This window comes from Humulus lupulus, chromosome 6 (genome assembly GCF_963169125.1).
Source record: "Humulus lupulus chromosome 6, drHumLupu1.1, whole genome shotgun sequence".
Taxonomy (NCBI): domain Eukaryota; kingdom Viridiplantae; phylum Streptophyta; class Magnoliopsida; order Rosales; family Cannabaceae; genus Humulus; species Humulus lupulus.
Genome location: NC_084798.1, coordinates 195,678,628 through 195,739,575, shown reverse-complemented (window position 1 = coordinate 195,739,575; position 60,948 = coordinate 195,678,628). Strand labels below are relative to the sequence as shown.

The 60,948-nt window shown below is 32.9% G+C and overlaps 5 protein-coding genes across 6 annotated transcripts; 3 read left to right on the top strand and 2 right to left on the bottom strand.

Annotated features, from left to right (window-relative positions):
- The first annotated feature begins 13,340 nt into the window (after positions 1-13,340).
- LOC133782907 (VAMP-like protein YKT61) lies at positions 13,341-17,251 on the top strand. The gene is made up of 6 exons (XM_062222356.1): positions 13,341-13,706; positions 14,033-14,130; positions 15,519-15,623; positions 15,791-15,856; positions 16,070-16,156; positions 16,892-17,251. The coding sequence occupies exons 1-6, from the start codon at positions 13,514-13,516 to the stop codon at positions 16,940-16,942; spliced, it is 600 nt and encodes a 199-aa protein (XP_062078340.1). The 5' UTR covers positions 13,341-13,513; the 3' UTR covers positions 16,943-17,251.
- A 1,517-nt stretch (positions 17,252-18,768) lies between these two features.
- On the bottom strand, positions 18,769-20,251 carry LOC133782906 (temperature-induced lipocalin-1-like). Its single transcript, XM_062222355.1, has 2 exons — positions 19,724-20,251; positions 18,769-19,318 (listed from the first exon to the last, which is right to left on the bottom strand). Exons 1-2 carry the CDS (start codon positions 20,093-20,095, stop codon positions 19,133-19,135), a joined length of 558 nt encoding a protein of 185 aa, XP_062078339.1. The 5' UTR covers positions 20,096-20,251; the 3' UTR covers positions 18,769-19,132.
- Positions 20,252-22,298: 2,047 nt separating this feature from the next.
- Positions 22,299-24,035, bottom strand: LOC133782905 (temperature-induced lipocalin-1-like). Its single transcript, XM_062222354.1, has 2 exons — positions 23,583-24,035; positions 22,299-22,791 (listed from the first exon to the last, which is right to left on the bottom strand). The coding sequence occupies exons 1-2, from the start codon at positions 23,952-23,954 to the stop codon at positions 22,609-22,611; spliced, it is 555 nt and encodes a 184-aa protein (XP_062078338.1). The 5' UTR covers positions 23,955-24,035; the 3' UTR covers positions 22,299-22,608.
- A 20,610-nt stretch (positions 24,036-44,645) lies between these two features.
- Positions 44,646-46,563, top strand: LOC133782904 (uncharacterized). Of its 2 annotated transcripts, none has more exons than XM_062222352.1 (2): positions 44,646-46,062; positions 46,254-46,563. In XM_062222352.1, the coding sequence occupies exon 1, from the start codon at positions 45,148-45,150 to the stop codon at positions 45,934-45,936; it is 789 nt and encodes a 262-aa protein (XP_062078336.1). In that variant the 5' UTR covers positions 44,646-45,147; the 3' UTR covers positions 45,937-46,062; positions 46,254-46,563. The 2 variants fall into 2 exon arrangements, with proteins under 2 accessions (XP_062078336.1, XP_062078335.1); XM_062222351.1 differs by having other exon boundaries at positions 44,647-46,068.
- An 8,855-nt stretch (positions 46,564-55,418) lies between these two features.
- Positions 55,419-56,021, top strand: LOC133785822 (uncharacterized mitochondrial protein AtMg00810-like). Its single transcript, XM_062225037.1, has one exon. The coding sequence runs from the start codon at positions 55,419-55,421 to the stop codon at positions 56,019-56,021; it is 603 nt and encodes a 200-aa protein (XP_062081021.1).
- The last annotated feature ends 4,927 nt before the right edge of the window (positions 56,022-60,948 follow it).

The following is a 60,948-nucleotide window of genomic DNA, read 5'->3' as shown; positions in this document are numbered from 1 at the left end:
TTCGAATAGAATAGAAAAGTGACATATTATGAAAAATATATATTTAAACAAATCTAACTTAAAAATTAAAAGTAAAGCTTAATAATTATTTATATTTTTCTAAGAACTAAGAACAATTTCAATTATAATTCTTATCATTAGAAAATGAAAATCACAAAAAAAAATTTCAAACAAAATAACGAAAATAATATTTTTTTTAACATTATATAACAAATGAAAATTACATAAAAACAAATAATTTATTTTTTAAAATTTTACAACAAATGAAAAACATGCAAAAACACAAAGAAAAACACATGAACACAAATAAAAATACATATACACTACCCCCAAACTTAAATGAAACATTGCCCTCAATGTTTAATAAAATGGAAAAAAATTAAGAACTACTCCCTTTGATGAATACTTCCTTGATTTGGCTCTTTTGCTTTCTTCTCTTCTTTTCTTTTTGGGGAAGAAGTTTCCTTCAAGTTTTTTGAAAAACATGAAACAAAGACACACAACAAAAGTGAAATATAAAATGAAACATAAAAAGTATAGGTTGCCTCCCACAAAGCGCTTTAGTTTATAGTCTTTAGCTTGACTATAATATATTTTTTTTCTTTCAACCTACACCCAATCGATGGTGTACAATTTCATTAGTAGGGTGAGTTATGACTTTGATACAAATGCCATAAATAATAATTGATAACATTACACCTACAAGAAAATTAGAAATATGCAATTTTAATGGAATATCAATAAAATACGAAAATTGCATATTTATATTAGGCTCATTTTCATTTTGAGTAAATATACAAATTTGTTCAATTATGGGCTCGTGAGATATAATTATATCTTTTTCATTTTTCTCATGAACCTCGAAAATTATTTCATCCAACTCTTTTGTTTTATTAGGGGGTTGGATGCATATTACAAGTTCTTCAACAACTTCATTCTCTTTTTCACTTTCAATTTGACTATTTGGATTGGGAATTGGTTGGTTGGGATAAACTTGTTTTTTCGACTCTATAACAGTTGCAAGTTGTCCTACTATTGTCTCAATTTTTGAGATTGACTGAGACTGGGCTAGTAAGATTTGGTAGGTTGATTGCATGAATTGTTGTAGGGTATCCTCTAAAGATGGACTCGTTTCTTGTTGAATGGGATATGATAGGTTGGATTGGGCATGACTTGGATTAGGCATGTTGAATTCATGCCCTTGATTCATTGGAGATTGGGTATGGCTCCATGAAAATTTTGGATTATAGGTAGGGGTAAAATGGATATTGTTTACCGAAATTTTCGGTAACTATATTAATGAAAAATAAGCGAGATTAATGATATGAAATTTAGAGGGTAAGAACAGTTTTTTATGTGGTTGGGGTGTTAATGAGCCTTAGTCCACGAGTCAGTTGTATTAGAGCTTGGAAAGTCTTTTACAATGGAGTTTTTCTCTATATTTTGACAGAGTAACTGTATACAAGTCGAAGAGAGGTCCCTTCTCCAGTGCTCTATCGCCTGTATTTATAGGCTCATAGGAGCACTGGGCTTGGGCCGGGCATGACCTGGACCCATCAAAGATATGGGTACCCTTGGCTTCTCTGGCGGGGGCCCAATACGAAGGATAAAAATACAAAAGACTAAGAATTATTAAGGCCCAATGGGGCGGCCCAAGAACTACATTTCGACCGAAAAAATGGGGATTTTGGTCTGAGCACTCCGAGTTACGAGGCAGATTCAGGGGACAAAGTCAGTCAGTGCACTGGCAGCGCAGGTCTGAACCAGCGGCGTGCAATCCCGAGGTGGCCTTTTCCGCAGGTGAAAAGTGGGGACAAGCCCCACGCGTCGTGGGGCAGCTTCAGGGTCACGGATGCTTTTTTTTGCCAACTGGGAGGACTTGACTTGGGTTCGTTTACCTCTGTCCCTCTTCGTTTACCACAAGCCTGGACCGTTTACCTAGGGCTGAGCATAAAATCCAAAAAACCGAAAAAAACCGTGTACACCGACCTACCGAACACCGAAAAAACCAAAACCGTTTAAACCGAAAACTGAAAAAACTGCCGACGGTGCAAACTGCCACTGTTCGGTCGGTTTTGAAATTTTGGGTGAACCGACCAATAAAACCGAAACCGACCGAACATAATAAAATAATAATATAATATTATATAATTATTAATTATTAAAATTTTTTAAATTTGTACTTTTAATTATGGACTTTTAATTATGTTTCAAACTTTAAAATTTGTAAATATAATTATGTTCTATATATTTATGTTTTAAAAATGCACAAAAATGAATTCCAACAATCCAAAATTTTTAATTTTTTAACTAAAACTAAAAAAAAAACAATAATCAATTCGGTTTGGTCGGTTTAACCGACCAAACCGCGGTCCAAAACGGTCGGTTTTTTTTTAAACTGGTTTGGTTCGGTCGGTTTTTGGATTGCACCAATCCGGACCGAAAACCGAATTCTGGATTTTTTGTTGTGAAAAAACCGCCCAAATCGACCGATGCTCACCCCTATGTTTACCAGGCTTCGGGCCCGTTTTGCGTACACTTCGATCGTAACCCCAACTGGCCATACGTCTCCTGGACTATCGTCCTGGATCATCCATCATGGCCATTGTCCGGGTCTGGACCCCACTTGGCCGTCGTTCCCGGTCATTCCCCTGCTAAGTGGGCTTGGGCAGGGCCCAAATCTAATTGCCCAGAGTGTGGACCTGGACCATCGTCCCGGGCCCAAGGCAGGAAATGGGGATAACAGATATCAAAGGATTCATGCATATCATTAGTTTCTCCATAATTTAAATTTGATTGCTCACAATAGTTGTACTCAGAATTCCAACTATAATTAAAATGATCTATTTCAAGATTTTTTTTTTAAAAATATAACATAAATTAAGAAGAGTACTAAACGCAAAAAAATAAAATAAAATAAAATAAAATTAAGATAACATAAACAATATTAAAATATGAAAACAAGAGCCAGGATAAGATATAAGTTTTTTTTTTCTTTTCAAGTATATGTATTTTTTTAAGTTTTCTTTTCAAGTATTTTTTTTTCACAATAATATGATAAACGACAACGAAGAATAAGGTAAAATTAAATAAGATTATAAAAAATTAGGCAAGAGTAGGGAGACATAGCATGCCATCAACCATAACAAAATTAAGGTAAAAATTAGGAGGCACAAGTGTCATCAACTAAAACATAAGATAAAAGACTAGGAGGCGAAATTGCCATCAACTAGTAACTTGCAAAAATAAAAAAAAATAACAAGAAGATAAATTACAACAAAATTATAACAAAATTAGGAGGCACAAGTGCTATCAACTATAAAAATTAAAAAGATAGATAGGAGGCACAAGTGCCGTCAACTATAAAAATTAAAAAGATAGATAGGAGGCACAAGTGTCATCAACTAAAAAAAACAATAAATATAAATATATAAGTAATTTTTTTTATGGGTGGTAGAACCGTCCCAGATTTTATTTTTATCTTTTTTTTTTAGATTTTATATAAATATATATTTTTTTAGTTTTTTTTAAGTGCAAAAATTAAAATAACTAGTAGAAGAATTCACTAACCTTGAGATAAATTTCGTTTTCTTTTCTTGCAACTCTCCGGCAACGGCGCCAAAAACTTGATGGACCCAAAACAGGTATGTTTTAAATATTTATAAATCGCAAGCGCACGAATCGTTCATATAGAATAATGATCGTGTAAGCAAGGATGTCGAACCCAAATGAGTTGTCTAAAATAAAAAATAAAACTATTTTAAACCAAAATTAATAAATTCTAACCTAGCCCCAAAGATTGATGAGAATTTGTGACAATAAAATAAAATAAAAGATAAGATAATAATAAAGATATTAAAGACAATATATACAACATAAACTAATAATAGAAGTCAAGATGGTAAAAAAAAGATTATTAAGATAATAGAATCCACAAAATATAAGTTCAATAATATTTAAAAGTACATTGATTCCCAAGTTTTAGTAATAGTATAAATTAATCAAACCATCACTTATTCAAACTAGATATTCTATTTAAGCACAAGTTTTCATAAAAATATAGGATTTATCTTCATTTTTAAAATTATAATTTCAAAGCATTTAGTGTAAATTAATCTAATGAAATAACAAATAAATCAATGAACATTATTTATAAGGCAAAACAAAATATTTTTGTTCTAAGCATTGGATGTGTACAATTTAATGACACATCTTACACAAAGAATATTATGTTTTTGCACTAATAAAGAACAAAGTTTAAATATATGCTAACTGTAATGCCCCAAATTTCCTAATAAGGTTTAGGACCTTGATTAGGAGGTCGGGAGGGCCATAATTGATTTAATATGTTATAAAATGAATATATACATGTTAATGTGAATTATATTATTATACGATGATAAATGCATGCATATGGGTGTACTTATAATGATAAGGGTATTCTGGTAATTTGGCCTATTGGGTGCGTATTGTAATCTGTGAATGAGATTTTATTATTATGGAGATATATTCGAGCTATGCAGCATGAGACGATCTTAGATTAAGAGTTAGCGGTTTTGTCATAACGGGGTCAAATTTGGGGTAATAGGAATGTTTATTTGGTGATAGATTGGGAATATTTGAGATCAATGTGAAATTCTAGAAGTTTTGACTATAGTGTCCCCGGGGGTGTTTTCGGGACCCCGAGCACTAGGTTTTATTTGAGGTTACTTAAGCTTGAAGTAGTTTGACGATAAGAACGTACGTTAGAAACTTCTCGTTCTCTCTCAAAACAGTCCGTTTTACCGTTTGAGCCTTTTTGAGGAAATCTTGAGTTCTGGGAGTCGGAATCAAGCGAGGGTTGAGGCATAGCGATCCTAGGAAAGATTAGAAGCTTCTTAACCGAAGGATTTGACGAGAAACAACCCAATCGAAGGTAATCTAAGTTTTTAAGCTTAGAATTGGACTTTGTTAATTGTTGAGTTTTTGGTTGGTTTGAGCTTTGGGTTTTGAGGGTTTTGGAGTATTGGGAAGCTTGGGAACTTTGATTTGATGATTGGGGAATGTTTGGGTATGTTTTTGGAAGATTTGGAGTGTTTAAAACGCGTTTGGGAATGGCCCAGGGTTGGGGGCCGCGACCCTGTTTTTGAGCGCCGCGGCCCTAGTTCGAAGAAGCAGGTGTCAGGAAATTGGCCTTGCTGGGCGCCGCAGCCTGGGCCACAGCCCTAGCCTCAGAGAATGCTGGGGACCGCGGCCCAAGGTGCTAGGGCCGCAGCCCTTGCCCTGTTTTCACCCCGTTTGCTCGTTTTGACCCTGGGAACTTAGTTATGGGCCTCGGGAGTGTCCCTACTACTTGGATTAGTTTGGATTGATCTCTTGGGGGCTAGATATTGGTGTGGAACCTTTGATTATCATGTTATTAATGGTGTTCCATGTATGGTTATGATTAGGTGACCGCTAGGGGCTTAAAGGTTGATCGTTCTCAAGGATCGTTCTTATATTGGTACTAGCTCGAATCTGAGGTAAGAAAACTGCACTCTGTGTATATGTGATATGCATGGTTATCATTGAAGCATGTTGGTTGATTATTGAGTATGACATGCATGGTTATTATTGATGCATGTTGGATGTTTAAATGTAAATGTTGATAGCATAATGAATGCTTGGCAATCTTGCCCATTTGCATATGACTATTGTTGAGGCATGCTGGATGATTGAGTGTGATGCATGTAATGCACGAGAAACATGTGATTAAGGCATGGCATGAATGATGAATATGAGATTGGCCAGAGCTTGAGCCTCTGAGTTTGTGCATGATCATGATTATGCTAGAAACTGTTTAGTAAGCATGCTGAATGCCCTATTCTTGGATAACTGGCATATGATACATTTTGATAGCATTGCTTACTTGTGTATGGTACTGACTAATTAGTCAGATTTGACAAAATGTGCTAGTATCAACTGTGAAGCTGTGACTCATTAGTCAAGTTCGACAGTGGTACTGGGCACTAGTCACGATGCACTGACTCTTCAGTCAGAATCAACAAAAGTGTTAGTGTTAACTGTGAAGCTGTGACTCATTTGTCAGGTTCGGCAGTGATACTGGACACAGGTCAGGTAGCGCTGACTTATTTGTCAAAATGGCCTTAGCGTGAATCACGCAAGCCAACAGAGATTAGATCTAATCGACTACTAGCATTGAATGACTCAAGGAGCATTAATGCCTGACCGACCCTGAGGGTCGATGAATGAAAAAAGAGCTTGGAGGCTAGTGGCTTACCTAATAGCCATTCTCCCGCTAGAAAAGAGAGCTTGGAGGCTAGTGGCTTACCTAACAGCCACTCTCCCGCTAGAATCATGTGATGTTCACCCATTGGTTTGAAAGCTTTATGTTCAGTGTGATTATAATGATAATCATTTGATAATGTTTATGAAAAGTGTTATGTTTTCTTGCTGGGCTTCGGCTCACGGGTGCTATGTGGTGCAGGTAAAGGCAAGAGGAAGCTGGACCATCCTTGAGTTGGAGAGCTTAGGTGATGACGTGTACATATGCAGCTGCTCGACCGCCACGGCCGAGGTTTAAAGTGGAACTAGGGTTGAACCCTGTTTTGCCGCTTAGAACGGCCTGTTGTAAATATTTTCTGTAATAAACTCTGAGTTATATTTTTGGGATCCCAATGTATATATTAAACGTTCTAATGAAACGTTACATCATAACTAAAGTGTTTAAACCCTAAACCGCTAATCATACTTAGATCACGTTTTGGCCAAATGACTCGATTAGCAAGTTTAGCACTGTTTACAAGGCACACCGTAACGATCCCAGGAGTTGGGGCGTTACACTAACAATCCAAAATACATGATATTTAAGATGAAAGAAGATATTTGAAGAATAAAATTCCATAAACTTTGTTGCACAAAATGGGAAATCAACATACAAAACAAATACTATCTAGTTACATATTGTTTCATCATCACCTTAATAATCTTAAAAAGATTAGAAACTCATAACTAGAATAGCAAATACAAACTAAAAATTACAAACACAAATAGGAAAATTTAGAGGATGAACCCCAAATTGTTCCTCTAAAAATACATAGAAAATAACCAAAAAGAAGAAAATTGAGAGGTCTTGAAAGTGTAGAATGTATAGTGTGGTAACCTCTCCCAAAATTGACACCCCTAAATGGTCTTCAAAACTCCCTATTTATAGCCAAAATGAGTATATTAAAATAATCAATTTAAATTAATTAAATTGGTTAGATTAATTAACTTAATAATAATATGGAAAATAGGGGTAAATTATCGGGTATAATAATGATATTTTGGAGTAAAATGTGTATAAAAGTTTGGGTAAAAATTGGAATTTTTTGACATAAGGGGACAAAGGGACAATGGTGAAATTGTTGGGCTTAAAAAATATAAATGGGGCTGGTTGGGTGGCTGGGACAGGGGGTGTGCTGGCTGAAGCAAATGGAGAGGTGTGATGTTTCAGTTTCTGCAGCTGGCTTGAGGAAATTGGTGCTGGGTTGGGCTTTGGAGTTCGGTGGGCCTGCTGAAGTGTGGTGTTGGCGTTGGGCCTGTGTTGGAGCAGGTGCACGGGTGGCATTGGCTGAAGGAAATTTGTTGATGGTTGGATGAATTGATTGAAAAGGAACCGTGGGCTGGGAAGGAGCTGAATCGGTGGGCTTCGAGTGAAGCTTGGGCCAGAAGCTTGGGCCTTTAACTTTTTCAGAAATGCTATATTGTCCTTATTTCTTTCAACTTTAATTCTTGAAAATGCCATATTTCCTTCATTTTTTTTTCTTTTCAAGAGCAAATATATCATAAATTCCCTACAAAATAAATATAAAATAAATCATAATAAAATATTTTCAACTATAAAATAAATCAATTTAATTCATTGAAAATACTAATTATAAATTAGTTTATATTTAACATTTAAGTTCAATAATACATGATTTTTTTATCTCAAACTAAATAACAATAATTCAAATAATTAACTATAACATTTTACAACAAAATAATTATAAAATACACAAAATTCTATAAAATTAAAATAAATCTAATAAATTCAAAATTACTTAAAAACTTGATAAATCAATTAAAAACTCAAGAATTAAGCAACAATTAGCACATAAAAAGTAGTAAAATAACTCTATTTTGTAGAGTTATCATATCGTCTCCCATGTACACATTCTGCTCCAGACTACTCGGTCTTCTTCGACTTGTCACTGCCTGCAAGGAATTCGAAACATGAATTGTGGCTCCAGTATCTAACCACCAATAATTTGAGGGCACATCAATAATATTGGATTCTAAACAAACCATCACAAGATAGTTACCTTTCTTCTCTAGGTGAGCTTTGAGCTTTCTACAATCAACTTTCTTGTGCCCAAAATTCTGGCAAAAGTTGCACTTCCCTTTGCAAAATTCATTCTTATGACCATTAGAGGATGAGCCGGATTTTCCATTCCCTTTAGGACTAAGTGCCTTTTTCTTGGGAGGTTTTTGGTTACCAGAGTTATTGGAAGTGAACTTTCTCTTTTGAGGATTGTTAGGATTTGTCACCATAGAGATGCTTCTTGCCCTACCTTTTCTCATGTCCTCCTCTTCCTTGGCAAGAATAGCAGACATCTCCCCAACAGTCCATTGCTCTTATCTGAGCATTGTAGCTTTATCTGATCGCATCAAACTGAGATGGAATGGTCTCCATCACCAACCATACCATGTAATCCTCACCAAGGTCCATACCCATGGCCTTAAGTTTGTGATAAGCTCATGAGCTTGTCAATATGAGCCCTGATGTCACTTGAACCATCATAAATGGTGTGATGGAGCATGTTCAAGTGTTCATTCTTCTCATTCTTTGAGAATTTTTGGTACTTTTCCTTAATGGCAGTAAGAAAATCCTTCACATTTTCGGACTTAGGAATACTATCACGAATGGATTTATCCATGTGATATCTCATGAGCATCAAGCAACAACGATTGAAGTGGTCCCAATCTTCATATTTTCTTATTCTTCTCAGTAGCATCATCAGCAGGCTTAGATGGTGCATCAATTCTCAAGGCCAAATCCACTTTCATGAAAGTCAAATTCATCGTGATAGACTCAACCCATTGCTTGTGGTTGGTTGCATTCAGTGTCAAGACGGCAGAGGTTCTAGGATAGCTCAATGCTGAATGAGAAACAAGAACAGTAACTATTAAATGCATGTTATAACAAAATCATGTCATTTGTGCTCTTTTCTCATAAATGATCGCAGAAATAACAAATGATCATTATGTATGCTAGAGTTCTTAAATAAACAAAAGATAGAACTCATTCACAAGTAAAAACAATCTATTAAGCATTATAACCAAATACTTGAATTTACTATCTAGAGGATAGAAAAATTGTGGTTCATAAAATTCAATAGACTTTCTTTACCATATTAAGCATCCTTACTAAATAATTATTATCGATAGGATAATTAATTACTCATATGGACCTTAATGTAATTTTGGAGGAAAGAACGAAAAATTTAAATAAACATATATTTAAATGTTCCTCATCACCGAATAGTTTAGCATGCTTAATCTTACGTCAGGCAAGAAAATAAGCATTCACTATTTGTTGACGCCGTTTTTCGTCAACAGATAAAAGAAGAGAGCACGTAAACAATTTAAGACAATGGCCAAAAATAAACAAACGAATCAAACACGGTTTTTTACGTGGTTCAGCAGTTAAATCTGCCTAGTCCACGAGTCTCTGTTATTAATCTCAAGATTATCTCTGAACAATTCTTTAGCATGGATTCTCCAGAGTTTTCTCTTAAGGATCAGAATTTCGGTCCCTTACAATGGTGCATGGCTTCTCTATTTATAGAGAAGGATGCAGAATACTATCCCACATATTTTGGGTAGTTACTCTTTTGTGAATAAAAATAAATGGCTTTAAATACCAATAATCAGATATATAAGGAAACGTCCCCCATAGATCAGGAAACGCATAACTGACTAAATAATATCCCACGATTCTTTGGGATTTATATCAATAAATGAGGATTACATCTCATGCTTACAATACTTGTAGATATTCAAGGTGGTCATAGCGTATCTCCAAGGCTTCAGCATCTCAGGTTTCACGTCATTGTGCGAGCCACTGACATCTCCCGAGCTAACATTGCTTTCGAGCTAGTACATCGAGCTCAATATCCCTGCTCCGAAGTTGTTCCCGAAGATGAGGGGCTCTCAGAGCTATCTTTCGAGATCGAGATAATTTCGAGGTCAGTACATTCGAGGTCATGTATCATACTTTGCAGGCTCGGTTTACAATCGTAGAGCATACCCTAACCCTCACGAGACCATTTAATGCGAACTCAACTTTCGAGGTCATATTTACTATGGCTCGAAATCTGGGTATAACACTATTGTCAACAAATACTCATGTTTATAGCACAAAAAGATTGAATGTAAATTCAGTTATGAAATGAAATCCATGAATTAATCTTGTGCATAAACATATATAAAAGGTGGGATATGGAAAATGAGTGAAATGGTAAAAATTGCCCAAAAATGGACCTCCCACGCGCCCCCACGTGCCTAAACACAAGTCTATTTTTTTTTTTTTTAAGTATATGTGTCTGTACGACATGTCGTTTTTGAAAAAAAACATGTTGTTTGCTCAAACACGACAACGTTTACCCCTCGGAAACGATGTGTCATTTTTGTTTGACAGAGGCAAAAATGACTTGTCGTTTTTATCATCCCTGACCTTGTTTTTTCAGGCACGCGGGTCGCCTCGACCCAGTTCAGTCTGTGGGTCCGACCCGACTGAAACCAGCAGTTCCGGCCACCGTTTTGGCCACCGTCACTTGGGTTTTCTTCCTCTCAACGTCGTCGACCACCTTCCCATATCCACTCGCCTCATATTCATTCAAAAACATCAAAACAAGTATGAAATCCGAAATGGGTTTCCTCCATTTTTGAGCTTCAAGAAAAACTCGGTTTCAAAGCAATGCAACATGAATTTTTTGTCCAAAACATTGTCAAAACCCAGTACATATTATCAAAACCGATTTCCCACATTAACATAGCATGGTTTCGAAAATTTTGTGAAAAAATCAGATTTTGAAAAATTGGGTTTATGTCAAAATATTAAGCCCTAAAATCAAATGAACCAGCTCTGATACTAATTGTTAGTTTGTAAACATAATGTAAGCATCATCATCAATGCTCAAAACAGATTTCACAATCAATTAATGCTCACAATCAATCCAAGAACACACTTTATTTAGGGCATTAGTTTGGGAATGTAGAGAACATACGTCCCATATTGCCAATCCTATCTTGAGCCATTTCACCCTTCAAATCTGCCAAGAAACACACACAAGATCAAGTGCAAATGCAAGAGGGAGCTTATGGATAGCAAACCCTTACCACAATACCACCATATCCCCAATTGCCACCCATACACCATATATATTATGCTCTCATACCTTAAGAGGTATTAGTAGGCTAATTGGGCACATTATATTATGAAGTGGTGAACTATAGTTTAAAGGGCCAACACATAGTCATTAGGGTGCCACCATGTGCCTCTAATGCAATTAGTAAGTGTGAATCATCCCATTATAGTTATTGGTAATTAGTAGGCATTTTAGTTAATGGTTGTGATTATGGAATAATGTTTATGATTATATTAGTCCATAACAATAATTCTAACATAAACATCTAATTAAACATTAATAATAGACATGGAGGTTGGTGAAATTTGAAATTCAAAGAGTGTCTTAAAACTCTATAAATAAGAGTTTATTGCTCACTTGCAAGACACACCAATTTCTATCCAATAGAGCACTTGGCTAGAAATTCACCATAAAAACTTATTTATTCCAGAGAGCTATTTCTATTTGTGAGAGTTCCCTTTGTGCTTGAGATAAAGAGAAATAAGAGGGTGTTTGGCTTCTTAACTAAAAAACAATTTTTTGTTTTTAAAACCTAAAATCTGTTTTATGAAAACAAGTAGGGGTGTTTGACAATGTTTTTAGAAAACAATTTTTAAAAACAAACTTACAAAAAACAGAAAATCTTGATAACAACAAAAAGTTGTTTTCAATTGTTCTCAATTTTTTTTTGTCAATTTTTTTTCTCATATAACATTTTTAATTATTATTATCTCATATGACTTTCACTATCATTAATCTATCTTACTTTCTTTAACATCACTTTCTCTCTCTTCACTTTTGATCTCCTTATTTTCTCTTTCATCACTTATTATCTCATTATTTTCTCTCTCATCACTTCCTATATCATCATTTCTCTCTCCTCATTTTTTATATCTCACAATTTTCTCTCTCATTTTTTTTATTGCATCAATTTCTCTCTTCTCACTTTTTCTTCCTAAAAAATTTTCTTCTTACTTTCTTTCTCCTTATTTTTCATCACGTTTCTTTCACATTACTTTATCTCATTATTTATTACAAATTTTTAAATAATTTTTCTCTTTGTAAATATGTTTATTAATTTTTTATTTAAGATTTAAAAAAATAAAACTAAAAAATTATTTTTAGAAAACATTAACCAAACACATGTTGTTTTTTAAAAACTACAAAAATTATTTTCTGTTCTCATTTCTGAAAACACAATTTTGAAAACAAAAAACAGAAAACAATACCAAACAGACTCTAAACTTTTGGACAAAATTGTAAACCTTGTTCAAGTTTGTGATCCCCAATACTTTTCACTTTGGTTGTGTGACTGAGTATTTGTTTATTGTTCTTATTCTTCTTTTTTTCTACTATTGTTTTTCATCTTCTTCTCTTATTTCCTATTTACACTTTTACTTGTATCTTTTGTTTTTAGAATTATAATTTTATCTAAATCTTTCTTCTACTACTTCTATTTTATTTGTATCATTTTGTTATAGAATTCTATTTTATATTACTATCTTTATCTTCTTCTACTTTTTTCTATATTTATATGTACCAATTACTTTATCTATTGTATTATTTTAGTCTTACATTTTACACGAGTCAATATATATATCTCTAACCATCTATACATTAGTATAATAATTAATATAAACATAAACAAAAGAACAACTATTTTCACAAACAGTGATAAAATATTTTGCCACAATAAACAATGTGAATGTTTTGTGTCTAATTTGTGACTCTTGCTACTGTAATATTATTCCTTACAATTTATCTTAATAAAAATAAATTCAAAACGTTTAGTTAAAAAAAAACAGAGTTCAAAACGTGCTGTATATGTATATATATGCCTTCGAAATGTCGGCCCAATCATTTCAATCCACATAAGGTGGATGCAAAAGCAAAAACAAGAAAGCCACCGCACCTGATTCGACCCCACCTTGAGGACCGATCCGAATTCCTCTTTCTTCTTTTCGTCATCACCGTCCTCCAACCAACAAATACACAGATTCTCTCTATTCTCTCCTCTTTTCTGTGTTAGCGTGAAATTCAATTTTTTTTTGGTCTTTATATTTTTTTAAAGAGAAAGAAAGAAGGAGCGAAGAGAGAGAAAGATGAAGATCACAGCTTTACTGGTCCTGAAGTGCCAACCCGAAGGATCCGACCCGATCATTCTAGCCAACGCTTCGGATGTAAGCCATTTCGGTTACTTCCAGAGGTCCAGCGTCAAAGAGTTCATCGTTTTCGTTGGCCGTACCGTTGCCAAACGCACACCTCCTGGCCAGCGCCAGTCTGTTCAGCATGAAGGTTTTTCCCTTTTCTCCATTTCTCGGTCCGATTAGGGATTCATTTGATTTGATATTTGATTCTTGCTTTCGTTGAATTTCGTACGCGATTGGGTGAAACTTTGATGTTGAATTGGATAATGTTTTTTTTGTTTATGCACGTTATTGGGTAAATTTTGATAATTGAAATGAATTGTCTATGGTGTTGTCAAATCTCCTTTTGATTTGGAAGTTGTGAATTTGCAAAGTTTTTCTTTTGCTGAGAAATTGATCTTGAATTATGATTGTTGTGTCCGGTTTCTGATGTTTGTTATGGCTAATCCAATGTTTGGTTTTGTTAATGTGTAGAGTATAAGGTGCATGCTTACAACAGAAATGGTCTTTGTGCGTTGGGCTTTATGGATGACCATTACCCCGTTCGGAGCTCATTTTCTGTGCTCAACAAGGTAACTCAATGTTCCTTCGATCATTTTCTTAACGTCTTTGCTCTTTTACTAATTAATAACCGAATGCAATTGTAATGAAGTTGTTGAAGAATCGGAAAAGAAAGTTAAGGAATTCGAATAAAAAACTCCTTGCGTTTGGGGATACTAAAATGAATTAGAATATGCAGGATCTTCATTTTATAGGAAAATATGAATATTTTACACGATATAGTGCTGATTCTCAAAAACTTTGATTTGAGGTTTTTCAAAAGTAAATATTAAGTGAAAGTAGGAATCAAAATTAATTTCTCGCCATCCCTCATATAATGGGAACTTAATTCATGATTTTGTGGTAGGCTTCATAATAATTAAATTCATAATGTTCAAATGACCACAGGAATTTAGAATTTGTCAATTTTTTGTGTGTTGTTAATAAGCTTGTCATCTTTGTATTTCAGTTACATTGTTAAGATGTAGGGTAGTTGATTAGGGGTTCTTTTTATGTTCACTGTGCAAGCTCTTATTTAGATTGTGTTTTGTGAATTATAAGTCTTTGGTTATGTCTAATACAATAACACTCTCTTATTCATGCTTTAATCATATCACATTGTGTTTCATTTTTCACATTTAGGGCTGTCCATGATAAATGTAAGAGAATGGAAACAAGAGAAGTGTTTTATTTTTCTATTCATCAATGCTTTTTACACATTTAGGAAACAAGTTTTGGTAAATTATTCACAAGATTAAGTAGATTAGGAAGGGAATTCAGTTTTTTATTTCTTCTTATTCATCTCTAAACTCTTTCATTTACTATTGTCTCGTTACAAATCAATATATTTGCCCTATCTTGAATAATATTACAATACCAACTCTATTTTTTTAACAGTTGGGTTGTCATGATTCATTGGATTGTAACAAAGTGGTTTGTTTTGGAAGTGACATTAGTGTCATTTACTGAATGATATTTTGCATTAATTACAGAGTTACAAATAACTGCCAGATTAATTAGTAGAATAAAATTGAGATCAGAGTTGGTGCCTATGGTATTACAATGGGTTTTCAAAAGAGGTTAACTCAGATCTTTTGAATCTTCTTTTTAATAAGATTGGAGTTGTTGTTTTCAAATATTAAAAGTAGCTAGAAGGCTGAAAAACTTGAAATTATATTTAGATTAGAGCGGTGCATGAATATGCTCTCTTGCCTGATCTCTGCTTGGGTGTTTATTTTATTTTTATTTTTTATTGATAATAATAAGGGTTAGGATGAGTGATCAGGCCTATGGTGTGGGGTTTGGTTTCTTGTGGGCACCTACCTAGCAATTTAATAGTGGTCACCCAATGAATGCAGGTTCAGTTGGAAGACAGAATTTTACATATAAGGGATAACTGATAAATGTATACTATTGGCAGGTGCTAGACGAGTATCAGAAAACTTTTGGTGAATCATGGAGGAGTGCACAAGCAGATGGCTCTCAGTCATGGCCTTACTTGAATGAGGCTCTAGCAAATTTTCAGGTGCCCTTATTTTGTTACTCTGCATCCTTAGCTAGAGTTCGAAGTCCATAGATTTGTTTTCTTTTTCCACTAACATCTTAAGCTATTTTAAAATAAGGTCTCTTCTCTTATGAAGTCAAATAACAACTAAAGTCATTTTTCCCCTTTCTCTCCCATTTAATTTTCAGGATCCTGCAGAAGCTGACAAGTTGATGAAAATTCAGAGGGAGTTAGATGAAACAAAAATTATCCTTGTGAGTATTGCAATTCTGCATGAGTGTGGTGGATTTTGTAACTAAATGTGTTTTTTTAATTTTCTTTTTCTTGGGCTATTCTATTTCAACTTTATGTATTTGTTCTCTTGCAAGTTTTTTTATTTAAATTTTTTTTTGGTTATATATTTTTCTTTATATTATGGTTTACATTTTATCCCGGCTCATCTCTCTCTCTCTCTCTCTCTGTTACAGCATAAGACTATTGACAGTGTCCTTGCACGAGGCGAGAAATTGGACAGCTTAGTTGAAAAGAGTTCAGATCTTAGCGCAGCATCACAGGTGCGTTACTTTCATATTCATCACCAGTGCTGTACTATATTAGACCTGAATTACAGAAGTTATGTGCAATTCCTGTACTGTTAAATGTGAATCTCAAGCATTTCAAATGAGCCTTGATGCTGTGCGCTACCGAGTAGAGACATTTCAATTACTTATCTGTTGGCTGATTGTGCTGGGAACTTGTGGTTAGAGGGTTGGGTATGTAGAAGTTTTAGAGAATTGACAAATAAATCGAATAGTTATGATACAAAAGGGGGTTCCAATGGTTGAAAACAATAGAAATTACGGTATTGTGCTTGCTGGAAGTTCATGAAAGTAGAAAGGTTTGGAATTCGAGGAAGTTCCTGGCAGAAAGAAGTTTTAAATCCCCTATAGATTATCTTAGAGACTTTCATACTGGTGTGTCTAAATGAAAGTATTTACTGAGTAATAAAAGTTTCTCTACACAGAAGCGCGTTTCACTGGTGGATTCAGATCTATATTATAAATTTATATTCACAGCATTAGCACAACAACCATGTCTGAATCTCAAGCTTTCATTTTATCTGTCAACGAGGATGTCATGACACTGACACGCTGTTAGATTCTTAAAATAATTTGGTAGAAATGATATTTATCATTAAAACAAGAGTGAATACATCCTTAATCTTGGTGTCTATTCGAAGTAGTTGAATAAACTGTTGACCTTAAGACTTTTTGCCATTGTGATTCTGATGACGGTTGTGTTTGTATCAGATGTTCTATAAGCAAGCGAAGAAGACGAACCAGTGTTGTTCTATTTTGTAAGTTACAGAGGCGAGCAGCAACAACAACTGATGGATTTCCTTGTATTGTGTCTAAATTGATGGATGTCAAAGTGGTGCTTGTTCTATACTTATATATGTTAATACCATTTACCCAATGTTTGTTTTGAAAGAATTGTGGAATGTTGCCTCTTTTTTATTTTTTATGGCTCCAAGATCATATTGACAGAATATCTTATCCTCTGTTTTAATATTAATTTGAATGTGGTCGACACCTCAGTTTTAATTTCAGCCGTGTAGTATGTAACTTTCTTATGTATTTTTATAATATAGATTCTCTTATTCTTTTGAAGCTAAGTCCTTCTAAATAAGAAAGCTCATCTTTTTCCTTCAACATTTCTTTCTAATTGCTATCCCTTTTTGGCTTCTTTATTTGCATCTAAGACTTTGATGCTAGATTGGTTAAAGATTCATTTGGTGGCAATTTCCAGTTCTTTACTCGCTCATATCTGTCTAAATTTCCTTTCCATAGTGATATTGCTCAAAGAATCCAAAGCAGGATGATAGAATTAACAATGAAAGGGAAGAAAGAAAATAGAAGGGATTGAAAAAGTTGGAGAATTAAAATGTAATATTGAAACATAGGAAATTTGTAAAGAAATTCTGCGTGCTCAACACAGAAAAAGAGACACCAACTTAGCTGTCCAGAGTTTTTCATTTTTGTAAGTTTTCAAAAATAACATTTTAATTGTTTATGATGCTGAATGTATACTTTTTCATAAAAAAAAATATTTTTGTATATTATTTCATATGCAATTTAGTTACTTCTAAAACCTATTAGTAGAAGTTTAATTATTTTAAGATAATTAATTTTCTACAAATACAAAATGTGTATTTTTAATTATAATTTGAAATTAACTTCTGTTTATTTTATGTTTGGTTAATAAAAAAAATTAATATTACTTACATGTAAATTACATGAGTGATCTAAAAGTGTATTAAATTTTTTATTCAAAAGTTATTATGTAGCAAAAGTTAATATGTGGAATACTAAAATAAATTTTGCTAATAAACTATATGGTAACTTGTTATACTATATGACAACTCATTAGTATAACAAGTTACCATGTAACCTAAAAAAAAAATGATTAATTGGTATTTTGATAACAAATTTTCAAATAAATTTTAGAGATAATAAAAATGTATATTAAATAATATAGTTTAAAAATGAAGTTTTTTTTAAATAATCAATCCGTATAATAAATAACAAAAATGTTATTTTAAAAATTCATAAAAACAAAAATTCAAGATTCCGTACGCTTTTCAATTTCAGGTTTATTGTTTTATTTTTTAAATTTGGTATTTTTTATAACGTGACAAGAATTTTTTTAAATAAAATTTGTTAAATTATTTTTATAATTATTTTGTATTTTACGTGAAAAAATCCCAATTAAATAATCAAGTAAAAGACAGAAAAACATATTTTCAAAAAAGTTGTTGGGTAGTTACATTATTTAGATTTTTGTCATTTTTTCTATATCGGTAGATTTTTGTTAAAGGTTGAAAAATACAGATTATTTTGGTAAGTTTTCGTACTACTTTTTCATTCATTTTTCTCTCTTTCAGAATACTTTTTTTTTTTTATTTCTCCCAAGGACTCCAAATTTTACTTTACTTCAAGTGTAGAAATAATGAATATGGAGCACAGCTCAGGTAGATAAATTATTATGTGAACAAATGGACAAACTAACACATCTTTTCGTTAGTTGTCACATCAAATGCCAACATCTCATCTCACTTTTTTTTTTTGCTGAATAATGCTAACATCTCATTTATTTGTGCATAAATTGAATATTAAAATCTCCAAGATAAGGTATCAAAGTGGATTCTTATCCAGTTATCCTCATTAATGGATATGGATTCCATGTTTTTACCTCCTGAGCTAGTAAAATGCTTTGTTTCTTCTAAAAAAATATCAATCTCAACATTAATATAAAAAACATACTATTGGCCTATTAATCTGGACATCATTACAAATACAGAAAAGCTACAAGTAAAATTTTTAAAGCCTATAAAAATATTAAACATTGAACTCTGGATTAAATAACTGCTATTCACACAGTAGAAAGACTCGAGAAAAACGTGAAAAAGAAAATCCCATTTTCCTTGTTCAGATGCTGCAAAAGACTTCATTATTTGTGCATTGAGATCATAATAAGCTACATAGTAATCTCTATTTTCCAAAGAGGGATTTGATCCACCAAATGCCCTTGGTGTCCTTGGGGCCTTCGTCTCCTTCTGGTGGAGAATCACTCTGTGGAGTCTTGTGGAGTTTGCTCACATCATATCCCTCTGCTTTGGCTTTCTCAACCAGCTGATTGTATATCTCATCATCTATATGTGTCTTCCTGGCCAATATCTACAAAACAAAAATGCCCCAAAACAGCAAATTGTGATATAAATTTAGACTCAGGAGTATATACAGAACTAAAAGCAAATCAGTATCACAAGTGGGTTTTGGCTCAATTTTAAAATCAAGGGAACTTATTGACAATTTTATAGCCTCTTCTACTTGTTTTCTTATCAAATGTCAGAAATCAAGAGAGTAAAGTAAGAGTAAGACCACCCCATATCCACTAAATTATCCACAGATATACTTGTCCAGCCAAAGCCAAAAGCCAAAAGCCAGTCCTTTAAACAATATTTTATTTTGACCCTAAAACACAAATTCATTTGTACATTTGCAACTTGATTTTTTTTAAAACAACAAATATTTTCAATTTTTATGAAAAAGAAGAGAGCTTTAAATTGAAAATAAGCATACCCAAAGGTACTTCCTGGTGGGCTGGCCAATGAGAGCAACTTGGTAATCTTCATCAATATACAAAACCCAGTAATCACCGGTCACAGGGATGATGGGCAAGAATGGAGGTACATAGAATTTCACTTTGAGCTTTGCCTCATCACTCTTTGGGTCAGCCTTGTAAGCAGTCCCCTCTATGAAACCTCTTTTACCATCACTCCAAGTCTCATTCAACACATGCACTGTCCCATCTTCATTCAGAGTGTAGGTAGCCCTAGTGTCAACCCCACTCCTGGGCTGAAAAAATGACGGGAATGAAGCTATCTCATACCACCTTCCCATGTACCTCTCTATGTCAAGACCCTTTACCACTTCCATTTCTTTGTTCGCCATCTGAAGGGTTTTCGAGATCTGAGAGAATGAGGGACTTTTCAATTCAATCTTCTTTTTTTCTTTGGTCCGTTGTTGATAAGAAAATGGAGATGGGTTTAGGTTATGAAAGCAATAGTATGGTGGTGTATTACTCTTTTCAAAATAAAAGGTGGACAGAATACTAACCAAATATTTTTATTATTCTGTTAGTATGGTGTATCAACAAGTCATGTATTTCTTGGATAATACGTGGAGCTTTCATGAGCTAACGTGTACAGTTAGAAGGTTGGCAGGTTCTAGAATGCTGTTTTTTTCTTCCCATTAATGATATAATCACTAAAATTACGGCTGTTTTGTGATGAAAAAAAAATTATGATTCATCATTAGTTTTTTTATTGCTATTTGCACACATTTTTTATACTAATTAAATTTAGTCATAATATTTTAATTAAAAACCACGTCATTTTTAATTATGTACGTAGTTAAGATTGATTATACGACTATACTATGTAGTTTTAGTAAACAATAAAAAAATCTGTGTAAATGAATTGGAAATTTTGTTCTTTTGTATATAATCTTTGAAAAATTATCATATAAGAGTTTCAATTTAAACTTTAACGATAGGGTTCTTTAGAGTTCTCAATCCATCAACAATTTTTTGCGCGATTTTTTTGATGATTATGTTTATTGTAATTATTTAGAGCATCTTACAAATTTTCAGAAAATTCTGAATAGTTTATTGTATCGAAAACTAAGTGCAAATATGTTGTTTTTTACGCGCATAAAAAATATTAATGACGCGTGCAACAATATGTTTTAACTTAATTTTTGGTACCGTAAACTATTCAGAATATTTTAAAAATTTACAAGATGCTCTAAATAGCTACAATATACACGGTCATAAAAAAATCACACCAAAAATTCTTTACAGATTAAGAACACTAAGAGTCCCTACCGATTAGATCTTTACTGGTTAAATTTTTTGCAAAATATGTCCAACGTTGGACAATGAACTCTTTTGAAGGGTAGAAATGTGCCGAGACCATCTGTATTAGTTGAGCTAAAAATAGCTGCATCATCAAAAAAAAAAAGGTTACGGAGATATTTTTTGATTGCTCTCTTCTTGGCATGAACGATAGGAGAATTTTTTTGGATTGCTCATTTACTAACTTGATAAAGTCGTTGTTAGTACGTAGTAAGATATCCACTTAATCAATTACTACGGTTGTCTTGTTGCTTGTTGGCCATGGATTAATTTATTTCTTTTAGTGCCTATGAAGCAATTAAGATCTTTTCAAAGACTTCTTTGTTTACAATTTTTTATGCATATAATAACATATTCTTAAATGAGATATTCTTTTTTGATTTTAAATAGCTTGTGAGAAAAGGTACCAAAAGAGCATGGGCATTCAAATCATAGTCAAACTGTATAAGAGACACTAATTGTTAATTGAAATATTACGTTGAAACAACCAGTTGAGGGTGGGAAAGATTTCACAAATACCTCTCCACTCAAAATATTTTTAAATCTCAGAAATTTTAACCAAACAAAGAACATTTCTCTAGATGAGGAAGGTAGAGATTTGTCAATCGACATAATTAATCAGGTTGTATCGACTTTAAATTAGTGATTTTCATGATTGGTATGGTACGAGAGCCACGAGTCTTCATGTTGAAAAGAAATTAGGCATTAATATTTTGATGTGCAACCTTTTATCTTATGCTTCATATGTCTGGGGAAAAAATGAGATCGGAAACTCTTAGAACATCAGTTGTGGACATTGTACTTGAGAGAAAAAATGGCACTCATTATGGTAACCAAGGATCATCGAAAAGCCTTATATCACCCTCCATTTTCAATATGACATAATCTTCCTTAAAGAATACTACGCCAAGTAATAGAAATAGACGGATAAAAAACATTTTTACTTTTAAGATTTTGTATTATTAAAGTGTTTGTTTAGGAGTGCTGATTAGGTCACTAATCTTCTGAATCTCAATATAACCCCATCTGTATGTTTCAATCCTTCATTCTAGGATGTTTTAATTGTTGATATTATCTTAATTTATTTATTTTTTTCCAGTAAAAATGATAATAGTTGAAAATTTGTTATTTTGTGTTTGTTATATGTGTTTGATTAAAGACCCAAGAATAGACCTGTGCCTAGGGAGGAAGAAAAGCATAACGTGAGGTGTGGTGTAATTAAAATTGAGAAATCTTCCATTCTAGAAATGGTTTCTTTCTTCTAAGAATACCCATTAAGAATATAAAAATTCATTCAGAACATACTATTGAGTATTGAGGCTCCATCATTACAAATACACAGAAAAAAAAAAAACTTGACTTTTATCAAAGCTTGTAAAAATACAAAAAAATTAAACTTTGCATCACTTAACTGCTATTCACAGAAGAAAAACTCAAGAAAAACATGTAAAAGAAAGTCCTATTTTCCTTGTTCAGATGCTGCATCAGACTCAGATTTCATGTTTTTATTACTAGTGCATTGAGACCATAATATGCTATATATTAATCTCTATTTTCCAAAGATGGATTTGATCCACCAAATGCCCTTGTCCTTGGGACCTTCTTCTCCTTCTGGTGGAGGATCACTCTGTGGAGTCTTGTGGAGTTTGCTCACATCATATCCCTCATCTATGGCTTTCTGAACAAGTTGATTGTATATCTCTTCATCTATATGTGTCTTCCTCGCCAATATCTACAAAATAATAATACCCCAAAACAAAATTAATAGTTGTGAACACAACACAACGAACTGGGATATTAGTTTAGACTCAGAATTTAAAAGCAAATCAGTATCACAAATGGGTTTTGGCTTAATTTTAAAATAAAGCAACTTGTTAACAATTTTATAGCCTCCTCCACTTATTTTGTTATCTAGTGATGAGAAATAAAGAGAGTAAAGTTTAATAGCAAGACCACCCATATCCACTAAATTACCCATATACATACACCTATCCATCCAAAGCCAAAAGCCAATATCTTTTTAATTATACTAGACTGAGTTGGATTAAATTATTAGCAGGAACTCAATTAGATTAAGCTATAAAGAATAGATTGGATTGTACTAAGTTTAGTACCGCAAAAGACTAAATAAATATATAAACATTTCAAAAAAAAAAAGAAAAAGAAATTAAACCCAAGACCGATAAAATTAATTCTAGTTCCAACTTTAACTTCTGCCAACCAAACATCCATGCACATTTTGACCCCATGAGTAATTATGTGCACTAAATTTATGTACAAAAAAATTGCATCACCAAGTCACGTGTAATTTTATTTAACTCATCAAATTTGCTTTCCAATTTCATTTAAACAGACAAAATTTACTGTTGTTTAAAAGAGTAGCAGAGTTAGTGTTGTAATATTTTGTTGCGTCATTTTCCTATGTAATATTCATAGACAAACATGCATATGCAACTTAATTGATTTAAATAAAAACAACAAATACTTGAAATGAAAAGAAGAGAACTTTAACAATAAGCATACCCAAAGCGATTTTCTCGAGGGCTCGCCAACGAGAGCAACTTGGTAATCTTCATCAACATACAGAACCCAGTAATTACCAGTCACAGGGATGATGGGCAAGAATGGAGGCAAATAGAATTTCACTTTGAGCTTTGCCTCATCACTCTTTGGGTCAGCCTTGTAAGCAGTCCCCTCTATGGACCCTCTTTTACCATCACTCCAAGTCTCATTCAACACATGCACTGTCCCATCTTCTTTCAGAGTGTAAGTTGCCCTTGTGTCAACCCCATTCTTGGGCTGATCCCTTGATGGGAACGAAGCTATCTCATACCACCTTCCCATGTACCTCTCTACGTCTAGACCCTTCACCACTTTCAGTTCTTTCTTCTCCATTTCAGGTGTTTGAGAGAATGACTGAGTGAGAGAGTTTTCAATATTTTTTTCTTCTTTGATGTGTTAATGATAAGAAAATGGATATGGGTTGCGCCCGTTTTATACGTGGAGGTTTCCTGTCCTGACACGTGTACGGTCAGAAGGGTTGAAGATACCAGCAGGTTCTAGGATGTGTTTGATTGTTGATATTTTCTTATGTTTGTTTTTTCAGGTTTGTTATTTTGTGTTTGATTAAAGACCCTTAGAAGAGACCTGTGTGCTTGGAGAGTAAGAAAAGCATAACGTGGGTGTTGTGTGATCAAAATTGAGAAATTTTGGCTAACTTAGTGTAGAAGAATAATAAGCATTTGGAGTTGTCTGCCTACACGTCCATGTGAAACCAACCAATGCTTCAATAATGTCATATTCATGATGGGAAAAGAGGAAGATGGAGTGCACTCTTCAAGTCTTTATAAGAGCCAATCAATATTTCTTATAATTATCAAATTATTTGTCCAAATAAAATTGTGGAGTTTGAATTTCTAAATCTGGATATAAACAGTATAAGACCTCACCTTTTGTTATGCCAAGTTAGTTTTAGGGTTTAGAATTTATATATAGTAATCGATATCTTTTTAAGTATCATATATTTGGTGATACATATTTGTATTTTTTAAAATGTGTTGTCTAAGGTATGAACAACATCTGCCTGCCTTTAAAAATCAAACGACAAGTCGTTGTCTAAACTAGAAGAGGGGTAAGGTAAGATAAGAGTCATTGTCAAATGGAAAATATTGTAAGATGTCTCTATTGACATTATCTAAAAGACTAAATCTACCTTGTTAAGCAACCAAACCAAACCATCCATAGAGTTGTATTAATGGCAAACTAGTATCTGTTTATGTCAAGTTTCAAGACCACGAAGCTTTGTCTACTTCTACATCTTTTGAGAATCGTGGAGCTATGAGGCCTTCCTATACTTTGTTGCACAAGTGCACATGGTGGCAATGGTTGGGTACAATAAAAGTGATATCTTATTTAGAACATTGTTTTGTTTTAGGAACAATAATTTTTTTTTATTAAATGTCAATACATATAAAAAACAGTCAAATAGTAAATACAAAGCTCATAAAGAGATAACATAATTCTTTGTAGAATATTAAGAGGCACAACACTTAAGAAGATAATAAACTAATCTAAACTCTACTTGGTGAGCCGTCTTTCTTCATTAATAAAAGATTTTAGTAAATTCCCGAGTCCAAATTAATTGAATCCAAATCAAGAAAGTAAAATATCTTATACAATATGAATGTAGGGAGATTTGCTATACTAATTAACAAAAGGAAGTCAATTCATTTTTGCTTTCATTTTATATAGGATCAAATGAGATGTTTTATGTTTAAATCTAACTCATTACTATACCATATAGCGCTTTATATGATACATCAAAGCTAGATTACTTTAAAAGGATTGAGAGTAAAGAAAAATAGAAACCACACTCTTATTTAGTTTGTTTAGTTCTATTAATTTCTTTTAATCAAAATCACCCCACAAACGCATTCACTTTACAAAAATATGGGAACAAAATAAGTTAATTTCTATATTTATGGGCATAAAACTTATGCCACAAAATATGGTAAGTAGAAAAAAAAAGTTAAAAATATAGGTTGTGTTTGGTAAAATTTTTGTTTTTGAATTTTATACACACATAAATGGAAATATTATTTTTATTTTTGTTTCTTTATTTTTAAAAAATAAAAATATGTTTGGTAACTATTTTTGTTTTTTGTTTTAAAAACAAAAAATAATAAATTTGTTTGATAACTTTTATTTTTATTTTTTGTTTAACAATATAAAATGAGGTGTTAATTTGAAGAAGAGAAGAAAAAAATAGAAACAAAAAGTCAAAAACGGTTTAAAAAAATTTTGAAAGTGAAAAAATTTTATTTTCAAAATTTAATGAATTTTAATTAAATTTTTTTAAAATAATAAATAAAAATAGAGTTATCAAACACTGTTATATGTTTAATTATCAAATTTTTAATTAATTAAATAAAAAATTATTTTTTTAAGTGTTACCAAACATGATCATAGGAATCCCATAAAATATTATAAACAAAATACCATAAACAAAAATACTCTCTGTCTCTTACTTTCCTCTCTCCCTCACATATCTTTCACTTACTATCTTCATTTTCTCTTACAACAATGACAACCAACTATTTTCTCTCACAACAATGAGAGCTCTCTCACGCCAAGAACAAAAAACGGATGTACCTCCAGACACCATCGATGCCATCTCCAATTCATCATCATCATCATCATCACCATCATCATCTTCTTCTTCTTCTTCGCCTTCGTGTTTTTCTTATTATTTTTATTCACGTTCTTCTTTTTTTTCTTCTTCATCATTGTTGTTTCAGATTTTTTTTTCAAATTTGGTTTTGTTTTCTTCAGATCTGTCTAAGTAACCAGTTACTGTCACAATCTAGTTTTGTTTTTCAGATCTGAGTTTTTTGTGGACCTAGCTGTAACCAGTTATGTTATTCAATCTCCTTCTTCTTCTTATTGTTATTCTTTTTTTCTATTTGTTGTTCTTCTTCTTTTTCCCATCTGATTTTGCATTTCAAATTTGATTTTGCACATTAGATCTAATTTTTTTTCTTCCAACCCTAACCCTACCTAACTGTAACCGATTACCATCACAATTTGTTCATGCGTTTTTTGTTCAGATTTTTTTTTTTCTAGGCCTGTTTAAGTAACCAATTACCATGGCAAATAATTCTTTTTATTCATATATGGTTTTTTAGACCTAACTGTAACCAATTACTATAACGATCAATTTAGATTTTTTTTGTTTAGATCTGATTTTGCTTTCACATCTGACAAAGTAGCCAGGTATCATGACGACTTTTATTTGAATTTGATTTTTTTTTTCAAACCTAGCTGTCAGTTACAATTATGATCAGTTTAGATTTTTTATTTGGATCCTATTTTTTTTTTCAGGTCTACCTAAGTAACTGGTTACCATCACAACTGGTTCCTTTTTTTCAGATCTATTTTTTTTTTTGCAAAGCTAGCTATAACTAATTACATTAATGATCAATTTAGTTTTTTTTAATATCAGTTTTTTTCTTCCAAATCTCACTAAGTAACCAGTTACAATTCATTTGGTATTTTGATAATGGTACACTACTAAATAATCAAAATTGTTTTTATCATTGTAACAATTACCACCACACTACTTAAAAAATAAAATTGGTTTTGATAGTGGTAATCAGTTACCACACATCGTTAAAAAAATTGACAATGGCATATGATTACTATCATATAAAAAAATCAAAATTGTTTTAATGATGGTAACTAGTTACTGTAGAGAAAATGTTGAAGAAGATAAAAAATGGAAGAAAAGAAGAAGAAATAGGAATAAAAAACATAGTGAAGAAGGTCTCAGTTTTTTTTTTTTCAAAAAATAATGTAAAAATTGTTTTATAAAATATGAATGACAAATAGATTAAAATTAAAAAAAAAATCTCAAATCATATTAAAACTAGCTACTAAAGTTATATAAAATAAAATAAAATATGGTATACAAATATATGAGAAAAAAACTCGCATAAAAATGTAAACGAAAAAATTATACCATAAAAAAGTTAAAAAAAAAATGTCACACTTGGTGTAGTTTCCTCTTAGAATATGAGCTTTATGCAAATCTCTCTCATCGCTTAAAAGTGTCAAGACCATAGTTTCCACTACAAGAAAGTATGAAATTAGAGGCGGACTTAGTTCGCCGGTAATGTACGGCTTATTAGCGGTAGACTACTATAGGTCCGCCGCTAATAATGTGGAAATTAATAAAAAAAATTAATTTTTTATTAGCGGCGAACTTACCAATTATTAGTGGTGGGTAGTCCGTCGCTAATACAATGCCCGGGAAATGAAAGGGTGTTCAGTTTCAAAATTATTAGCGGCGGATATTTTCCCTTAGTAGAGGCGGACTATCCGCCGCTAATACTATTAGCGGCGGGTAAATATCCGCCGGTAATAAGACTATTACCGGCGGGATATATTAATAGCGGCGAGTCCCGCCGCTAATAGTTTATTATCGGCGGGATAATATTAATAGCGGCGGGTCCCCGCCTCTAATAATCTTACATATTGAAAATTCTGCACATCGTTTCGTCCGTCTCTCTCATTTCTCTTCTCTCCCTCTGTCAGACACACTCTTCTCTCAATATGCCCCTCTGTCCGAGCACCACCACCCCCACCACCCATCTGTCCGAGCACCACCGCTGCCCCTCTGTCCGAGACCTCCCTGTCCGAGCACCACCACCGCCCCTCTGTCCGAGCACCACCACCGCCCCTCTGTCCGAGACCTCCCTGTCTGAGCACCGCCCCTTTATCCAAGCACCATCACCGCCCCTCTGTCCATGCACCACCACCGCCCCCACGCCGGAGAGTATTAATTTTGTATGTATTAATTGTTTGTATGTAGTTTTTTTTTTAATTATAATTGTTCGTATTTATTTTCAGAACCCCCTACACCACGCCGGAGTTTTGGACCCCACACCGGAGTTTCGGACCCCACGCTGGAGTTTTGGACCACCACGAGTGTATGTATTTTTTTTTAATGATATTGGTTTCATAATATTTGTTAAAAAAATTGTTTTGGTCTTATTAAAAAAATAGATTTATGTGTTGTATTATATTGTATTTAATTTATTGTTAAAAGAATGAAATTTGATTTTTTAAAAAAAATATAATTAAAAAACTTATTAGTATGTTGCTTTATTTTTTTAGTAGAGCATCAAACTTTTGAAAGAAAAAAATCAGATTATTAATGTATATTTTTATTGTTTTTTTTTTTTTTTTTGTATTAATCATATTATGGTTTATGTTGATTTGTGTTGTAATATTATTTTAATAAATATTTTGTTGTTCTAGTTATTCCAGGTTTGTTGTTTAGAGATTTTAAATTTTGGGATATGAAAAATTTAAGTTGTTATGTTGTCAAAATTTTAAAAAAAATCTATATATCTTATAATAAATGTTCTGAGATTTTCTGAGTGCAGGATTTAAATTTTTTTTAAATGATCGTATTAAGCTGTTATGCTGTCAAATTTTTTGTGAAATTTTATTAAGTAAAGTAGTTTTAATTTTTTTTGTTATATGTAATGTCAACCTAATGAGAATTGTAATAAATATTATTTAATTTAGTTCATTAGTATTATTATAATTAATTAAAAATTATTAAAAAAATTAATTAGTATTTAATTAGAAGTTAATTTATTTTTTCTTTCTCGGTATGCTTATGATTGATGGTTGTTGACTACAACCATCAATTATAGGGATATCGGCACAGAAATGATAAGTTTTAAATATTAATTATAAAATAATAAATGAAAAAAATTAATAAAATTTATCCAATTATTTAAAAAAATAAATTAGTCTAAAAGTTAAATAATAATTAATTTGTAAAATTATTATTATTACAAATTAAAAAATTATGAATAAAGAATTAAATAAATAATAATTTATTTTTTAATTATTTTTAATTAATTAAATAATAAAAATTTGATATAACATTATCTAATCAAATAATTTAATTTAATTTTTTTATTAAATAACATTATCTAATATTAAATAGCATTAAATTATTTGAATATAGCAATTGATAATTTTATTTAATAAAAGTTTTAATTATTTGGATCATCTTCGCAGCAGCAGCTTCCACAAGCTTATTACCCTTCACCACCAGCACCACACTTTGCTTCACCACCATTGCCGCGCCCTAACATTGGTGATCAAGATATTGACCTGAATGATAATGAATATTTCTCGCCTGGTTGGCCCGATCCAAACAATAATAATTAGTTTACGTTTTTTAATTAAATTAAGACAATTGATATTTTATTATGTTTATTTTATGATTAGTTTATATGTAATTAAATTAAGACAATTGATATTTTTATTATGTTAATTTTATGATTAGTTTATATGTAATTTTGTTTGATGAATATTAATTGTGTTATTAATAATTAATTTTAATTTATGTTAAATTTTATTATCTTTAAATAAGTATTATATGTATATTGATTATTAAATAAAATCAAACGAATTATTATATTTTAATATTATTAATTTATTAGCGGCGGATTAATAGGGGCGGGACCCGATGGTATTAAATGAGTCAAACCAGGTTGACTATTTTTTTACACCGACGAAGTCCTGCCCCTATTAATCCACCGATATTGATAGAATACCGACGGGGTGTCAGTCCGCCGATAATACCCCTAATCACCGACCGAGTATTACCAGCGGACCCCCGCCCCTAATATGCATTACTGGCGGAAGCCTCCGCCTCTAATACTCTCTTTTTTTGTAATGTTCGAAAGGTTCACAATCAATTTTGAGCTTTGGTTTTTATAGGAATAATTCAAACCATACTTTATTCATAAATATAACAGCATGAGACCACTATTCTTACTATATATAAACAACGTGTAATTATTTTATTTATAGAATTTATTAATTATATTTATTAAATTTGTATCATCGTTATATAAATTTTAAATAAAATAATATTATATATAAAAGAATGATATAAATATATTAAATGAGAAATTAAAATAAAATATTATTTATGATTTTTTTAAATATATAAATATAATATGATAGTTTTTTTTAAACATAAATGATAGTTTTTTTTAATAAAAATAAAAATTATATATTATTAAAATGATATTTTATAATATTTATATTTATATTGATATAAGTTAAATATTTAGTCTTGTATTAAATATTATTTATAATAATGATATTTAAACTATTTAATTCATATTAATATAATTAGTAAAAAATTAGGATTGTATATTATTATCATAATAATATTTTATAACATTTAAATTTATATTAATATTATTTTTAAATATCTAGTCATGTATTATATATTATTATAATAATGATATTTTATAACATTTGAATTTGAATTTATATTAATATAATTATTATATATGTAGTCTTAAATTAAATATTGTTATAATAATGATATTTTATAATATTTGAATTTATATTAATATAATTGATAAATAATTATATTTAATTTAGTTTTAAATGCATATTCCGTTAAATATTTAGAGTATTTCGTTAAAGTTAACAAAACAAACCGTTAAAACCAAAAAAATTTGTTATCTACACAAGCAATGTGAAATGCATGTTTGTTTAGTTTTATTTATTGAATTTATTAAATTTTTATTATTATCATATAAATTTTAAATAAATAAACAATATTATATATAAAAGAATGACATAACATAATAAATGAAAAATAAAAAAAATACTATTTATAATTTTTTTTAAATATATATATAATATGATAATTTTTTTAAAGATAATTTTTTTAATGAAAATTAAGATTATGTAATATATATTATTATTATAATGATATTTTATAATATTTGAATATTAAAAAAATTAGGATTATATATTATTATCATAATAATATTATATAACTTTTTTATTTATATTAATATAATTATTAAATGTCTAGTTTTGTATTATATATTATTACAATAATGATATTTTATAACATTTGAATTTAAATTTATATTAATATAATTATTTATATGTAGTCTTATATTAAATATTATTATAATAATTATATTTTATAATATTTGAAATTGATAAATATATATTTTTAAGTTAGTTTTAAAGATATATTATATTAAATATTATAATATTCTGTTAAAATTAATAAAACAAATTATTAAAACTAAGAATTTTCATTATCTACCCATTTTTGTATATAAAAAAAAGATATATAGATGATTAGGTAGTTACAGAAAATTAAAAAAAAAATTAAAATTAAAAAGGGCATGAGTTTAAAATGAAAAATAGTGCGTTAAGATAATTTTGATGGGCACACACAAAATCAGATGTTGCATATGCATTAAGCAACATATAGACATAGTTATGCGTATTGAAGTTATAAGCATTTGGAAGCGAAATTATATCATCTAAATATTCAATTTGCCAAAATGCCAACGCTTATTTTCAATAATAGGGCTATAATAGATGAAAAAACTTTTATTTTTAGGATACTTCATCTTCATAGGAGGTAATATCTTTGCAAGGAGTAGTAAGAAACATCATCTTATTTCTTCATCAAGTGCTTTAGCTAAATTACTATGCATGACAATAAAGCAAAATGTGATATTGCCCTTACTCTATTTCATTAAATATTTTTTTTTTTAATTTTAGAGTTAATTTAGGTTATTGTTGTATATTTTTATAACTTAAAATACATTTATATTAATCTTTTTTAACTATTTGGTAATAAATGTACAACGTTTTAATAACTTTGTATTTTTTCCGCCAACAAAAAAGTTTAAATATTTAAATGCTACATTTTAACAACTTTTGGTAATTTTTCCGTAAATTTTTTTTTTTTAGATATTTAAATGTTACATTCAGTAATCTTTAAATATTTTTGTCGCAAATATCCTTAAAATATTATTAGAGTTGCCAATATAATGTTTATAGAACAATTGGCATACATTTTCACCAAAACATTCTCAATTTTAAGTAAATTGAGACTAAATAATATCTAGGTACCAACTCGAAGAAAAGTGTTTTTACAAAAATGAATGTTTATCACATTCTCCACCAGCCAAACAGCCTTCCTTCCAAGCCCACAACCACAACACAATCTGCTCCCATGTTCACTACTAACCAACCTCTATTAAGATCCAATATAGTAATCAAATCTTTTTTTTTTCTTTCTAAATGCTTTATTTATTCAAAATACAAGTGTAAAAGTAGAAGATTTGATCAGTGGAAAACCTAAATACAATTCAATATACGTTGTTTAACTACCTTGATTCAAAGACGTGGCTGCCATTGCTTTATTACAATGCTCTCAAGTAAACTAGTTGTTAAGGCACAAGGCTAGCTAAGAACCTTTATATTTCAACTGTGATCACCTTAGAAATTTGTAAGACAATGTATCTTTATCCCAAAAAATGAAAAGAAATGGAAAAATACTGCCATTCATTTTGTTTCCTCTAAAAACACTTTTAATTAGGAGTGCTCAAGAGGCGAGTTGGATGGATTCTACAATATTGTTTTCCGGATAGTGTATTAGGATGACTGTCTTACAAGAAATCATTTTAAATATTCATTTTATTTAAATTTTAAGTGTTAATTCATATAAACTCTCAAATTAAAAGATACTAAGCAAAAATATTCATTTAAAATATAATAATAATAATAATAATAATAATAATAATAATAATTGGCAGGCGATAATACTCAAATTTTTTCAAAAATTACACTTTAATACCCAATTTTTTTTTTGTAGTAATAATATATAATTCTACAATTTTGATGCAACCGTTAGTACTCATCGTTGACTGCCCGCTAAGTATTAACGTGACACATTTTTATACTCGTAAATTTAGGTATTAAAGTGTAACTTTATAAATGATTTGTGTATTATTGCCGCCAATATCCCTAAATTCTTTAAATACTATAAAAATCATTTTAAAATTTAAAAAATCTAAAAGATTATTAAAAACTAATTAATAAATTAAAATTTGTTAATTTGAAACAACCCAAATTAAAATTGAAACTCAAAATCATCCCAAAATTCATATTATTAATTAGTTTTTAATAATCTTTTAGATTTTTTAAAATTTAAAATGATTTTTAAAGAATTTAAATAATTTAGTCTAAAACCATCTCAAAATCCATATGTGCCACATGGATACTTAACAGTGTCAGAAGTTGTAGGGCCAAAATGTGTATATTCCTCAAAGTAGTACTGAGACCATTACAATGTATATATAGGTACAAAGGATCACAAGGACAGCTGTCCAAAGGTGAAAATAACAGAATATTAAGTATCTAAAATAACAGAATATTAAGTATATATTGTATTATGGTTTATTATCCCCCCTCAAACTCATGGGGCTAGGAAGCACCGAGAGTTTGGTGCGTAGCTCTTGGAACCGAGAAGCCACAAGCGGTTTGGTGAGGCAGTCAGCAAGTTGTTCAGCTGATGGTGTGAAGACCAGAGAGAGAGAACCGTTAGCAACATGCTCACGAACAAAATGATAGTCGAGTTCAACATGCTTGGTACGAGCATGAAGGACTGGATTCGAAGCAACATGTAAGGTGCTGAGGTTGTCACAATGCAGAGATGGTGCAGCGGAGAGATGGATGCCAAGTTCAGAAAGAAGAGATTCGATCCAGGACACTTCCGAGGCTCCATTGGCAAGAGCGCGATACTCAGATTCGGTGCTAGAACGAGAAACAATTTTCTGTTTAGTAGAAGACCAGGAAATTAAATTCACTCCAAGGAATATACAATACGCACTCGTGCTTCGTCGATCGTCGGGACAAGAGGCCCAATCAGCATCCGTATAACATCGAAGATGAAAGTGAGGGTCGGAGTGTAAGAGAAGACCGAGATGAGTCGTACCTTTGAGATAGCGAAGAATGCGTTTGGCAGCTTGAAGATGAGTATCGGTGGGAGCATGCATAAATTGACAAAGCTTGTTGACGGAGTATGCAATGTCAGGTCGAGTAAAGGTACAATATTGAAGAGCACCAACAAGACTGCGAAACTCAGTACCGTTTGAGAGATGAGTACCATCATAGAGAGAAAGAGGACCAAGTGCAAGCGGAGTGGCCACAGGTTTCGAATCCAGCAAACCTGTTTTGGTAAGAAGATCTCTAATATATTTAGTTTGGGAGAGATGAAGGCTGGACGAGGACCGGGACACTTGAATGCCGAGAAAAAAATGCAGGGGACCGAGATCTTTGACAGCAAATTGACTGTGGAGATAGGCCATGAGACGAGAAATAGTAGATGAACAAGAGCCCGTAACAATGATGTCGTCAACATAGACCAAAACTATAAGCATGGCAGTAGCCGAGGTGTAGAGAAACATAGAGCAGTCGGCCTTAGATGCAATGAAATCCCAAGCAAGAAGAGCAGTGCTGAGTTTGAGAAACCACGCCCGAGGTGATTGTTTGAGCCCATAGATGGATTTAGAAAGTTTACACACATGTGTGGGAGCAGTGGCATCGATATAGCCTTGGGGTTGGTGCATGTAAACAGTCTCAGTCAAGTCCCCATGTAGAAAAGCATTTTGAATGTCCAGTTGTTGAATAGGCCAAGAAAGAGATACCGCAATGGAGAGAACCAGCCGAATGGTAGTGGGTTTGATGACGGGACTAAAGGTCTCATGAAAGTCAAGTCCCGGAGTTTGATCATATCCTTTGGCAACCAAACGAGCCTTGTAACGACTAACCGAACCATCAGGATTGAGCTTGATACGATAGACCCACTTACAACCAATTATCTTACAATGCGGAGGGGGAGGAACTAAGATCCAAATGCCTTGAGAACGAAGAGCAGACATTTCAGTGTCCATGGCATTGGTCCAATGAGGATCACGGCTAGCCTCATGAAAATTAGAGGGCTCAACAGGGGAACCTGAAATAACACCATAAAATAACCGCGGTTTAAGCGTGCCAGACTTGGCACGGGTAACCATTGGGTGTAAGTTAGTTGTAGCAACAGTAGACTCACGAGGGCCTTGCAACATGACCTGCAATGGGGTGGTTGGGGTTGAAGAAGAGGTAGATGAAGAAGAGATAGAAGCGGGAGAGATAGGGGAAGAGGAGGAACGACTTGGTTGAGGTGAGAAATCAGGAGGTCGAGTAGGTGAAGGAGTGGGGGCCGAAGAAGAGGGAGGTGGGGAAGAGAGGTTGGGAAAGGAAGGGTGTGAACTAGGAAAGGGAAGGCAATGGACAACATGATATGGGCGTGTAGGAGGAGAAACAGAGGGTGTGGGAGTGGCAAAAGGGAAGTGGTCTTCATTGAAGACGACATGACGATCAATATAGAGACGACCAGAAGTAGGATTAAGACATAGATAGCCTTTGTGTTGGCTGCTATACCCAAGAAAAACACAGGGGGCAGAACGGAGTTCCAATTTATGGCGATTATAAGGCCGAAGAAAGGGAAAACATTGACAACCAAAGACCCGGAAGTGAGTGTAAGAGGGAGGCTTATCATATAAAACTTGGAATGGACTTTGAGAGGACAGTACTCGGGTAGGAAGACGGTTGATGAGGTAAACGGCAGTGCTAAAAGCGTAAGGCCAAAAATGTAGAGGCATGGAGGCATGAGTGAGAAGAGTTAAGCCAACTTCGACAACATGTTGATTTTTGCGTTCAACACGCCCGTTTTTTGCGGGGTATGGGGACAAGATAACTCATGAAGGATACCCAATTTAGAAAAATAAGGAGCGAGGGAACGAAATTCGCCACCCCAATCAGTGCGAACACGTTTAATATTGGCAGAGAATTGTGTGTGAACCATGGTTTTGAAAGTAAGAAATGCTTGAAAAATTTCATCCTTAGTATGGAGTAAATAGAGCCATGTGAAGCGAGTATAGTCATCAAGAAATAAAGCAAAATAACGCACACCAGTAATAGAGGTAACAGGGGAAGGACCCCATAAATCGGAATGTATTAATTCAAAGGGCATGGAAGCCCGAGAAACAGATACAGGAAAGGGAAGTCGATGCGACTTGGCCAAGTGACAGGAATTACAAAATGTAGTGTTAGCTGACTTAGGAAAAGAAAAATTACATAGAGAAAAAACACTAGAAATAACATCAGAAGCTGGATGACCCAAACGTGAGTGCCAGAGAGAAGGAGACGATTTGGTGGTGAGGAGAAGGTGAGCTGGACTAGCAGAGGAGATGGACTGAGAAGATGGAGACGAGACCCGATAAATCCCTTGATCAAGAAGACCGGTGAGAAGTATTCGATGACTGACCTGGTGTTTGACAAAAAAAAAAAAGAAGGATGAAACTCGACATAGGCATTATTATCGTGACAAAGCTTAGAAACACTGAGTAAATTTTTGGACAAGGTAGGGGAGTGATAAACATGGGTCAGTTTAAGAGGTAAGGGAGAAGCAGGTAAATGTGCAAAACCAACATGAGAAATGGGGGTACCTGTACCATTGCCGAGAGTAATCTTATCACCACCAGACAGTGGTTGCGCCGATTCAAGCATGTTGATATCTGGAGTAAAATGGTGAGATGCTCCAGAGTCCATATACCAGTGAGGATCGTGTACAATGCCAGGATGAGCCACAGGAGGCAGAGGAGCGGGAGAGGAGGAATATTGGGTAAAATAGGCATTGTAACGCTTAGGCCGAGGTGGGGGTTGAAACTGCAGATTGGTTCGATGAGGACAAGAGCTAGCGTAATGGCCAAGTTGGAAACAGATCTGGCATTTAGGGGGTCTGGGAGGAGGACGATGGGGTTGGGAATGAGGGTGAGGCGGACGGGTGGAAGGCGGATAGTAGGGACGAGGAGTTGGACGGCTGGGAGAAGCTGAGGGATAGGGTGGTCGATGGGGTGATTTCAGGTTTGATTTGGGTAAATGGAGATTGGTGAAGTTGGCTTGAAGGGAGCTCAGAGAAGCCGCAGCGGTTTGACGATCAAGACGAGCATCATAACTGAGCAAGAGAGAATTCACCTCTTCGATGGACGGTTGTGGGAAACGAGCTTGAATCGGCGTGACGAAAGCATTGTAAGCTGGACCCAAACCATTGAGCAAGTAGATGAGGTGATCTTGGTAAGAAACGGGGTCACCGGCGGAGGCTAAGATGTTGCAGAGAGAGGTTATTTTCTGCAAATAAGCAAATGCAGTCATACCATCTTTCTTGATGTTCTGCAGTGTGGTGCGATGCTCTGAAACTCTAGCAAAAGAAGCTGTTGTGTAGATCCGTTCGAGTGAGGACCATATCTCGGTTGCGGTGGAGAAGGCAACAATCTGACCCAGCATCCCGTCAGAAAGAGAAGCATAATTCTAGCTCATGATCAAACGATTATAACGGTGCCAAGACACGAAATTTGGGTTGCATTTGGATGGGTCGTCGGGTAGCTGGGAGGGTGGACAAACGGAGCTGCCGTCAATGAAGCTTTCCAAACCATTGGCAATGATGATGTTGAGCATTTGCATTTTCCAGATCTGGTAATTGGTTTCATGAAGCTTGATTGTGATTGTTTGGCTCACGGAAGGAAAGTTGGTTGATAACTGTGAGGAAGGAAAAGAAAAAGGGGTAGTGGTTTGTGTGGGTACATTTTGGTGTGGATGTTCAGGCATGGAGCCTGTACTAATTTCGGAGGCCATTGGAGGAGCCGTTATGGTTTTGATACCATGTCAGAAGTTGTAGGGCCAAAATGTGTATATTCCTCAAAGTAGTACTGAGACCATTACAATGTATATATAGGTACAAAGGATCACAAGGACAGTTGTCCAAAGGTGAAAATAACAGAATATTAAGTATATATTGTATTATGGTTTATTAAACAGGCAGTTAACGATGAATACTAACGGTTACACAAAAACTGTAGATTTAGGTATTATCGCAAAAAAAAAAAAAGGTATTAAAGTGTAACTTTTGAAATTTTTTGGGTATTGTTATCCCAAAATTTGAAAAGGATGATGTGGCAGTAAAATTGACACGTGGCATGGATTAGTTGGGTGATCTGGCTTAGCAGTAGCCCAATGCATCAACGAAAAATTTGGACTGCTTGAGAGATGCCATAATCAAGTCAAATACACCCGAGGAGAATACTTGGGCTAATGTGTGCTTGGCTCGGACCCTTGTCCGAGAAGCCCAAGTGTTTGGTTCAAACCCAAGTCTAAGGAGCTTAAAGGATGGGTTTGGACTTTGGCCCGAGGGACAGAAGCAGCAGGTCCGATCGGACCTTAGCTTGAGGAGCCCCTAGATGCTTGGCTCGGACCATGTCCGAGGAGAACCTCTTGGGTGATTAGCTCGGACCATGTCCGAGGTAAGCTTCCAAGATGTTTGGCTCGGACATGTCCGAGGTGAGCTTCCAAGATGGTTGGCTCGGACCAAGTCTGAGGAGAGGTCCCATGCATGCCAAGGGATGAACTTAGATTTTGGCCAAGGAGAAGCCACAAAAGGTCCAATCGGACCTTAGTTGGAGGAACCAAGTGCTTGGCTCGGACCTATCCGAGGTGAGCTTCCAAGATGTTTGGCTCGGACATGTCCGAGGTGAGCTTCCAAGATGGTTGGCTCGGACCAAGTCCGAGGAGAGGCAAGGGTGATTGCCTCGGACCCTAGTCCGAGGAGAAGGAAAAAATAGGTCCGATCGGACCCTAGTCCGAGGAGCCAAATTACTTGGCTCGGACCTTAGTCCGAGGAATGCTCAAAGAGGTTGGCTCGGGCCATGTCCGAGGAGAGCCAATGCATGTGGCTCGGACCTTGGTCAGAAGACGATAGTCATCAACAAACAAACTAGACTACGTCAAATTCCCGGAAACTACTTCAGTAAGAATCGGTCTAGGCACCGCGGGAATCTCTCATTCCTCACTCAAATTGAGGAATTTGTTGTATTTTAAATATTTCTTGTAATTTAAATATAAGATGAATAATAAAATATCCCTATCTGAAGGGGATATCAGTTGAGGATCCCAAGCCTATAAATAGAGGGTTGATGGGATCGTAAAAGGACTTTTGGGGAAATTGAGAATTAGTCTGTGTTCTAGAGAGAGAAAGTGTGTTTTTCTTGAGAGAATCCCTTTTTTGTATTATGGAATATTTACACTTAAGAAACTCAATTGACACTGGTTCATCTGATCTTGAGTATGAATAAAGTAATAAAATCTCTAAGTGGATTAGGCTATTACCGACTGATCGGGGCTGAACCACTATAAAATCTCTTGTGTTATTTACTTTCATTGATTAAACTGTCTGTTGTCGTTTACATTCTCTTGAAGGCTTGTCGTTATTGACGTTCTCACGTCGTTGGCTAAAAACACAGTCAACAGGTATTATCGCCGCCAATTAAACTAATAAAAATATGTTACGTAGATACTTAACGGTGAATATTGACGGATGCACCAAAATTATAGATTTAAGTATTATTACCAAAAAAATTAAGTATTAAAGTGCAACTATTGAAATTTTTTAGTTATTATCTCCTCCAATATCTCTAATAATATAATAATAAAGTAAGCATACTTCAAACTAACTGTATAACTTATCTTTAATATTAAAATTACAATTAAAAAAATTATGTTACAAATTAGAGCATTGTACAGCACTCAAAACACATGATGTATAGGGTTTGGAATAAAGAATTTGGGCAATAATTTTTATCAAGTGCAAGTTTGATGGTGTTCAAAATTATGATTTACGCGTTTATAATTTTATGTGGTTCAAATATATTTTTATCTGTCTATTTTTAATTGATTAGGTCATATCATTTGATTGTTATAAATTTTCTTTATTTTCTGGATCCTTTATATTTCATTCATTTATATACAGCTCTTTTATTTCCTTTATTTTCTGAATCCTTTTCTTCTAATAATATTTCCTCCTATAGTGATATTCATTGAAAAATAACATGATGGGACTCGTTATAATGATACAAAGTAATTGTACGTGCTACTTATTCCCCATACTTTATATAAAAATTTATGTATAACTCATGTGGGACTTAATTCTCCATCTCACTTTTATTTAAGATAACATAGTTGTTAATTATATAATATTTATTAAATATATCAAGTCTCATTTTAATTGAGCTGTTGCATTTTAATTGATTGAGAAGATGAAACACAATATATATATCTATATATATATATTATATCTTTATATATTATAAAGAGATATTGGTAGCAATAATACTTAATTTTTTTTAAAAGTTATACTTTAATACTTTTTTTTTGCAATAATAATATATAAATCTACAATTTTGGTATAACCGTTAGTACTCGTCGTTAAGTGCATGTTAAATATCCACGTGGTACATATGAATTTTGAGATTATTTTAGACTAAATTATGTAAATTCTCTAAATATTATAAAAATCATTTTAAATTTTAAAAAATCTAAAATATTATTAAAAACTAATTAATATTATGAATTTTGGGATGATTTTGAGTTTCAATTTTAATTTGGGTTGTTTTGAATTTGTAAATTTTAGTTTTTAATAATCTTTTAGATTTTTAAAATTTTAAATGATTTTTATAGTATTTAAGGAATTCAGGGATATTGGCAGCGATAATATCCAAATCATTTCAAAAGTTACACTTTAATATCTAAATTTATGAGTATAAAATTATGTCATGTGGATACTTACCGGACAATTAATGGTGGGTACTACGGTTGCACTAAAATTGTAGATTTATGTATTATTACTGCAAAAAAAAAAAACAAAAAAACATTGGTATTAAAATGTAACTTTTGAAAAAAATTGGGTATTATCACTGCCAATATCTCTATTAAAAGTGTGTAGATAATGAAAATTCTTGGTTTTAACGGTTTTTTATTTTTTTAATGTTAACTTTAACGGAATATTCTTATATTTAACAGAATATTCTTATATTTAACGGTAGTTTGTAAACATCACTTAAATTTAAATAAAATTAAATAAATAATTAAAAAAAAATGAAAAATTGATATTTTTGAGATATTTTACAATTATAATTATTTAAAAATAATAAATAATTAAACAAATTAAAATATGATATTTTTGAGATACTTTACCATGATAATTATTTAAAAATAATAAATAATTAAACAAATTAAAATAGCATATTTTTTAGATATTTTACAATGATAATTATTTAAAAATAATAAAATCATACGTTTTATAACTTAAATTAAATTTAAACTTAAACTAACTTATTAGAATAATATCATATTAAACATATAATATAATCTACTGTTAATTAACAACAAGCTATTTTTTTTTAAAAACTAGCAAGAAACTTAAATTTAAAATTCACGTATAATATTTAATATTACATTAAACATATAATATATAATCTCTTGTTATCACTGCCAAATTAAAAAACTAGAACAAATATAAACTTAAACTTAAAACAAAAAATTATTTAATTAAAACATGATATTTATTTAAAATTTATATGACATTAATATAAATTTAATAAAAATAATTAATAAATTCTATAAATAAAACTAAAAAACGTGTCTTGCACGTTACTTGTATCTAGTCCCTATTATAAATGTGAAATTAGCACTTTTTGTTGGTTTTAACCGTCTCTTTAACATTTATTTTTTTGCTTTTCACTGTTTCAATAATATATTAATAGTTTTTTTAATTGTGCTAAAAAAATATAAACAAAACAAAAATGGAAACAATCTTTACAACTTTAATGCAGTGTTTGGTTTAGTGGAATAGAATTAGAATGGTAATGAGAATAATAATGATAATGAAATGAGAATGGGAATGAGAAAGTTATCATGTTGTTTGGTTTAGTTTTGAAATGAACATTGGAACCAGAATTATTTCGTTTGGTTAGTTGTTGGAATAGAATGGAATAAATGGTGTATTGACCAAATTGTCCGTGCTTTATTTTTTTAAATATACAACATATAAGTGAATTGAAAAAATATTTATGATTGGGAAAATGTTCATTTGGTACCATGTGTTTTATCGAAATACAATCTTGGTACCATCTGTTTCTGATAATTATCAATCTATACCTTCTGTTTGTAAGACTACATAGGTTGGTACCCTCTGTGCATCTAAATTTTTAATATTCTCATATTACCCCTTATTTTAATGATTTATTTGATTTCAATTGTTTTATTATTTTTAAATTATTTAAATATATTTTCAAATTTTATAAAATAAAATAAATGTTGAATTAAAACTTTAAAATAATTTTAATTAATTAAAAAAATAATTAAAATCTTATTAATTAACATTAAATAAACTTAAATTTTAATTTAATTAACAAATCAATCCAGATTTGAAACAAAAAAATGTGGGCGAGACTAGGAGGGTGGAGAACTCAGATGGTGATGGTGAGAATGGGTGAAATATGAGTTTTGTTCATTAATTAAATTAAAATTTAGGTTTATTTAAAATTAATTAATAAGATTTTAATTAGCTTTTTAATATTTTAATTCCAATTTTTTAAAAATAATTAAATTTATTTTACAAAAAAATTGCTTATTAAAATTATTTTAAAGTTTTGATTAAACATTTATTTTATTTTATAAATTCTGAAAATATATTTAAATCATTTAAATATAATAAAATAATTGAAATCAAATAAATCATTAAAATGAGAGGTAATATGAGAATATTAAAAATTTAAACGTACAAATGGTACAAAATTATGTAGTTTTTTACAAACAAATGGTATTGATTGATAATTATCAGAAACAGAGGGTACCAACTTTCTATTTCGATAAAACACAGGATACCAAATAAACATTTATCTTTTATGATTTAAACACATAAGAATAATATTAATATTTTATATATTTTGAACTAGTTTTTTTAAATTAAAATTATTTTTAGTCTATTAATTTAAATTATGATAGACTAAAAGTAATTTTAAATGTATTAACACAAAAATAACACTTAAATAAATAAAATAATTAGATATGATTGAATATAAAGCTACCAAATCTCTTCTATATAAAAAGTGTGTAGATAACGGAAATTCTTAGTTTTAACAGTTTTTTATTTTTTTCTGTTAACTTTAACGAAATATTTTTATATTTAACAGAATATTCTTGTATTTAATGGTAGATTGTAAACATGACTTAAACTTAGATAAAATTAAATAAATAAATAATTAAACAAATTAAAATAAGATATTTTTTTAGATATTTTACAATGATAATTATTTAAAAATAATAGAACCATATGTTTTATAACTTAAATAAAATTTAATTAAACTTAAACTTCATGTATTGGAATACTATCATATTAAATATATAATATAATATAATCCACTATCAATTAGCGACAATCTTAAATTTAAAATCCACGCATAATATTAATATTATATTAAACATATAATATATAAGGTCTTGTTGTCATTGTCAAATTCAAAAACTAGAACAGACATAAACTTAAACAAAAATTAATTAATTAATTAAAATATGATATTTTATGATAATTTAAATAATTAAATCATATTTATTTAAAAATAATAAAGGTATACATATCTTTTTTTTTTATCTTATAAATGTGTGTGATAGTTTTTTTTATCAAGTGATTGAAGTTCTTTTTCTTAATCAAATTCATCAAAATACATTGCGAGATACATTAGAAACTAAAAATAGTTAATGCATGTATACTACTGTCTAGACTATGATTTTTTCTATTCTTATTTTATTTTTATTATTAATTTCTTTTTAAATATTATTGTAATTTATATATATGTCATGTAGCTATGTAAATATATATCTATGTCAATATTGCGTTTAGATATCATATATGTAGAGACTATTGATATAAATATTTATATATACTATAGAACTATAATTCATTCTATTATATATATATATTTAAGAACAATGAACAAGTTTTTATTAAAATTATAGACAATATTTACAACTTTAAAACTAAGTAAATGTACATTACATGTTATTTCTACCTAATATAGTATATATAAATACATAGAATAATCTAGATTCGTTCAAATTACCATTACATACACTAGGTTTTTCCTTTTGCAACAAAAATATATGAAGTACCATCTTATCATTTCCTTCAAATATTAGTTATAAATATATGTTGCATAATTGCCTCCAAAATAGTACCACCATATATAATGTCTCCAACATAATACCTGTTAAGGACCACTTAGTTAGTTGTCACTATCTCTATTATTAGTTTCATTTCTGTTATTGATTAGTTCTAACTAATCTCTTGTAATTTTTTGTATATAAGATACTGAACCTTCTAATTCAGTAGTTGAGAAATATACATAATCCTCTTTCTTCTTCTCTTGAGTTTTCTAAACCTAACATGCTATCAGACATTTCTCTTTGACAAGCTCTTCGATCCGATTTTTTTTTTTCAACAATGGCTCAATCTTATGATGCTACTCCAATTGCTTCCGCTACTACAAATCTTCCACGAACAAACTCAGTCCATTTTGCTCATTCACTCTCAATTCGTCTTGATGAACACAACTTCTTGCCATGGAAACATAAAGTCTTCCATGCCATTAGGGGCAATGGTTTACAAAAAATTCTTGATGATTCAAATACTCCACAAAAATTTCTCACTGAAACTGATCAACTGACCAATCGCCTCAACCCTGATTTTCAAGATAGGGAGGAACAAGATAGTCTCCTCATTTCTTAGCTTCTGTCTTCAATGTCAGAGAAGATGACCAACCAGATGATTGGCCGAGACACAACATCTCAGATCTGGAATGCTCTCTCTGACTGCTACACTGCTCAGAATAGAGCTAAGATAAGTCAATTTCAAACTCTTCTTCGTAATACTTGTATGATTGGATCTTTGAGTGAATATCTGTTGAAGATAAAGAACATTGTTGATATTCTTGCCTCTATAGGTCATAAAACTTCTGAACAAGATCACATTGAAGCCATTTTCAATGGATTAACCAAAGATTATGAAGTATTCATTACCTCTGTTAATACCAGAAATGATCCTTATACTGTAGCTGGAATAGAAGCACTATTGATGGCGCAAGAGGTCCGAATTGATAAAGGCCTCAAAGAACTCGACATCACCACTGCTGAAGCGAATCTTGCACCCCAATCTCGACCTAACACCTCAAGAGGAAACTACAACAACGGTGGTTCTCGACATGGGTACTCAAGAGGCAGCTTCTCACACTCAGGCTTTCCGTCTCAACAATTTAGGAATTCGACCTCTTTTCCCAACACTACCATTCGAAACTCATTCCCTCGAGCTCAACGTGGGATGTATGCCAATCATGGAAGTTCGAGGGCTCCCTCTCCTGCAGGTTGTTCTTCCTTCACTCCTTGGGGTCAAAAATCTCAATGCCAACTTTGCCATAAAAAAGGACACTCTGTCAAGACTTGTTTCTACTGTTTTGACAAGTCCATGGTCCAGAATCCTTTCAAAGCTTCCCTCCAACTACCAGCTTTAGTGGTGATATGCAAGCGATGCTAGCAACTCCTGAAGCTGTCTATGACAATAGCTGGTACCCGGATTTAGGAGCTAGTCATCACCTTACTCCAGACAATGGAAATCTCATACAAACGTCTGAAAACTTTGGCGATGAACAAATTCACATGGGTAACGGTACATGTTTGGAAATAAAACATATTGGACACACTTCCTTTCAAAATCCCTTTTCTTCTTCACCTCTTGTTTTAATAAACTTACTTCATGTGCCTAATATCACTAAAAATCTTCTCATTGTCTTCCAATTTGCTGAAGATAATAATGTGTTTTTTGAGTTTCACTCTCATTTTTGTTGTGTGAAGGAATCGAGTACAGGGAGGACTTTGCTAGTTGGGAAGCGCCATAAGGGGCTATATATATTTGATCCCACTCAACTTTCCATTCTGTCCAAGTCTCATATACAACAACCAAATACTACTACAACCACCATTTCCAAGTTTGAATCAAATTGTTCAACTATTTCTGCAACTACTCGTTTAAATACACAGTTGTCTAAAACCAGCCTTGATTTGTGGCATTCTCGTTTGGGTCACCCTTCAATTGGAGTTGTAAAATTGGTACTCAATGCTTGTAATATTCCTTATCATAATAAAAGTGACTCTCATTTGTGTACATCTTGCAGTCTTGGAAAGCATCATAAGCTGCCCTTTCATATGTCTACAACTGTTTATGATACTCCATTACAACTAATTAATTTGGATCAATGGGTCCTACCCCTATTCCATCATCCAATGGGTATAGATATTACATTAGCTTCATTGATGCTTACTCTAGACACACATGGTTGTATCTCCTTAGAACAAAATATGAGGCTTTTGTTGGGAAACTTATACACGATCTTTATTTATTTTCATGTAGATCTAATATTAAACAAATTAATATGAGATAACCTAGAACATGTTTCTAAAATTGAATTCAAAGAGAAATAATGATAAGAATACTTACATTATACGCAATAGAATGAAAGAGTCCTTCCTTTAGTTTCTCTAACCCTTGTATCCTTTATGTCGCAGAGTATTTTCAAGAAACTGAATCAATCTTCAATTTTCTTCACAGTCTTCCAAAGTATCCAAAGTAGACACACATGGCTGTATCTCCTTAGAACAAAAGATGAGGCTTTTGTTGGGAAACTTATACAAAATCTTTATTTATTTTCATGTAGATCTAATATTAAACAAATTAATATGAGATAACCTAGGACATGTTTCTAAAATTGAATTCAAAGAGAAATAATTATAAGAATACTTACATTATACGCAGCGAAATGAAAGAGTCCTTCCTTCAGTTTCTCTAACACTTGTATCATTTATGTCGCAGAGTATTACCAAGAAATTGAACTGATCTTCAATTTTCTTCACAGCCTTCCAAAGTATCCTTGGAATCACCTAGACTAGAGTGAGCAATTCTCAACACATGAGATAGATACAGAGAGAAGAAGAGAAAAGAACAAAGAAACTTAGAAAATGACTTGTGTTTAGAGAGAATCTAAAAACTATCAGAAAATCAGTATCTGTCGTCTTGTGACTTATGTTTTCTTCTCTCACTTAGCACTCCTTTTATAGACTCAATTGGGACATTTAATTTAATTAAAAAATCAATAAAATAATAGCTGATTAAAAGCCCTAGGTCAAAATTATCATGGGCTTTTGTTGACGCCGTTTTTCGTCAACAGTGAAATAAGAGCACAAAAACAATAATTGGTTATGGCCAAGAAAAATATGATCACACAAATGAGATTTTTTACGTGGTTCAGTAGTTAACTCTGCCTAGTCCACGAGCCTTTGTTATTAAAACTTAAGATGATCTCTGGAAATTCTTTAAGAATGAATTCTCCAGAGTTTTCTCTCAAGATCACAAAAATTCGGGTCCCTCACAATGGTGCATGACCTCTCTATTTATGGAGGAAGTTTCAGAATACTATCCCACATATTTCGGGAAGTTATTCTTTATATGCAAATAAATTTAATGGTGTTAAAAGCCTATGATCCTATATACAAGGAAACATCCCCTGAAGATCAGGGGGCGTATAACTTCATAATAAATATCCCTTTATTATAGGGGATTTACAACAATCAATGCAGACCGCGTCTCTCCAAAATGACTCACTGGAATATCCCAAGTTATCAATCTACATTGTCAGTGCTGTTCCCACCTGGGTCTCTTACTGACTTTCGAGCTGTGACATCTCCCGGAGATCACGCTACTTCGAGCTCATACTTATGTCAGGCTCGGAGCCCCTGATCCGAGGCCATCTGAGAACAGACGTGCTTTGATATCTATCTTTCGAGCTTATAATGGTTTCGAGGCTACCATCTTCGAAGTTGTCTCTGCTTTGCAGGCTCGGTGCCTAGGTTGTGGACACGTTCTAGACATTACGAGTCCATTCCTTACGAATCCAGCTTTCGAGATCACAATTCTTAAGGCTCGAAATCTGGGTGTAACAGCTTTAGGCCAGTGAAATTTCCCATTTGATTATAAGCCCATTGGACTTAAAATCAAGGCTTGTATTATTTTTAATTGATTAAATTAATTAAATAATTATTTAAATCCTTTATCAAATTAATTATTTATAATTTGAACCTTGATTTAAACTTATTTATTAATTTAGATATCAATTTATCTTAATTAATAAATTTTTCCTAATTTATCTTTTCTTCTTAAAATTACATAACTCTTTGAAACTATCAAAAATTGACCTAGTCAACTTTGATAATTAAATCAATTAATTGAGACTATCTAGATGATTTTATCCAAGGTATAGTGGAGACCATGGGCCTATGAAATCAAGCTCCAATAAGTTATCATAAATCTAACAAATAAATTTACTAACTTATTAATTCCTCGTGATTCCACTAAAGACTCGGAATTGCACTCTTGAATTCATAGAATGCTCTATAACAAATATAGATACGCTATTAATTATCCATTGTTACAACCATAATTGTCACTCAATCATCTATAGACAGTCTACAATGAGATGGGACTAAAATATCGTTTTACCTCTCATTGTATTTTATCCTTAAAACACTTAGTTCCTAGTAAATGATATTTCAGTAAACTAATTTAATTACTAAAATGAGATCTCTATCATTTAACACCTTGAATCAAACTAAAAGGAAACCATCGTTTCACTTCTTCATCATAAGCTATAGATGTTCATATCTATGATTAACACTCCCACTCAATTGTACTAACGAGTTCCCAAGATGTAAGTATGGGCTAGTCCGTAGGGTAAGCTGGTAATGAACAAGTCAAATAACTCAAATAATACAATCAGTTAGAATACTAACCACTTAGAATTGAGATTGAATTGATCTATGGTTAACTATATGATATGACTAGAATAGATAATAACGGTATGTTTACTTATCCTATCAACTGTCAATATCGATCCAGTCCGATGTAACAAATACATTCGATTTTATCTACTTTGCTAATGTTCTGGAAAGAACATAACACTGTAATGTGTAAGTAGAACATATCGTAGATTGGCAAGTCAGTGTAAATCATGTGCATTGACTAATCTTGGGACTAACTTATTTTGAACATATAATCATATTTATATTCCACTGTGATTACGTCACTATTAATACGATTAGCTATATGTGCGAGATTTAATAGAAGTTTATATTAAACAAATAATAATGAAAATAAAACATGTGAGCAAAGTGATTGACCAAGTCAAAAAATGATTTATATTCTTTTATTGATAATAAATGAGATTACAAAGAAATTGAGTTTTAATTAGGGCATAAAACCCCAACAAACTCCCACCTGCACTAATTGAAACTAATGTCTTAATTTTACTAATCTCATTTCTTTGATAGGCTTATCAAATGTAGCTTCTGGTAATGCCTTTGTAAACGGATCCACAAGATTGTCTTCAGATGCAATCTTCATAACCTTCACATCTCCTCTGGCCACATATTCTCGAATAATGTGATACTTTATTTTTATATGCTTACTCCTCTTGTGACTACGAGGTTCTTTCGAGTTGGCTATCGCTCCTGTATTGTCACAAAACAACACAAGCGGTTTATCCCTTTCTAGAATAACACCAAGATCCGAATAGAACTTCTTTAGCCAGACTATTTCCATAGCTACTTCTGACGTGGCTATGTACTCAGCCTCTATGGTGGAATCTGAGATTGCAGACTGCTTTACGCTTCTCCATATCACAGCTCCACCCCCAAGAGTAAACACCATTCCAGAAGTAGATTTCCTGTCATCGACATCAGTCTAAAAATCTGAATCGGTGAGGCCTACAGGGTTCAGAACACCACCCTTGTAGACTAACATATAATCCCTAGTCTGCCTTAAATACTTCAAGATATGCTTAATTGCTATCCAATGTTCTGATCCTGGGTTTGACTGATACCTGCTCACTACTCCCACTGCATAGTAGATATCTAGTTTAGTACACAACATGGCATACATCAGACTTCCAACTGCATATGCATAAGGAAATTTTCTCATTGCATCTTCCTCTCAAGGAGTCTGGGGAGACTGCTTCTTTGAAAGATGAATTCCATGGCGGGACGGTAAACGTCCTTTCTTGGAATTTGTCATTCAGAATCGTTCAAGCACTTTATCTATGTAATCTGCTTGAGATAGAGCTAAGAGTTTGTTCTTTCTATCCCTAATGATCTGGATACCTAGAACATAATTTGCTTCACCCAAATCCTTCATCTGGAATTGAGTGATCAACCAATTCTTCACATCTGACAATTTCTTAACATTGTTTCCAATGAGTAAGATATCATCTACATAAAGAACCAATAATACCACTATTTGATTTGCCTTCAGTTGGTAAACACAAGGCTCATCAATATTTTGTTCAAAGCCATAGGTTTTGATTATTTCATCAAACCTAAGGTTCCAGGAACGAGAAGCTTGCTTAAGTCCATAGATGGACCTATTCAACTTGCAAACTTTTCCTTCTTGTCCAGCTACTTTAAAACCTTCTGGTTAATCCATATAAATGACTTCGTCAAGCTTCCCATTAAGAAAAGCTGTCTTGACGTCCATTTGTCAGATCTCATAGTCGAGAGCGACTGCTATGGATAGGAGGATGCATATGGACTTGAGCATGGCTACCAGACTAAAAGTTTCCTCATAGTCTACGCCTTCTCTTTGGGTATAACCCTTTGCCACTAATTGAGTTTTATAAGTCTTGATATTTCCATCAACACCTCGTTTCTTCTTGTAGATCCACTTGCACCCAATGAACCTAAAGTCACTAGGTGCTTCCACAAGATCCCAGATGGAATTTGAGTACATGGACTCCATTTCCTGTTTCATGGCTTCAAGCCATAGTTCCTTTTCAGGGTTAGTCATTGTCTGTTTGAAAGACAACAGATCATCATCACAAGTGTCACCAACAACCATATTGGTTTCACCATCCAAACCATAGCGAACTGGGTTCCTAGAAACCCTCCCACTACGACGAGGGTCCGTGACTGCTTGCTCAGGAACAGTGGTGCTATCTTCATTTAAATCGACTTGCGTCGGTTGGACATAAAGAGTGGGAATTTCATTATCAACTTGTGTTGATGACGATGGAACATTGGTTGCAGTCAATTCTTTAACCATCTCCTCTAAAACTACTTTGCTGCATGGTTTGAAGTTTTGGACATAGTCATTTTCTAGAAAAGTAGCATTCTTAGAAGTAAACACTTTCTTTTCTGAATGACTATAGAAAAGTCCACCCTGAGTACCTTTAGGATAGCCAACAAACATGAAAATTTCAGTTCGCAGTTCTAGCTTTCCTTCCTTTTTCCTCAGGACGTGGGTGGGACACCCCTAGATTCTATAATGACGTAAACTAGGTTCACGACCATTCCAACGTTCTAAAGGTGTTTTGGGGATTGATTTAGACGGCACGACATTGAGAATGTCGTTCGCGGTTTCAATTGCATGACCCCAGAACGAAGTTGGTAGAGTTGAGTAACTAAGCATGCATCGAACCATTTCCAATAAAGTTCTGTTCTGGCGTTCCGCCACACCATTTTGTTGCGGAGTACGTGGGGCAGTAAGTTGTGATAAAATCCCAAGTTCAGTTATACAAGATCTTTATTTATTTTCATGTATATCTAATATTAAACAAATTAATATGAGATAACCTAGAACATGCTACTAAAATTGAATTCAAAGAGAAATAATGATAAGGATACTTACATTATATGCAGCGGAATGAAAGAGTCATTCCTTTAGTTTCTCTAACCCTTATATCCTTTCTGTCGCAGAGTATTACCAAGAAACTAAACTAATCTTCAATTTTCTTCATAGCCTTCCAAAGTATCCTTGGAATTACCTAGAATAGAGTGGGCAATTCTCAACACATGAGATATACATAGAGAGAAGAAGAGAAAAGAACAAAGAGGCTTAGAAAATGACTTGTGTTTAGAGAGAATCTAAAAACTATCAGAAAACCAATGTCTGTCGTCTTGTGACTTATGTTTTCTTCTCTCACTTAGCACTCCTTTTATATACTCAATTAGGCCATTAAATTTAATGAAAAAATCAATAAAATAATAGCCAATTAAAAGCCCTAGGTCGAAATTATCATGGGCTTTAGGCTCGTGAAATTTCTCATTTGATTATAAGCCCATTGGACTTAAAATCAAGGCACATATTATTTTCAATTGATTTAATTAATTAAATAATTATTTAAATCCTTTATCAAATTAATTATTTATAATTTGAACCTTGATTTAAACTTATTTATTAATTTAGATACCAATTTATCTTAATTAATAAATGTGCCCTAATTTATCTTTTCTTCTCAAAATTACATAACTCTTTGAAACTATCAAAAAATGACCTGGTCAACTTTGATAATTCTAATTGATAATTAAATCAATTAATTAAGACTATCTCGATAATTTTATCCAAGGTACAGTGGGGACCATGGGCCTATGAAATCAAGCTCCAATAAGTTATCATAAATCTAACAAATAAATTTACTAACTTATTAATTCCTCGTGACTCTACTAAAAACTCAAAATTGCACTCTTGAATTCATAGAATGCTCTATAACAAATATAGATACGCTATTAATTATCCATTGTTACAACCATAAGTGTCATTCAATTCTCTATAGACGGTCTACAATGAGATGGGACTAAAATACCATTTTACCCCTCATTGTATTTTATCCTTAAAACACTTAGTTCCTAGTAAATGATATTTCAGTAAACTAATTTAATTACTGAAATGAGATCTCTATCATTTAACACCTTGAACCAAACTAAAAGGAAACCATCGTTTCACATCTTCATCAGAAGCTATAGATGTTCATATCTGTGATTAACACTCCCACTCAATTGTACTAACGAGTTCCCAAGATGTAAGTATGGGCTAGTCCGTAGGGTAAGCTGGTAACGAACAAGTCAAATAACTCAAATAATACAATCAGTTAGAATACTAACCACTCAGAATTGAGATTGAATTGATCTATGGTTAACTATATGATATGACTAGAATAGATAATAACGGTATGTTTACTTATCCTATCAACTGTCAATATCGGTCCAGTCCGATGTAACAAATACATCCGATTTTATCAACTTTGCTAATGTTCTGGAAAGAACATAACACTGTAATGTGTAAGTAGAACATATCGTAGATTGGCAAGTCAGTGTAAATCATGTGCATTGACTAATCTTAGGACTAACTTATTTTGAACCTATAATCATATTTATATTCCACTATGATTACATCACTATAAATATGATTAACTATATGCTCGAGATTTAATAATAGTTTATATTAAACAAATAATAATGAAAATAAAACATGTGAGCAAAGTGATTGACCAAGTCAAAAAATGATTTATATTCTTTTATTGATAATAAATGAGATTACAAAGAAATTGAGTTTTAATTAGGGCATAAAACCCCAACAGCTTTACCCACCTTTGTTAAGTTGAAAGCTCAAGCTGAGCTACAACTTGGCTTTCCAATTAAGTCTATACAATCTGATTGGGGTGGGGAGTACAGGTCTTTCACTACCCTTTTAGAGTCTAACGACATAGTTCACAAAATTTCATGTCCACACACACATGAACAAAATGGTGTCGCTGAGTGCAAACACCGTCATATAGTAGAATCCGGTCTCACTCTACTTGCACATGCCTCTCTTCCCTTAAAATTTTGGGATAAATCCTTTATGACTGCTGTTGTTTTTGATAAATCACATGCCTACTACTATTTTGGGTAACAAATCTCCTCTTGAAGTGCTTTTTGAAGTCAAATTCGACTATTCCACTCTTAAAGTTTTTGGTTGTCTATGCTTTCCAAATCTTAGGCCCTACAACAGAAATAAGCTTAAATATAGGCATGTCCCTTGCACATTCTTAGGATATAGCCTTGCTCATAAAGGTTATAAGTGCCTCTCAAAAGATGGTAGATTGTATCTCTCTTGTGAATTTTTTTTTTCAAGAAGACTTTTTTCCCTATTGTCAACCATCTAACACTCATGTACCATCAGTTGTGTCCAACCAAAAAATGCCATCAGCCACTCCACCCATGTCATATATACTCTCCTCTCCACCTATCCGCTCTCCTCCTATCTCTCAAAACAACTCATCTGCCACCTCTCCTCTCCCCTCACAAAATATTTCCAATATTGTACCTATTGTTTCTTTACCCATTAGCCTTACTCATTCTCAAGAGTCTCCTAGTTCCTCATCTTTACCCATGGTTCACTCTAACTCTGTCCAATCACTGAATATTTCCAATAATGTACCTACTGTTTTACCTCATGTTGAAGCTAACACACTTAATGCAGGCACTAATGATCATCCTTTGGTTACTAGATCTAAAGCATGAATTCAAAAGCCAAAAGCTTATATTGCTACTGCATAGCCAAGATCAACAAAAGATACTCTTCTCACGCCCCATTGGAAAGTTGCTATGACTATTGAGTTTGAGGCTTTGAAAACCAATCCTACTTGGTCTCTAGTTGATCTATCCCGTGGTCGAACACCTATAGGATGCAAATGGGTTTTTCGAATCAAAGAAAACCCAGATGAGACTATTGATAAATACAAAGCTCGGCCGGCAGCAAAAGGTTTTCATCAACAACATGGCTTTGACTACAATGAGACTTTCAGTCTTGTTGTAAAACCAGTGACAATTCGTGTGGTCTTGATAATTGCTTTGGCAAAGGGATGGAAAATTAGACAACTAGACATAAACAATGCATTCCTCAATGGTGATTTGAAAGAGGGGGTTTACATGGTCCAACCACAAGGCTTTGAAGACTCTACTCAACCCCAAAAAGTTTGTAGACTTCACAAAGCTCTATATGGTCTCAAGCAAGCACCAAGGGCCTGGTTTGAAAAGTTGTCTATTGCTTTGTCCTCCTATGGCTTTGTTTCCTCCAACGCTGATTCTTCTCTATTTGTTTGTGCTACACCTACTTAATGCACTTATGTCCTTGTTTATGTAGATGACATACTAGTCATGGGTAGCTCACAATCTTTACTTTCTCAGCTCATTTCAGATCTAAACACTGACTTTGCTCTCAAGGATTTGGGTGAACTTAACTATTTTTTGGGGATTCAAGTAGCTCATACAGCAGAAGGTATACATTTGTCCCAACGAAAGTACCTTCAAGATTTGATTTTCAAGGCTTGGATACAAGAAGCTAAGTCTCAAAGCACATCCATGAATGCTGGTCTTAAACTCTCCAACTATGGAAGTGATCCATCTTTGTATCACCCTATTGTGGGTGTTGTACAATATGCTACAGTCACACGTCCAGAGATTGCATATAGTGTCAACAAGGTGTCACAATTTATGCATAATCCTTTTGAGTCTCACTGGATTGTTCTCAAAAGAATCCTACGGTATCTAGCTGGAACTCTTGATCATATGATTTGTATTCGTCGTTCCTCCAAGCTTTATCTTGAAGCCTTTAGTGATGCTGATTGGGCTTCTGACCCCGATGATCGTCGCTCTACTACTATTTTTGTATATATCTTGGAAGCAATCTTGTGGCTTGGTAGTCAAAGAAGCAAAACACAATTTCACGCTCGTCTACTGAAGCAAAGTTTCGAAGTTTAGCCTCTGTTGTGACAGAAATCACTTGGATACAATCCTTATTACATGATCTTCATGTTATGACTTTTGCTCCTCCTTTGATTTGGTGTGACAATTTGAGTTCAGTGATGCTTGCTGCTAATCCAGTACTACATGTCTATACTAAACACATAGAGCTTGACCTCTACTTTGTTCGAGATAAGGTGCTTCAAGGCAAGCTTAATGTCAAATATGTCCCTGCTCTAGATCAAGTTGCTGACTGCCTAACTAAGCCTCTGTCCATTAATCGATTCTCTGATCTTCGTGACAAACTTAGTGTTGTCTCCTTAACCACACTAAGTTTGAAGGGGCTATTAAGGACCACTTAGTTAGTTAGTTAGTTGTCACTATCTCTATTATTAGTTTCATTTTTGTTATTGATTAGTTTTAACTAATATATTGTAATCTTTTGTATATAAGGTACTGAACCTTCTAATTCAGTAGTTGAGAAATATATACAGAATCCTCTTTCTTCTTCTCTTGAGTTTTCTAAACCTAACAATACCACTAGCAAATGCCTCTAAAATATTAACAAAATACTTACATTGAATAGTATAATGACCATCCAATAGAGCTCTTACCCATACATCTTTCTCATCATCACGAAGACCGCTAAACACATTGAGAGTGCGAATATCACGAGTAATAAGAAGTGTAGCTTTAAGTTGTTCAAACATGTCCAAAAAAGTGGTCCTTATTAATCCTTCATTGATGCCCATTTGTCTTCATTCAATTCTTTATCATTAATTGCATCACTTAGTCGAGTAGATGACTCTTTCATCTCTTTAGCAACAGCCAATGCAACCTCTTTAATTGCTTCTCCAAGATCATCATAACCTTCAATATTTTTTCTCTTTCTTTTTGAGGATCCATCTGATCGAGATTTTGAGGCATTTGTGAAGCTCGTGAGATAGACATAAACTCAATATTATCGGCCTTTGCATCTACTGTAGCTTGAGTATTGTTCACATCATGTTCATTCATGTTATTCATTGCTTCATTTCTTGCAATATCATCAACTACATCAACTAGACCATCCACATCATTACCATTTGCACGATCTTCACCATTGTAACCCTAGCCGCCCACTGAAACCCGAACCTCTTTTTGCCACCAGTCGACACCCACATAATCCAGATATCTCTCACCCACCACACTACCCAACCCCATACATTTCGGCTTAGAGGCAAGAACCACGATCTCCACATCTACAAGATTCATTTTTTCTTGATCCGAAGCTCTTTTTATTTTCCTCACTGTTTCGACACTATTCTTCTTCTTTTCTGAAGCTTCTTAGTCGACATTCTTCACACCATGGCCAGAACTCATTCCCAGCACCACACCCCTGAAACTGAAGGGAACTCTGTTAAGCATGGAGCTCCAGCCCGTTCAGACGCACCTCTCTCCGACCATGGCCGCTCTACCTCATCCATTCCACCTCCGCCGACCACAGCTCCGCCAGCCATAGTTCCTCCTCTCATAGCTCCACCGATTTCGCCCATATATGAGAATCCCTATTCTCTTTCTCACGCTGACCAACTAGGAGCTGTTTTGGTCTCTAGTATCCTCTAAGGCAACCAAAATTATAACTCTTGGGTTCGATCTATCACCATTTCTCTTGTTGCCCAAAACAAGACGGGTTTCATTCTTGGTACGATACCCAAACCTCCGGTTCATGATCCACACTATAATTCTTGGACTCGTTGCAACTCAATGGTTATGGGTTGGATTATTAACTCAGTTTCACCTCCCATAGCTGCAAACATTTGTATCGTGATCGTGCTTCTGCAATGTGGCAAGATCTTCATGATCGGTACTATCAAAGCTATGGCCCTCAAATTTATCAACTAAAGTAGTCCATTTCCAATATCAAACAAGGGGATCTTGACATTACCACATATTTTACAAAGTTGCAAACTCTCTGTGATGAACTGACTATGTTTAGGCCACTCACTGATTGTGCCTCTTAGAATTACCAAGAACAAGATTATGTCTTGTATTTTCTAATAGGTTTAAATGAATCATATGCCCAAATCCGCTCCAATATTCTAATGATGGAGCCCCTTCCTCCCATTAACAAAGTGTTTTATCTCTTCATCCAAGAGGAAAAACAAAGACCCTTGTCTAACCTTCAGTTGCCTGTTGTTGCCCTTGTTCACACAAACAAATCCTTTGGGAAGAAATCTTTACTGTGCACTCATTGTGGCTTCCAAAATCACATACGAGATCGTTGCTACAAGCTCCACGGTTTCCCCCCTGGTTGGAAGCCAAAACCTCGTGGCTCAAATGCTTCTTGGACTGCCAACAAACCAGATTTTCCACCCAAGCCTCCACTGAAACAGGGAGTAGTCGCTGCTGTTTGTAATGGTCCGCCAACTTCAAATTTCACCCCTGAACAATGCCAGCAACTCCTCACATATCTTGCTAATCATATGCAATCTCAACATCCCAAGACCACTGCCTCGAGTTCATAAGTTTCTAGTATACACTCTAACTCTTCTTCTTAGCTGCTTGATACAAGTGCTAGTCATCACATTTGAAAAGATAAATTTTTGTTTATTGATTTTGATGATACTGTTTTTCCTAACTTTGTTTCAATGCCTAATGCCATGACTGCCCCTGCCCTTAATATTGGCACTATCAAACTCTCAGCAACACTTATTTTGCATAATGTGTTATATGTCCCTACATTCACCATAAATCTAATCTTTGTTAGTGCATTATGTAAAAAATATGCTTATAATGTCATATTTACATTACATGATTGCATTATTCAGGACAAGGATTGCCATACTCTAATTGGGAGGGCAAATGTATTGGGAATTTATAAGTCATGGACGTGCCTAGGATTGCTTTTATCTCTACTGACATATGGCAGTCAAGACTTGGACACCCTTCTTTACATGTTTCTATTAATGCAAATTTTTTACTTTCATTTTCACCTTTAAATAAACAAAATATCCCTTGTAAAATATTTGTCATTTAGCAAAGCAAAGAAAATTGTTTTTTTCCCTTAAATAGCCATATCTCCAATTCTATTTTCGATTTAATACATATTGATATATGGAGACTCTTATGCATGAGACTAGAGAAGGATATCGATATTTTTTTACTATTGAAGATGACCACTCTCGTTATACTTGGCTATTTTTATTAAAAATGAAATTTGATGTTTCCACAATTATACCACATTTCACAATGATTCACACATAATTTGGCACTAAAGTAAAAGGGGTTAGATATGATAATGCCAAGGAATTAGCTTTCGATAATTTTTTAAAATCACAAGGTACTATTCATTACTTATCTTGTGTTGATTGTCCTGAGCAAAATTCAGTGGTTGAACGAAAACACCAACATTTACTCAATGTTGGAAGAGGTTTAATGTTTCAATCATGTGTTTCTTTAGTATATTGGGGTGATGTTGTTCTTACAGCCACCCACTTGATTAACCGGCTTCCCTCCAAGCCTCTCAAAAACATTACGCCATATGAGGTATTACACTCTAAAACTCATACTTATGATCATTTAAACGTTTTGGTTGCTTATGTTTTGCTTCCACTTTGCCAGGCTCAAGAAACAAGTTCTCTCCAAGAGTTACTCCTTGTCTCTTCCTAGGATATCCCCAAGGTATGAAATCCTACAAAGTCATGGACCTAACCACTAATAAAATATTCATATCTAGAGATGTTGTATTTTATGAGAAAGTTTTCTCTTTTCTCAATAATAGATCTATTGATAACCTCAATTCTTTATTTTATAATATTACTTCTCCATTGTCCTTGCATGTACCAAATGGAGTTGCTGCCCATGATCCTTCTTCACTAGAAATGGACATTTCACAAAGGCAACAAAGCCATTTCGACATTGACAATAACACCAATGAAGTCATCACTAGAACAGGGAGATCTTCTAAACCTCCATCTTTTTTACATCAATATCACTGTTATAATAGTTTAGCACTACCAAATCCTCTACTAAATATCCTTTATCTGACTGCCTTGATTATTCTAAATTGCATCATTCCTTTCATACTATTATTTGCAATGCTAGCTCCATAAGTGAACCCACATCTTACAAGACAGCTAGTCTTTCCATAGAATGGACCAATGCTATGAATGAAGAACTAAATGCCTTAGACAATAACAACACTTGGACAATAGTTGACCTTCCCAATACACATAAACCGATAAGGTGTAAATGGATTTATACACTTAAGAGAAATTCCAAGGTTATTGTTGAAAGATATAAAGCTAGGTTAGTTGCTAAAGGCTATACTCAACAAGAAAGCGTGGATTATTTTGACACCTTTGCCCATGTTGCCAAAATGGTCACTGTTAAACTTTTGTTGGCCATTGCTGCCCATTAAGGTTGGTATTTACACCAATTAGGTGTAAATAAAGCTTTTTTGAATGGTGATCTTGATGAAGATGTTTACATGTCTCTACCTCAAGGATACACACTTAAGGGGGAGCAAACTAATTTTCAAAAACAAGTTTGTAAACTTAACAAAAGTCTATATGGCCTTAAGCACGCTTCTAGACAATGGAACACTAAATTCACTACTTTCTTACTTGCCTATGGTTTTTAGCACTCATATATTGAATATTCTTTGTTCATTAAGCATGACAATACAATTTTTTTGGCTCTATTAATTTATGTTTATGATGTTATGATTGTTAGCAATTCTACACATGCAACAAACACTCTTATTCTATACTTATCATCTTGTTTACAATTAAAAAAATCTTGGTGAACTAAAATTCTTCCTTGGTCTTGAAATTGCTAGTGTTTACCGAGATTTTCGGAAACTATATTAATAAAGAGTAAGCAAGATTAATGATATGGGGTTTAGAAGATATAAACAAGATTTTTACGTGGTTGGGGCGTTAATGAGCCTTAGTCCACGAGA

Bases quoted from the DNA above. Each gene is read 5' to 3' on its own strand.
- LOC133782907 (XM_062222356.1), top strand. From the start codon at position 13,514: ATGAAGATCACAGCTTTACTGGTCCTGAAGTGCCAACCCGAAGGATCC. The intron at 13,707-14,032 runs GTTTTTCCCTTT...GTTAATGTGTAG, and splicing joins CCAGTCTGTTCAGCATGAAG to AGTATAAGGTGCATGCTTAC. The intron at 14,131-15,518 runs GTAACTCAATGT...TACTATTGGCAG, and splicing joins CATTTTCTGTGCTCAACAAG to GTGCTAGACGAGTATCAGAA.
- LOC133782906 (XM_062222355.1), bottom strand. From the start codon at position 20,095: ATGGCGAACAAAGAAATGGAAGTGGTAAAGGGTCTTGACATAGAGAGG. The intron at 19,319-19,723 runs GTATGCTTATTT...TTTGTTTTGTAG, and splicing joins CCACCAGGAAGTACCTTTGG to ATATTGGCCAGGAAGACACA.
- LOC133782905 (XM_062222354.1), bottom strand. From the start codon at position 23,954: ATGGAGAAGAAAGAACTGAAAGTGGTGAAGGGTCTAGACGTAGAGAGG. The intron at 22,792-23,582 runs GTATGCTTATTG...ATTATTTTGTAG, and splicing joins CCTCGAGAAAATCGCTTTGG to ATATTGGCGAGGAAGACACA.
- LOC133782904 (XM_062222352.1), top strand. From the start codon at position 45,148: ATGTCAGAGAAGATGACCAACCAGATGATTGGCCGAGACACAACATCT.
- LOC133785822 (XM_062225037.1), top strand. From the start codon at position 55,419: ATGGGTAGCTCACAATCTTTACTTTCTCAGCTCATTTCAGATCTAAAC.